The sequence below is a fragment of the Saimiri boliviensis genome, chromosome 8, assembly GCF_048565385.1.
Source record: "Saimiri boliviensis isolate mSaiBol1 chromosome 8, mSaiBol1.pri, whole genome shotgun sequence".
Taxonomy (NCBI): Eukaryota; Metazoa; Chordata; class Mammalia; order Primates; family Cebidae; genus Saimiri; species Saimiri boliviensis.
The window spans coordinates 116475855-116547943 of NC_133456.1; the positions used below are offsets into that span (position 1 = coordinate 116475855).

The 72089-nt window shown below is 42.4% G+C and overlaps 1 long non-coding RNA gene across 1 annotated transcript; it reads right to left on the reverse strand.

Moving 5' to 3' along the window:
- Nucleotides 1-26815: 26815 nt before the first annotated feature.
- On the reverse strand, nucleotides 26816-50762 carry LOC141585281 (uncharacterized). Its single transcript, XR_012518681.1, has 3 exons — nucleotides 50320-50762; nucleotides 44073-44245; nucleotides 26816-27029 (listed from the first exon to the last, which is right to left on the reverse strand). It is a non-coding gene; the product is annotated as an uncharacterized LOC141585281 (long non-coding RNA).
- Nucleotides 50763-72089: the final 21327 nt, after the last annotated feature.

The following is a 72089-nucleotide window of genomic DNA, read 5'->3' on the forward strand; positions in this document are numbered from 1 at the left end:
ATGGAAAATCCAATCAAACAATTTCCTCACTTAAAACATTTCAGTTGCTTCTGATTGCCCTGGGAATCAAGTTCAAATGCCTTCCTGTGCCTCCCAGCACCTGGCTCTCCGTGGCCTGGTTCTATCTACCTCTCTGTCTGTATCTTCATGCATTCCCTTCTGCACACTGAGCTCCGGGCTTCCTCGCCATCTGGGTTTCTGGAATATGCCTTGACTTGCCAGCTTCAGCACTGGGAACACCCATCCCTTCCCCACCTTCTCTGCACCTGAAACACCCTCTCCTTTCGCGGGCAGCTTAAACTTTTCTTATCTACCCATAGACTGGGCCAAGCATCTCTATAGGGAGCAATTACAGCCCTGAGTATCTAGGGATTGAAACCAGGCTCTACCCTACGCCCGTGCCTTATATCTCTAACCTGAAACAATCCCATGTGCACTGAGTGGCCATGAGGTTAGCAAACTGGGACCACCACTCACCGGAGCGAGCCCAGCAGTGAAGACAAACCACACGCAGAGGCAGCCCCCCCGAACCCCATGAATCTCAAGGATACTATTTTAAATAAAATGAGCCACACATAAAGGGCACATTGTATGATTCTGTTGACATGAAATCCACCTGCAGGCAGAGGCAGTGTTTGAGGGGCACATGAAGGAACTTTCTGAGAAAATGAAAAGATCCCTTATCTCATTCTGGGCTTTGGTAACCATCCAAAGTCATCTAATTGTCTACTTCAGAGAAAAACAATTTAACATGGACTTTTTACCGCACTGTCTATCCCTCCAGCCTGATGGGATATTTTCTCTCAGCAGAGGCCTATAGAAGTCATCAGTGCCTCCAGTTTTAGACGCAGCTTTTCTTGCGATGTGTTCTTCTGAGCTGCCCCTCTGGGTGTGACTTCTGGCAGCAGTTTTCGGACTGACACATTCATCCCGGCTTCCAAAGCTGGGCTGCAATGGCCTCAAGTGATGCCTCTGCTGCCTGCTGAGTAACCAGGCTTGTCCTCATTAGACCTTTGGAAAATACTGGCTCTCGGCTCCATTTATGGAAATTATTCTACTTCCTGTTACGTTGCATTTGGGAAATAATTTGGAGTGCCACCTCCCGTTGGTGTCGTTTACGTCTTCTGGCTAAGCCTCTCCCTGGGTTCTTGGTGAATGCTCAATCTCTGCAAGGGAGGAAGAAAGCTGATAGGTAGAAGAATGACAGAGGAAGCAGAAGCTTCCTCTGCACACATGGAAGCAGAAGCTCCAGTCCCTCTCAGTACAGCCTTCTCCCCATTCCTCAGCAAAGCACAATGATTCATAAGCATGAAAGGCCCCAGGAAGAACGTTTTTAATGTAGCATCGTGTCATGCATGGTATTACATGTTTTCCCAAAAGTCTACTAGAAAACTGTATTTAAAAACACTGACAAGAAACGGATGCCATACAGACAACACAGAACTCTCGCCTTTCTAGGTAACTCGATGGGTGGGTTTAAATGGACCTTTAAAAATCTTCGAAACACAGAGGTTTAAAGAAAGACTGTGCCCCTTCAGCTGTTCAGCCCACTGCATTCCATTAAGGAAGTGGATATGTTTCCTCCAGAGTCTTTCATGATCATATTTTAAAAAAAGAAAGATGGGCTGCAATAAACACTATACATTATTTACCAATAAAATACTCTGCTAAAGGTTGTTATAATGAATTTATATCCTTGCATAATTTTTCGTGTGACTGAGTCAGGGGTCCAATCCATTAGAATATTTAAGGGATTCAAAGAGAGGAAACGTCAGGTAAGGTAAGATATATAATCACACCTTTTTTTTTGGTTGTAAGTAATAGAAATCTAAAGCAAGCTTAGGTAAAAGCTTAAAGAAATAAAAGCTATGGCTCTAATAAAAGAGTTAAATCTGACTTTCAATAGGACAAAGGAATCTTTCTAACCTACATATTTTTATGTGGTCTTTGTGATGAGAACAAAGCAAGTCTGGGGAGCTACAAAGATACATAATTGTTACTTAATAGGTCATCTAGAAAGAGTTAGACGTAAAACAAAAAGGCTTTGGTAAAGCAAATGAAATGATCTGTCAGTGATGGGGCAGTCGGATGACAGGTCACCCACTGTCACCTGCTGGAGCAGGCCCAAGCTTCCAGGCTCCGTGTTGGAGAATATTTCAGCTCACGATGTGATCAGTGCAAGTCTAAGAGTCGGGGCCCCAGAGCATGCCTGGGGATTCAGAGAGAAGCCAAAAGTAGATCAAATTCACATCCCAGAAAGAGCATTCCTGTGACTGAGGAACGACTGCATTGTGAATTATTATCAGTGTTCTGCACGCTAAGAAGAAACTTTCTACAACTTTATTTTATTTCGACCCTATCTGTCATTGCCATGAACATCTGATGAATTATCGCCTTGCGCAGTTTTAAGTGGCACAGGGCAAATGGGCAAGACTGCCTTTCCATAATAGCTATAGATACGAGGATTTCATTTTGGTAATAGCTACAGATGTGGTTTCAGAAACAGTTAAGGAAGTCCCTAGGCATATTTAACGATTTCTAATTCCTCAGTTTTTCTAGAAAACATTCATATTACACAATAGCATAAACAGTGCAGGAATAGATTCGTAACATGCATATGTGTCTATACCTATACATACATCTGTACAAGCATATATGCATACATTTATGTACACACATGTGGACGTGTTTATGTATGCCTATGTGCAATGGATGTCATGGTGAAATATGGAGACACCTACTCTTCAGATCCCCGGTTTACCAAAGACTTGTTGGGGGACACTAATCAATGTTGTCCCTTTCTGCACATCACCCTCAAATAAAGAGATCCACCCTGCTCAAGGACAAGTCCCTATTTGGGGCAATTCTGTTCCTATGTAATAACTGATCTATGAGGGGTACAAAGGCCTTGAGTCAGCAGCTGGATAGGCTGTGCTAGCTTGAGTTCCCACGGAACCTGTGAGGTCTTGGCTGTGACCACATCCAGTCTGATTTCTCCCTCTGCCCAACTCTCATTTCCTTTCTGCTTCCTCACTTTCTTCAACTCCCACAGCTTTGAGCTTGAAGCCACCGTGGGGAAATGTTGAATGCAAACTTCTATCCCTCAAGGTCCGTTTCCTAGGGCACACTTATATATGGAAGGCCATATATAAATACATATTTATAATCTTACCACTGGTGGTGCCAGGGCGGAGGGAGGGAGGGAGGATTGGAAAATGTGCTTCCAACCGTGATGAGGAAATTAATGTACTTGCTAATCTCTTTCCAGCATGGATGCTTGGGCACCAGCCTGATCGTGGAGAGTAACAGAGCTCAAGATCTGAACGTGGGTGTGTCCCTGCCCTACAGCAAGGCACACAGAGTAAAGGATGCCTAGTGGAAACCTCAATCGCCTTTGCTAAAACTTGGAAAAGTAATGAACAAACTGTCACTTGAAAATTATAACAGTGTGTAGTAATAATTAACTTAAATTTTCTTTGAGTGAAAAACATTTTCTGCTAATATTTACATGATTTTATTTCTTAGTATAGCTTCACAGAGCCATGCTTTCTACTCATGTGCAGTTTTTTAGGCTGAAATTATGAAATCAAGAAGACAATTATTATTTTGTGATTTTTTTTTAAGCCAGAAGAACCCTCTAGGTTCTAGAATAGATATAAATGCCAGTGAGTGGATAGGAAGTCAGTTGGAAACAATGACAGCCACATGGGCTTATATGCCAGATGCCCATTTGAGTTCGGGAGAAAGGAAGGGAGGGAGAGAACATGAGACTTGAGTGGTTCTGATGATTCTTTTCTGGCGTGGAGAGGTGTGTGCACGGGGCATATGGTGTATGTCTCTGGCGTTAGCAGGCTGTACAGTTGGCTTTAGTATCTCCAATCATTTTTTTTAGTCAAACACATGTGTGATTTATTCTCGTTGTTTGTGGGGTAGGAGGCAGGGCTTGGACACCAAACCAAATAGAGAACATCTGAAACAGGTCCTGGCGGAAGCAGCTCCCTGTAGGACATACCCGCCAGCATTGCATGACAGCACCTGGAAGTCACCGCCCATTTCCACGGCAACGACGTGACAACCTGAAAGGTATCACCCTCATCCTAGAAATCCCTGCAGAAACTACCCCTTAATTTGCATATAATTAAAGGTGGGTATAAATATGAGTACAGCCCTGTCTCTGAGCTGCTGGTCTTGGACACTGCCTAAGGGGTAGCCCTGCCTGCAAGGATCATTCCACCTGCTGGGGCTGTGCACAGCTGCCCCAATAAAAGCTGCTGTGTAATGCCATTGGCTCACCTTTGAATTCTTTCCTGGGCTCAGCCCCAACTTAGTGGTTGGCCTGTCCGGCATCATTTGGATGCCTGTTTTTATTCCAAATATGCCTGATTTTAGGGGGCTGGATGATGGTGGTGGGTGGGATGATTGGGAAAGAAAAGAAACCCTTTATCGTTTTTTTGTTGTTGTTGTTATTTTTTAGTCTCACGCTGTTGCCCACGCTGGAGTGCAGTAGCATGATCTCAGCTCACAAGACTCTCCACCTTTTGGGTTCAAGAAATTCTCCTGCCTCAGCCTCCTGAGTAGCTGGAATTACAGGCATGTGCCACAACGCCCAGCTAATTTTTGTATTTTGGGCAGAGTTGGGGTTTCACCATGTTGGTTAGGCTTGTCTTGAACTCCTGACCTCAAGTGATCCGCCCACCTCAGCCTCCCAAAGTGCTAGGATTACAGGCATGAGTCACCATATCCAGCTGAAAACCCTTTCAAGAGTGATAAACAATTGAAAACTTTGGTAAAGTTTTAAAATATAAAATTAAAAATTAAAACTCCAAAAAAATGGTGTCTTTTTTTTTTTTTTTTGAGATGGAATCTTGCTCTATTGCCCAGGATGGAGTGCAGTGGCACAGTCTCGGTTCATTGCAATTGTGCCTGCTGGGTTCCAGCAATTCTCCTGCCTCAGCCTCCCAAGTAGCTGGGATTATAGGCATGCACCACTATGCCCAGCTAATTTTTGTATTTTTAGTAGAGATGGGGTTTCCCTATGTTGGCCAGGCTGGTCACAAATTCCTGACCTCAAGTGATCTGCCCACCTTGGCCTCCCAAAGTGCTGGGATTACAGGTCTGAGCCACTGTGCCTGTCTTTACAGTCAGCTTTCCACAAAAAGCTAGAAAATTGTATTGTCAAAATTTACATCTTATGAACAGACCCATACATTTTGTGACATGTTTCTTAGAAGACATGATAAAAGACAATACCTCAGCTTTTAGAAATTCAGACATGGTAATAATAAAACTTATGAATGGAAAGTGTTCCCATTTTGTTTTCTACTGTGGTTTGAAGAGCAGTGGAGCACATTGCAAATGTGAATGGCTGCCCATCATTCCCTGTAGGAGCTCTATCAGGTCAGGAAACACAGTAATTCAAAGAAGCTTAAAATTTCCCCACCATACATTCAAACACACGCACATGCATGCATGCGTGCGTGCACACACACACACACACACACACACACACACACACACAGAGCAAAACATGGAAGCAATCTCTACAGAAGAAAGAGCAGCTGCAGATTGTAAGGACAGCGGATGGGACCATGAAGAAATAATGCAGGTAAGCAGCCAGGTGGAAAAATTCGAATAGTCTGAAAACTGAGAAGGATTAGCCAAGGTGTGACGATAACCAGAAGATGGGTCCTCAGAAGGAAGAGCAGCACTGTGGAAGGGAAAGACAGCCGGCAGCATCACCTCATGCTGTGGCCCTGGGAAGGACAGCCCAAGACACTGCCTCAGGGCTGGCCATTGTAACGTGACTCACAATTTTTAAGAGAGCAGTTTTATTAGAGAAGGGAGCCAAATTGTAGTGGAATAAAGACTCTCTCTCTGGGAAGTCAGAGTCAGGACTTGACAGCTCAGTCTATTTCAAGAAATTTAATATCAAAGAGAAATGAAGATTAGGAAGTATCTTTGCAGTGATCTAAAAAATGCCATTACTTTGTATATCATAAGATGCATATATTTTCATATTTTAACGGCTTTGAAAGCAGAACGCATCTGACGATTGATGGCATTTTTCTAGAGTAATTGGCAGCATGTTTTCTTTCTCTGTGGTGCATAATGCCGTGGTGCATTTTATTACTGATATTGCTTTAGATTTCATAAAATATGGGCGTATCATGAGTGACTAAGCTAAGGAGAGGAAACCCTCTCAGTGGATGTGAAGGTGAATGAGAAAGAAGTGGAAACATTCCTTGGAAGAGCGTCATCATTCAGTAAACATCCGTTGAGCGAGAATATGGAAGGGCTAGTGGGAGTGGGTTTTTAAACAGAATCGTATCCAGAACTAGAAAGAGGGAAGCAAGACGAGAGGAGGCTGGTGGATGAGGAGGGGCTGGCCGAAAGACTGGCTGTGCAATGAAAAGGAGCAATGCACTCTCCCAGGATGAGGACGCAGGCAGGGAGAAGGGGTTCAGGCGTGTGCCCCAAGCCAGAGGAACTTCTGAGATAGAGTCAGGAGTTCCTGGTAAAGGGGAGGGCCAGGGTGCGTCCCTTGAGTGGTTTCTAGCAGTGAGACAAAGGTTGATGTTGTGGGTGTGGAGGAAATTCATAAATTTTGAAGGTGGGGTGCTGGGTGGGCCACGGACACGTACACAGGTGAGTCATGGCATGAAATACTGGAGGAGATCCAAGCGTCCCTAAGATCCTCGAGGCCCAGAGGAGAGTGACCCAAATGTATTAACAGTGAAAAGGGTACAAAGAAATGGTGACTTTTTAAAGTGGGCAAGAAAAAGAACTTATAGGAATAAATTACTAGGCAAGGCAAGGAAGAAACTCCTAGATAGCACCACCTGCTACGCCCTCGTTGGGCTCCCTCCGTCCTCGTGGAAACCCCGCCATCGCTTCACTGTCTGCAGCTCGTGGATGAGCAAACAGGAACTCAGAGAAACTCTGCAACTAGTGTCTTATTTGAGGAATCACGTAGCTTGGAGGCCTCTCCCCAGAAGCCTGTGTGCTCAGACGGGGCTTCCTGACTAAGTCAATTCTGCAACGTGATGGTATCAGACGAGTCAGCTACCAGCTGAGAAACGAAGTCGCTCTTGGGCTCAAAGGCAATTTCTCAAAGGGGTCTCATCTCCAGGGCCTGTGCTCAGCCTGCTGTCTGCCTGGGGCTGCTGCCGTAAACTCAGAGACTGCACAGGGCAGGATCAGATGGGACAGGACCCAGTCTTTGCTTTAAGTACTCTGAGTCTGGTTTCTGTGAGCTGCATGGAATGGCGCTAGAAGGGAATGGGGTGTCCCCTGTGCCATCCCACACTCTCCAGACACCTCCCTGCCAGATCCCGCTTAACTAGTTCATCAGATGCTGGGCAGACAGCTGCTGTGAGCATCTCTGAGAGCCCCAGGGCTGTGGGTGGGAGGCGGGGTGCTCTGGTGACAACTGCCCAGAAGCAGCGGGCTGACATTATGGCTGGGAACATGAATATCTAGCGCCTTTGGTCTACTAAAATGTTGTGTTGTGTTCATAGTGAACACCAGAAAATGCTAAAATTGTCCATGTAAGAATCCTTTGTTTTGCGGTAGCATTTGTCCCAATGATAAAAAGATGATGGAACCTACTGTTGGTGTGTCAGCCTCAAAGCGGTGTGCTCATGTTGCTCATGATCCTAAAACGTTCTGTTCTCTCTGGCAGTGAACGTTGGCCAACATGGTGTTGTGGTGTTTTCCTCATGACTCAGCATTCCCTGTTCCCTCCGTTATCTGAAACACAAACCACCAGTGAGGTGGGGAGGTGGGTCTTTTTTTAAGAGACAGGGTCTCACTATGTTGCCCTCAAATTCCTTTTTTTTCGGGGTTTCACCATGTTGACCAGGCTGAGCTCCTGACCTCAAGTGATCCACCCTCCTTGGCCTCCCAAAGTGCTGGGATTAGATTACAGGCATGAGCCACCACATCTGGCCAGCCCTCAAAGTTTTGTTCTCAAACTCCTGGCTTTGATCCTTCTGCCTTGAACTCTCAAAACACTGGGGTTACAGGTATGAACTGTCGGATCTGGTAAGTCTTATATTCAGAGGCCATTAAAGAAAAACGTTTACTAAAGTTCAGGTAGCTACTAAGTAGCAGAATTTGATCTTGATTCTAGGTCTTGGGCTGGAGCCTGGGTTTTTCTCAATCCCAAACTCCTGGATTATGATTGGACAATATCACCCCTCATTGGTTGTAGGCCACGATTCTTAGCCACACACCTTCACCCAGTCCAGCAACGTAAATATAGATGGTCTCATCACCAAAGAAATTAGGGGGAAAAAATAGTATTGCTCTATCGATGCTAATTAGAAGTATAGGGTGCAATCATCAGCACTTCCAAAGTTGAAACAAATGGGGTATTAAATAATACAATGTTGCACACTTAATAAAATGATCACCCTGTACCATTTTAATGAAAACTGTTATTATTATATAGTTCACTGGAACCAGCCTAACTCACACTCACATCTCATGTTTATCCATGAATCACATTCAGATGGGAAAGTTTGGGTTAAAGATCCATAAACACAGGCTCTACACTTAAGTTTTCCTGCTTATGACATTTTTTTTTTTAGTCTACCTTCTGTCAAATAACCTAACAGTTTTTTTACACAGAAGTAAAACTAAGACTCTGCTTGGCAACTCTGCCACAGGGCTCATGATAGCAGCTCGTGGGGCTGCTGCATTTGCTATGCAGGGCACGAATCCTAGGACCTCGGTGCTTCCTCGGAGCCAGTCCGTCACAGCTGCCACCTGCACCCTCACTTCTGACTTTGCCAGACTCTCCGAGGGGCTGGGCGTCATTCTTTCTCGCATCGGTTCTCCAGTCAGCAGAGGAGCTGGGGCCCACAGGAGATGGTCAGAGAAGGGGCAGGAACGAAGTTCTGATTCTGTCTCATCTTGAGAGGAAGTCCAAGGTCAAGCCGCCACGTCACTGCTGGAGCAGATGCTGATGACAGGAAAGGAAAAGAGGGCCTGCCGAGGGAACGCCGGCAGGGGACGGTTTTGTGGCAGTCTTAGTCCAGTCTGGCTGCTCTAACAAAAGACAACAGCCGTGTGGCTGATGAGCAACACATGTGTGTCCTCAGTGGATTCCTTGAGGCTGGAAGTCCAAGGTGAAGACGCTGGCAGATCTGATGTCTAGCGACAACCTATTTCCTGGTCCACAGATGGCACTTTCTCCCCACATGGAAGGAATGGAGCCTCACTCTGTGGTCTCTTTTATAGGAGCATGGATTCCGCTCACGGGGCCCCACCCTCATAATCTCATCACCTCCCAAAGGCCCCAGCTGCACTTTGGAATTAGGTTCTCACATACACATTTTGCAGAGACATAAACATTGAGTCGATTGCACTGAAGGTATCACCTATGTCTAGGTAGGACACACTTATCACCATTCTACTGATGACACAAGCAAGGAGTCACCTGAACCATGCCATGTTGATGCTGGGAGGAAAACCTGCAGTGTACATTCCCAGGCTTTTAGAACTGTGGGGCCAGAGCCTTCTCAAGTGAAAGAGCGATTTCCCAGGAGAAAATGGGCCGTTACTGAAGGGAGTGGCTCCTTGTATCCTTCACCTAAGGGCTTTTCCAAGATAGAAATTTCTAAAGACAAACAAATTCCCTTTTAAGTTTTTTTCTCTCTCTCTTTCTTTCTTTCTTTCTTTCTTTCTTTCTTTCTTTCTTTCTTTCTTTCTTTCTTTCTTTCTTTTTCTTTCTTCTTTCTCTCTCTCTCTCTTTCTCTCTCTCTCTCTATCTCTCTCTCTCTCTCTCTTTCTAAGTCTTGCTCTGTCACCAGGCTGGGGTGCAGTGGCACAATCTCTGCTCACTGGAATCTCCACCTCCCAGGCTCAAACAATTCTCCTGCCTCAGCCTCCCAAGTAGCTGGGATTGCAGGTACCCACCACCACGCCAGACTAATTTTTGTATTTTTAGTAGAGACAGGGTTTCACCATGTTGGCCAGGCTGGTTTCAAACTCCTGACCTCATGATCTGCCCACTTCAGCCTCCCAAAGTGCTGGGATTACAGGCATGAGCCACTGTGCCCAGCCCTTTTTAAGTTTCTTCTTATCAACTCAGAGAGCCACACTCAGTAGCCTTGAAGAAAGATCACAGAATGACAGCGCGTGACTGGAATTTATCTGGCCAGTGGAGACAGGCAGTGAATATCTAAGAAAACTTCCCTCCTTTTTATTACAACAGTCTTCCTGATAAAATGAAAACAAAATGGAATTTTAAAACTTCAAGGAAAAGAACATGCTATTTCTTAACCTAGAAGTAAAGATGGCTTAGGGAGTTGATAAAAGGATAAAAGAATTCTCGGACTGTGTCTGCCTTGCAGTTTCAGTCAAGTCTCTAGAGGACCAGGAGAACAGATAAAACCAGCTGAGGGCGTCGGGAGGCAGGAGACCCCCTGAGCCACAGATGTGCTCTGTCATGTGATATAGGCACTCACTTGCTCAGGGACAGAAGCAAACATTATTCCCAAGCGCTAAGCCACTGTTGTTCTATGATCAGATGAGAAGACTTTCAAGCAAAATGTTTTTTTTTTTTTTTTTAAAATGTCTTTACTGTTCATTAGGTTTTATTATTATTAAGTCAATTGTGCATACACACTTGCAATTTTATTAACAAAGATCAAAAGCCCATTTAAAACATTCAGTTTAAGACCAGACCAGGGTCAAGCACCCAGAGCCTCTAAAAGCTGTCACTACCTGGCCAGATGGAGTGGCCAGGTAATCCCAGCACTTTGGGAAGCCCAGGTGGGTATCACTTGAGATCAGGAGTTTGTGACTAGCCTAGCCAACAGAGTGAAACCCCATCTCTACTAAAAATACACAAAAAAATAGCCAGGTGTGGGGGTGCACGCTTATAATCCCAGCTACTCAGGAGGCTGAGGCAGGAGAATCACTTGAACCCTGGAAGCAGAGATTGCAGTGAGTCAAGATCATGCCACTGCACTCCAGCCTGGGTGACAGAGTGAAATGCTGTCTTAAAAAAAAAAAAAAAAAAAGAGCCCTCTTCTCCTCCATGTTCCAGGCAGGGGGAGCTGACAGAGAACAGACTCCAAAAAGCACAGAATGAAAACCCGGCCACGGAGAAGGAGAGACCCCTCTCGGAAACCCAAGGGCCTATGTGGGCTTCTCAGACGACAGAGAGGCCTGACTCAGAGCCTTGCTTTCTGGATCCATCCTATCCCGAGCTCCTAAATAACTTCCCAGTCTCTCCCTTTCCCTTCACAATCCCCGTGAAGATTTTATCCTCTTAGTTGTTTCCAGATTCTTCTCTCACACGCTGATGGGTAACACAGGCTCCCAGTGACAAGGTGGTTCCCCCCTGAGGATGTGGCAGGGACCCTGGCTCCCGCTCCCTACCACTCATGAGCTCAGGCTGCAAAGGGAGGGAGGGGGACCAGCAGGCCTGTGCTCCTTTGAGGGGGTGGCATCCAGCCCCATCCCAACCACGACTTCTTCTAGGAGGTTCTCTTGGTGTCCTGCTAGGTAGTCAAGAGAAGCGAAGATTTCTTGATATGCATTACACATGCGCAGGCCTATTGTGCACTTGAATCATCCTGACATCTTGTCCACATGGTTTCTGGTTTAGGTGCTGTGGCAGGGCCTAAGAGCCTGCATTTCTGACAATTCTGGAGTAATGCCAGTCCTGCTGGGCCATGGGCCATACAGGTGTGGGGCGTTCGCCTGTCAATATCTGTCCCATCCTTTCAGGCACATTCACTTGTTAACCAGAGACTGGGAGTTTTGTTGAATGCATTCAGAGGCCGATGACATTATTGCCAAGACCATTGCAGCCTGGGTTGCTTCTGTAGGAATCAGTTTCTCTCCTTAGAGTGAAGGTGATCTCCCCACCCAGCCCCTCGGACGAGCCCTATCAACTCTCAGAAGAAGAGCCTGTCAGCCAGCCAGCCATGAGTCACGGGGTTTAGCCTCTAGAACAGTTAAGTGACTCCACTCTGTGGGCAGATCAGAAGGAATTCTTAGCAATTGTGTCAGTTCTGATATCAATATGAGGAATCTAAGACCACCCTGGGATTGACACAGCAAAGTAGAAATTCCAGCATATTTAGAAATGATTCCAATAATCCCAGCCAGAAATAATCTAAGGTCAGTCATGGATAAGAATACAAAATGAGATTTAGGGCTAGATTCAGCAGAAAGGGCTTAAGGAAAGACAGGAAGGAGAGGGGGCAGGGAGGGGAGACACAGCTGATGGCTTCACTGCAGATTCAGGATGAGGATCCGTTCGAAGCATCTGAAGAAAGGTCAAAGCTGTTATAAAAACATTCATATGCCATCAATCAAAATAAAGCGACGTGGATGAAGCGACTCAGAGAGCACACAGTTGGGCTCAACCGTAAACCTCTTCAGTAACGTCTCGCCCCCCCTTCTCCTGGCCAAGAAACTACATTATTCATCTTCCAGTAGTAGATTATCACCTTGTTCCTGGAATGACAGGAGCGCCACATTGCAGGAAAACAGCACAGCTCAGAACACCTGGAAGAATATACATGTGACTTTCAACATACATTAGAAAAAAATTACGACGAAACACCTCAATGACTAAAGAGAGATGTTTCTTCCATTCACCATAAAAACCAGAAAGGCTATTTGCAGAAAAAGAGCCAACATATTTTCTTTAAGTCATTGGTAGGCTGTCTCTCCCTCAGGCAGAAATTCAAGTCACAATATAAACATTTGGTTCAAGTCTTGGCACTTTCTCCAGTAAGAACAATGCCCCTCCCTCTCCCTGGTGGTAACAGAACTGGGGGGCCCCTGGGCAGAGCCCACTCCCTCCCGCTCTGCCATACTGCCTGCTGGAAGGCTGGAGAGACGTCTAAACTTAGCACATCGTGGTGTAGGCAAGATTATGCAAGCACAAGGAGATAGTCCAAGCAAATGTTCTGAAATGGATTCACGTCTCCAGGATCAAAGTCTAGGCTGATTTGCCCAGGCATTCATCACTTCCCTACTCTTGTTTTTGAACGTTGTGGTCCTTGGCACTCAGTTAGTTTGTCCTATCTTCATAGACTCTGGGAAGGGGCCAGACACCAACGTGACTGTCTGTGCACACTGCGCGCTGGACTCTCCTGTGTGAGGGCGTGTGGTGGGTGTGCCTGCACATGCCCGCCTGTGTGAGTGCTCCTTCTCCTGAAGTATTTTTACCTCATTGCACATTCTCCTTCCTGCATAAAACGAACTGCTTCCATTTCTTAACCAAAATGATTCTTGCACATCGTTCAGGATTCAGTCTAAATGTCATTTTCTTTCTTTTTTTCTTTCTTTTCTTTTGAGATGGAGTCTCACTCTCTTGTCCAGGCTAGAGTGCAGTGGTGCTATTTTGGCTCACTACAACCTCCACCTCTTGGGCTCAAGTGATGCTCCTGCCTCAGCCTCCTGAGTAGCTGGGATTACAGGTGCCCCCCACCATGCCCAGCTAATTTATATATTTTCAGTAGAGACTGGGTTTCACCGTGTTGGCCAGGCTGGTCTCGAGCTCCCAACCTTATGATTCACCTGCCTCAGCCTCCCAAAGTGCTGGGATTACAGGCGTGAGCCACCACGCACTGGCCTAAATGCCATTTTCTTAAAGGTCTTAAAGGATAGCCTCAGATCACTGGAACCCAAGTAGGAACTTGGATAAATTATCTGATACCCCCTGTTCTTTTTCTTATCACATTTTTGCCGTAATATACACCTTTGAATTTTTAATTTAATGCCTATCTCTCACCAGTCTACTGACTCACTGAGGATGGAGATTATATCTGTTTCTTTGTTGTTGTATACCTAACACAACAAAGTGCTTCACACCTAGAAGCCAGGTAATTAATAAATAATTTGTCAGATAAATACATGAGCAAGTGAAGAGTAAAGATAATTCCCTACATATATATGGAAATACATATATTATATATATACTATAGTGATTATCATTTTTACTTTTGTGATTACGGTTCTAATTTAGGGTTCAGTTTTTATTAATCACAAAATTGATTAATTTTTAGATTTACCATAATATAAATTAATTATTACTCTCTAATACAAAATTACTGTTTACCAGTCAATTGTCACAAATAATTCATTATTATAGTAACAAGAAACTATTATAACCAAACTATTATAAATTATTATTATAGTCTACGAATGCAACAGGAAACAGCATCTCTTATTTTGAATCGGTGAGGTTTCTAAACTGGAGGGATCGGTTTACTCCTTCCATGACATTTTTCCGATAACAGGCAGGGACGCATTCAGAATCCACCAAGTTTTGGGTAAGAATATTTTCCATCGCTGGTCAGTTTGATGGGCCTCGCTGTGCTGGATGTTAGGAGCTGCGCTGAACATTAGCTGAGAGTCAACCCTGAAAACACATCAGCTTCCAACTCTGGGCCAGCCTGTGCTGCATGCTTGGCCCTGGGTAGGGTTAGCCTAAGTGACACCAGCCCAGCCCCTCCACAAGGTCCTTCCCCTCGTCCTAGCTCGCCTTCTTCCCTGCTGCCCCCCACAAGTCTGTCGCTCCTGCTGATGAGCCTAACGAAAGCTATATGCACGATGGCTGAGGCACGGACGAAGATACGCTGGACACACAAGATAAAACAAAAACCCAAGACCCAGGAGGCACCTCAAGCGAATTCGTTCAGAATCCTTTGGGCTTCTAGATGACTCCAATGTACCATGGCAGCTAAAACGCCTGGAAAGGGGATCACGTGGTGTTCGGGTGTTAAATCAGACCCAGAATGGAGGAAGCAATTGCTCTGCTTAAAAATAAGAGCCACCTCTAATGAACGCTATTTTTAGAGGTTTTATGTAAGCAAAATAAAGCATACATCCAGCGTCACTTCTTTTTTTTTTTCTTTTTTTTCTTTTTTCTTTTTCTTTTTCTTTTTTTTTTTTTGAGACGGAGCCTTGCTCTGACACCCAGGCTGGAGTACAGTGGCACGATCTTGACTCAGTGCAACCTCCACCTCCTGAGTTCAAGAAATTCACCTGCCTCAGCCTCCTGAGTAACTGGGATTACAGGCATAAGCCACAACACATGGCTAATTTTTGTATTTTTAGTGCAGACAGGGTTTTACAATGTTGCCCAGGCTGGTCTTGAACTCCTGACCTTAAGTAATCTGCCCACCTCAGCCTCCCAAAGTTCTGGGATTACAGGCGGAATACACTACACTCAGCCTCTTTTTCTCTTAAAATAAATTTTGCTTTGTTACAGTGCAAATAACATCAGCCGTGTTACTCTATACGAAAACGTTCTGTTTCCCTGCCTGGATTTACAGCTTCTCCATTCCTCCAGCTATAATTTTATATGATGCCTTGCTGGTATTCGCAGAGTGAAAATATTATATATTATATGTAGTTCCTCATGCCAAAAGGTATAGAAAGTTTTGTAAAACTATGAAAGAGGAAAGAGCAATAGGTTTATCTTAAGATCATAAAAATTTTATTTGTTTTTTTTCCCCCCTCTTTACACTGGTTGCTGTTACTTTAAAAGTCTTCTGGCATTTAACTGGCAATAAAAAGGGCAAAACAAACCGTTCTTTCCTGTAGATTGTGCAATTTTATTGCTCCATTTTGAAGAGACCAAATATGCCTTCAAAAAAAAAAAAAATGCATGTTTAACCACCTTCTTTGTGTGAAGCGGTAGGGCTGTTAGCTGACAAAGGCCAAGTGTAAGATAGTAGTTCTGTGTGTGCCTGATGTTTTTCAGGGATACTTGGAAACAATCTGAAGTGAAGTGGCATGGATGGTCCTGGCTCCTAAGCCAGACAATTGCATGCAACCAAATCAAAGATGACTGAGTTTTGTTTGAACCCACTCATGTCTATACTAAAAGTAAATTCAGAGACGCCTGGAAGGTCATAGTGATATACCATGGCTCTAACCAGAGGAGTCAGTGTAGAACTATATATTTACACTAAATTGGGAAGTCAGTGACCAGAATAAATGTTTCATACTTAATCGATGTACACATTTTTGATCACCTAGGCAATGCTATCCAATGTAAATGTTGCGTTCTATTTTGCCTTTGGTGATGTTGTGCTTCCTGTTTTCACAGCATTCTACAAATGTCCACATAGATCAAAAAAACTGCAGAGTAATGAGTCAATATCAGAATGGTGACTTGCATTCCAACCTATTACTCAGGCAGAAAATACAATGTGGATTTCATAGCAGTAAGTATATTTAAAAATAAAAGTTGGAGAATTTGGAGGATAAGAAGAATTTTTTTGAAAATATATTTTGCCTCCAAGGGGAATAGAACAATAACCTCCACTATTAGATAGCTTTTTATTTGTTTTTCATGTTTCTTCATTGCTCTATATTTTGTGGTCATAGTAGCAATCAGAAATGAAAAGATTATTATTTGCTATGGGTTGGTGGAAAAGTAATTCAAGTCTCTTTTCCCTAATGTTGCTTTATCTTGTTACCACTTTTATCAAAAATGTTATAATAATAACAGTATTTAATTTGAGAGAATATTTCTTGCACCCTAGATACTGTGCTGAGTACATTGTCCACACTGTCTTACTTAAGGCATTAGAAAGCGTTTATCTTATTGTACCATTCTGCCATTATGATTTATACTCAAGAAACAACCCAATGTTACACAGCTGTAGAGTAGAAACAAGCCCATTCTATTAAATATTCTCTAATAAAATGTTGAACTTCGTTTTTCCTTGTTTTGTTAATACTTGCTTTTGAAACTTTATTAATAAGTGTATGTAAGCTTAGTTATATTTTCCTTGAGAAAAACGGAAACATTGATGTCACATGATGACCCTCTCTCTTTATCTTTAGTAGTGGTTTCTGCCTTTAAGTCTCGTTTGCCTAATAATAAGAGGATTAAATCAGCTTTCTTTTGTTTGTGTATACACACGTGTGTGCATGTGTGTGTATTTACATAATGTTTATGTATAGGTGTATCAATTTTTAACAGTGATAGATATAATCAGTTTACCAGAAGAAAAATTCTTTTAACTGCCAAATTTTCTAAATTCTTATAATTTGGATGTGTCTCTCGTAAATAGCATTTTGCTAGATGTTTTTTAATCCAGTCTGAAAGTATTTGCTTTTCAACCAGAATGTTTGGTCTATTCCCACTCAGCGCTGCAGGGAAGCGCGTCAATTGCCCACAGTTTCTATTCTCCGTATCTCCCTTCTACTCACAGCACTTTCTCCCAGGCCCTTCCCCGAACTGAGTGTGTCCCAGGAGTGCTCCTAGCTACGTATGAGTGAGCTGGGCGAAATGGAACACAGCGAAGGCACACAGGCAGCTGGGTCTCGGTCTGAGAAAGGAGCTCCTGGGTGTCCCTCACCTTCACCCATTCCTGCTGACCGAGGAATGGCCACAGATGAGCAGGCACCTTAGAGCCAGTGAAGCAACCCAAAAGAAGAGTGTGCAGAGTCATCCCCCAGCCAGGTCCACTCACGGGGACTCTTCAGAGAGGGAGAAATACACTCCTCTTCTCTTCCTTATGGAAGCTCAGCCTGTTCTTCCATCAAAAACCTTTTGGATTGCTGACATCTCTGAATTTTACTTTACTATCTCATATTGTGCTTTCTATTCTCATTTTGTGCTATCATTCTTTCGGACTTTTCCTCCTTCTTGACATTTTTTGAATTTAAAGGCTTTTATCCTCTCCCTACAGTTAAAATTTTTCCACCAAATTGAATTTACAGTCCTTATTTTAGTGTTTAGTATTATTTAATAGTTCCATACAGAAGTCAAAATTTAATCTCCATCTCTTCCTTTCTCCATTACAATGCATGGGTCTAAGCATATTGAATGTTTATAACATTTGTGTTCTGTATCTTAATTATAACGTTTAAATTCCATAAACTGAAATTTTTCTTTATTTAGGTTCTGTTGGAAAATGCTCTCTGGTTTTACGTCTTAATTTTATACCCATTCTTGAAAAACAGTTTTAGTGAGCATTCAATCAGGTTGACTATTAATATGTTTCAACACAAATAGGAAGTAATTTTGACTCTTCCTGATTTCCCTTGTTATATCTGGGAATTAAAGTTAGCTCTTAATGACATTCCTTTGAAATTAATCTGTATTTTCTTACGAAGGGCTTTAAGTAACTGCTCCTTTTCTGAAATTGTATTTTGATTTTTTTTTCTTTTTACTGTATTCTACTTGATATTGGACTTCAGAACTGGTGTCTTACAACAAATCTGGAAACTCCTTACATGTTAACTACTCAAATTCTCTTCTGGAAATCTGAGTAGATGAATTTCAGAACTTCCTTTCTTCACCAGATCTCCTTAATTTTACTTGCTTTATCACTGCAATTTGTTTTACTATATCATATTTACTTTCCAATTCACTAATTGTTTCATCAACTGTGTAATTCATAAATAAAACTAAATTATTATTTTTTAACTTGAAACATTTGGTCATTTCTAAAAATTCTACTTGTTATTTTTCCCCTCAGATTTCTTGGCTGTTTTGTAGAGTCCACATTATTTGCTTACGCTTTTTAGTCAACTCCTATATTTAACTTTATTAAGCATGGATACAATATACACACATATATTACCTTTTATTATTTATAATATAATACATTATATATAATGACATAAACATCATTTATAACAGTAATATAATTTATAATGACAATCATTTATAAGAATATATAATTACATAGTATATAATTAGAACAATTTATAATGGTAATATATATTTATTTATACATATAAAATATTTATAAATGTTTAATATAATTAAATATATGGTATTTATGAATGATAGATTTATATTATATTTTATATAAGATTATATAATATACTATAGATGTATTAATCATACATGAGACATTCCAGTGTCTAAGACCGTGTACTGTTGGTTCCCTGGTCATTCGCGTCTGCTGTGTCTCACTCACTGTGCCTTCCTCCTTGGGGGTTGTATCTGGTAGCTGTGAGCTCATCGTCTTTGAAACCTGCCACTGGAGGAATTATCTGAGACTGGGTTCTAGGTGTATTTCTATTAAAAAAAATAGTATTTGCTTCTTGTAAGCATATTATTTTACACTTGATGATTGTCTTCAAGGTCCACTAGACCAAAAATTTTGCTGGATATTTATTCATACAACATACAAAGTGATGTGAGGGCCAGCGTCTGGTTATGACCAGGAGCGTTTAGTTGATTCCTTTCCCTGCATTCGGGGCCAGGATGACGGAATGCACCTCTTTACGGTGTTCCCTTCTGACAGGTGTTATTTCCAGTTCACTCTCATGTTGAAGGTGCAACCATTGAAGTCTCCTTCAGACCCTGTGTGGTGGGCCTGAGCCTTGGCCTCTCCTCCCACAGACCCTCCGCTGTCACCAGAGACGCCCTGGAGATGATCGCAGCTTTGCTGCTGAACCTATATCTGACTTTGACCTTTATTGCGTGGGTGACAGGGGTGGAACTGTGATCCTAAATTGCTTTTTGACAGTCCAGCAACAGTGTGTGTGCATGAGCATGCATGTGTGTGTGATGATATGAGCCTTAAGACCTCCTGGGGGGAATGATGAGATGGCATTTCATGTGTATTTGTGTGTGTTCTGTGTGTGTTATTTCCAGAATGGCAGAAAGCTCGTGATGGCAGAAAACATTCTTTTTTTCGTGCATCTGTCAGTGTTCTCTGTGCAGTTTGAAATGTAAATATCTGGTTCTTACACTAAGGTTTCTGCTGTAGATTCGCCCAATAGCTAATCAACATTGATACAGGTTGGCTCTGTGTTCCCACCCAAATCTTGTCTTGAATCATAATTCCCACGTGTGGAGGGGCGGAGGTGACTAAATCATGGAGTCAGTTTCCCCCATGCTGTTCTTGTGATAGGGGGTAAGCTCTCACTAGATTCCTGCTGGTTTTATAAGTGTTTGACAGTTCCTCCTTCACACACACACTCTCTTTTGCTGCCTTGTGAAGAAGGTGCCTACTTTCTCTTCCACCATGATAGTAAGTTTCCTGAGGCCTCCCAAGCCATGCAGAACTCTGAGTCAATCGAACCTCCTTTGTTCATAAATTAGCCAGTCTCAGGTAGTATGTATATAGCAATGTGAGAACAGACTCATACAGACACTCTCTACCTCTGCAATCTATGGAAACCACCAAGCATTCCCAGCAGCCAAGCCCCTCTGATCAAGCCCACCTGATCAGCTCTGTCATTCAGACTCCTGGGTATCCTGAATCATCAGGGGAGAAGATCTTCTTTTTAATATGCTCATGAGTAGATTTGGAAAGAACAGTTTCTGTAGGCATGTTTTTCACAAAGAAGAAAAACACAGAAATCAGCTGATTATCCCTCGTTACAAAAGAATGTTCAGCTTGTTGATATCTTTAATAACCAGAAAATTAGCTGTGAAATACTCTAGACTCTGGGTGGAAGGAGAAAACAAAAACCAACAAATAAAGCAACCTCTTATTTAAGTTTGCATTTGTTTGTTTTGAATATTTGATGAATAAAGAGGTTAAGTACGGTCCCATGTCAAGAAGATGAGAGAAATACTTTCTTTTCTTCTTTTTCAATAAGTATATTTTTATCATCTTTTTCTGCTTGTGAGAATAATTCATGGTTATACAAGATGGTCAGGGTTCAAATACCAGCTCCCCTGGTCACTAGTTTTATGAACTCATAAAATCGCTTCAATTCTGCATGCCTCATTTATAGAAGCACGGAATCACTGTGATTCTGACCTCAGGCAGTTTTGTGAGACGTTAGCTAAAAATGATTGTAAAACTTTCTAGAGCCTGGCACTTGGGAACCACAACCACACAAATGGTAATCAAAAATAATCTTAAAATATCTTGGTTAAATATGTGTATGTATATATATATGTACACACACACACACACACACACACACACATACATATACACATATATAATCAACATAGAAAAACAGATAAATGAAATTGCAAGGACAGCACACTGCGAATTAGTCACTGATGACATAGGCTGTGTTTCTCCTGAGCATGCCCCGGGAACTTCTCATCTTCCCTTCCCAGATTCCTTTCTTTGATGCTTGTGTTTGTGTGCAGCTTTTTTCTAATAAAAATGAGATACACTACCTCACGTTTATTACCTTTTTATCAAATAACAACATATTATGGTTATTATTACATGGCAATAAATATAGATCCATAATAGATGACCATTTTAACCGTTACTTAATAGCCCATTGCATAGCTATAACATGATTTATTTGACAAATCTCCTGTTGGTAGGTTTTAACGATTTTTATTTATCTTTCTTCTGTTTTTCTGTAATGACTATTGTCAGTTTTTGTGAACTTGATGACTATTTCCACAGGATGAATTCCAAGAAATGTGATTGTACAATCGAATGGCCCACCCTGCTGAAGTTTTTCAGCTGTACTTCCCAATTGCATTCCAAAAATTCTGTAATTGCTGGGCACAGTGGCTCACACTTATAATCCCAGTTACTTGGGAGGCTGAGGCAGGAGGATCACTTGAGCACAGGAGTTCCAGAACAGCCTGGGCAACATAGTGAGACCCTGTCTAATATATATAAAATATATATACAATATATACACATACATAATTTACACTCCCATAAATGATGCTTGAGTGTAGCCACTTGTTCACATTTTTTTTTTATTTTTGTAATTTTGGATCATTCCCTAGACAAAAATACTCTCTTTGTCGTGGTACTTGATGCATTTTTGATTGCCAGTATAAGTGGGTGCAAGCATGCAGCATTTGTAAAATTATGCTGGCAGCTTCTGCATGTGACGGGAGACAGCGTCATCACAGCAGATATTGAACGGGACTCCCTGTGCTGCGGCCAAGGCTTTCCCGCCCTGAAACACAGCGTGATGCTGAGTCCTACCGTTGGCTCAGGCTCACTTGCAAAAGGAATGCAACATTTTCTAAAAAAGACAAGTACCAAGAACCTATCCCTGGTCCAGAATTCAAAATAGAAAAGCCTATTCAAGGTAGAGCAGGGCATGGCAGGTGAAGGGATCATGACCAAGGTCTGACATCCACACAACCAAGAGAAACAGAGCACCTGAGCAGCTGGGAAAGAAGGCAGAGGCCAAACTCAACACATGAGCTGGGGACCAGTACGTGGGGAGAGCTGGTGTCATCTAGGCCCATGGTTGAAGCTGGAACATGCTTCAGAAGTCACTGCCACAGCCCAGTGTCCCACTTCAGGGAGCAGTGCCTGAGAACCCGGTTGTGAACTGGGAGGGTTATAACCCTGGAGCCAGAGGGGGGCCAGGACCCAGAACAAGATGGGGACTCCAACCTCAGTGGACACACCATTCAGCAGAGCACTACGGTGATGGCCACAAGGGTGGCAGCCAACTGCTCCATCCTAGCTGTCCTTCCTCTCTGCCTGATATTCAGACACAAACCCGCACCTACGAATCATTGAGAGGAAGTCTTCAGCAGGACCCGCTGGGCCATAGTTTCTGTTCACGAGGGCACACCGACATCTGAGCAATTTGCTGGAGAAAGAAAAAAAAAGCGAATGAAACATACCAGTCATATTAGCGCTGTTGATGTTGTGCCTGTTTGTTAACATTTCGAAATTCCTGTTTTGAGAATGTTCTATTTATATCCTGTATCCATTTTTCCTCCCAAGATCTTGCTCTTTTTCTCAGTGACATGGAAGAACTGTTTACATGCGAGTGACATCAACTGTTGTTGTGTGTTTTGGAAACATTAGTGAAGGAAAACAGAGAGAGAGAATGAAATGGGAAGTAAAACAACTTTTAGTTTTTAAGAGTTTCTTATTTACTTGCCATTCCTACTAATAAATTCTCAAGTCGATTAAGTAAAAACCTTGTAAAATTCTTCAGAAACCTTTCAGAACACTAGATCCTTAAAGAAGACTGGTAACTCCCAAGTTATTTAGGAGATAGACGCTCAAGCAGATGAGCTGGGAGCTGGGGAGGAGAACAGGAGTGGCAGTCAAGGGAGGGTCTGCACTGACAGTGTCGCATGTGATTTGGCAAAGGGAGTGTCAGAAACAAATTTCTATTTGCTTGTGAAAATGTGTGTGTGGTTAAGGTATTCTATCCAAAACCTGACCCATAACCACTGTTGGAATTGAGACAAGGAATACATTGTTCAGAAAACAAAGTGACCTATATTAGAAAAACATATAAACCCTGAAATCACATTTCAAAAGCACTAAGAGTCAAAAGGCTGATTTCAAGTTGTAGCATGTAGGAAACTGGCAGCAGGTTAATTATTCTTATACATTCGAGTGAGCACAGATTGAAACCAGCCTTTTGCCAGGACATTGTGTGAACACCAAAATTTTAAAATGTGAATGAAATAAGTAATCTCCTTCAAGTAGCTCAAATTCTGTAAAGGAAGGGCAGATGTATAAACAGACAAATTCAAGGAGTATTTGTTATAGAACCAACGTGACAAACACAGCAAGCAGAGTGGTTGAAAAGCTCTGAAGACAGAATGACTCTGCTCCAGTTACTAGCTATGTGAGCATGCGAAAGTTGCTTAGACTTTCTGTGCCTTAATTTCTCATCTACAAAATGGAAATAATAATAGAACCTACTACCTCATAGTTCGACCTTGGGATTGCATTCACTGGTCGATACCGATAAGTATTCTGAAGTATTCTGAATAATGCCTCCCCTGTTAGAAGCACTCAGTGAGTGTTAGTTGTTAGGACGCTCACAAAGAACTTCAAATCTCAGTCTCTTCATCTGTAAAATGGGAATAGCAGTCCCTGACTGCCCCGGTGATGACGATGATGCTTCAGTGAGAACATGAGAAATGCAAAGGCTTGGAGTGTGATTAACACTGTCTAAAGGAAAAATGTGATTTTAACACATGCAACTCCCTGCAAAGTATCCCCACCACATAAAAATGATGTGTGAGTTTCTGAATTACGTAACAAGTGCCAATTTTCCTTAATTCTCTGCAATGGTTCACCTTGTGCTTTTACAAACATTGACAGTAAGGAGGCTCATATTGCTGTTTGGCTCCATCGGCAGGTCATGGCTTCACATGTCACACATTTCATTAAACAGAAGCAAGTCAGGGGTAAACACCCGTGCGGCACAGGACTCTAGGCAAAGCCCCCTTAACTTCCAGGGATGTGGAACAGCCCACGAACATGCTCCAGGCAAGGCAGCCAGATGCACCACATGCGTCCAGGTGTGAGGATTCAGACCGTGGTAATGGATTTCCCTGCCACGGAAATAAGGGCAAACACCATGTCCTCCCAGCCCAGCCGAGAATTAGTATGAATGAAGTGGTGGGACTAGATCTGCTGATCCTCATAACTGGATTCGTCGTTTCCTCTACTCAGGATCAGCTCAGCCAGCTCAGCCAATTCTGTAGAGAAGTCTGATCTGGTGCCTAAAATCTGCCCCCATGAACAAATGCCCCCCTAATGACACTTGGTCACGGAAGACATCACCTGTTCTTCCTCATCCTCACACTTCCAGGCTCCCCATTCCATCATCTGCTCCAAATTACACAGGAGGACTCACTTCGTATGCACATATTGAAAGCTTTCAAGCTTAAGCGTGAAGGTGGTGGATTTCCAAAGCCACGTTCAAATTTTTCGGTGAAACTTTGCATAACAGCAGACAGTAGAGGAAGGCAGGATGAATAAGCAGGTCTTACCCAGCACCGAGAAAGATGTCCCGAGCAGGTGCAGCTCTTAGGCTGTGAGAATGCAATCATGGTTAATTTCACTCTGTTAATACCATGGGAAATGTCGCCAGTGATTAGCGAATAAAATAAGACTATCCAGGGATTTCTAGAGCGAAATGGCTAGTATTCTCATAATTAGATCCTGCCATGTAAAAATAAAAGAAGAAAGAACATTTCTCCTTCTTTGCAGTGAATGGCCACCAGCCGTGTGCTGGTCCTCGGATTCTAACAGCTCTTTGACAGATCATGGAGTGAGACAAAACATGTGCCCCGGTGTGCTGGTGCCTGATCTCTATCCCTGAAATCCATATCTTTATGTAATGTCACATTTCTATACCCACAAAAACCCTAAACAAGGCTGTAAAATCAATGCATTTGCTTTCAGGCTTTTTGGCTTCCCCATCGTTGAATGTAGACTGTTTTAGGTCACTGAGAATATTCGTTAAAGACTGGTTAAGTATATAATTTCTAAATATCAAACTAAGATTTTAAAAAGTATCTCTTTCGTCATAGTTTTTGTTTTGTTTTGTTACCATCTCGATCAGTGTTATTGAAGAGAGACAAAATACCGTGGTCTTAGCCTTCTAAGAGCTCACCATTTACATAGGTCCCAAGGCCCACATTTATGAAACAATTAGATGGTAAAGGTGAATCTAGGTTTTATGACCTCACACTTGAAGGATTAAGAACTCAGAGAGACATAGCAGTGACAGCTGGGGTGTCTGGATTCAGGAAGACCTTCTGGACTGAATTGCCTAAGCTGACCACATCGCCTTAGATGAAAAGATGAGATAGGACAGTGTTTTGCAGGTAGGGCCCTCTTGGGCCAAGGTCAGATGAGTCCAGGAATAAATCAGACTGGCCTGTGAGGCACTTGGATGGCGGGAGGAGTTTGTTCTCCAGAAAAGCAGAATCAAATCTTGGAGGCCACAGAGGCTGACGCAGTGCAGTGCACAGAGCTACTGGAAATACCTGAGCAAGGAGACAGATGAAGGTAATTTCTAAGGAAGATTAGCCTGGCTGTAGTGCATAGAGTGGAAAAGAATATGGAGAATCAGCATTAGGCCATTCATCTGGGAGAACACTGCAATGATCTAAGGGTGACAGTGGCACACGCCACCAAAAAGACACACTCAGAGTGTAATTTGAGGGAAAATAACAGAACTCAGTGGTCCACATAATGATAAAGATACTATTTTTTGCTTGGAATATGTGATTTGAATTCTTTCCACAGAACCAATAAATAACCCTATTTGGTCTGTTTCGTCTGCCAAACTTAAAGGAAGCAGAGGTTCTGGTCACCAACCATCAGCAGAATCCTAAAGGAATCTTTGGTTATTTTGAGAATTCTCCATTCCCTATATACCTACCATTTGAACTTTAAATAAAACATACTTCCATGTCATTGCGTGTGAGGTTAGTCTGCAAAACAACAAATATCTCATACAGAATTTCACATCTTCTCCAAATCCTTGCTCCAAAAGTTGCTGACAATCATAGAAAGACTACAGCTCAGAACTGTTCAGAGTAATAGTCTCTTGGGCCAAGCACGGTGGCTCACACCTATAATCTCAGCACTTTGGGAGGCTGAGGTCAGGAGTTTGAGACCAGCCTGGTGAACATGGTGAAACCTCATTTCCACTAAAAAGACAAAGAATAGCTGGGTATGGTGGCCAGTGCCTGTACTCCCAGCTACTAGGGAGGCTGAGGCAGAAGAACTGCTTGAACCCCAGGAGGCGGAGATTTCAGTGAGCTGAGATCATGTCACTGCATTCCAGTTTGGATTAAAGAGCAAGATTTTCTCCCCTCAAAAAAGAAGAAAAAAGAGTAACAGTCTCATTATTAGGACCCCATCAGCAACCTCCACCTAGCAGCTATCTATCAGGCGCTTACTCTGTGCTAGTTGGTATCTCAAAGGTTGGGTTCCAGCTGTCAACGAGACAAACCCTGCCTTTGTTCTAGGGGGCTCAGAGCCTAAAACATCCCTCTGCAGATAAGGTGTTTTAAAGATGTCCTTTGAAAATTATCTCCACAGACACTGAATGCAACTTGAAAGTAGGCAAGTCTTTCTTTCTCTACGTTTTATAGTGCAGAAGAGATAGTAAATACCTACCAGGGCTTTGCTCATTCATGTAACAAAAATAATTGTAACTCAGTTTATCTTTATGTTCTGAGGCCTTAAGGTTTGGCGCAGTTTGGGGCCTTACAATGTATTCTCCTGGCTGAGCCAATTTTCATGATCCAAGCTAATGACGGAGCTTCTGGAAAGTCTGGGCCAAGGCTTTCAACTTCCTGGGAAGGTGGAAGTTACTCTCACAAATCCAGTGCGGGGGTGTTGTCCGAAGGCCTTGTAGGGAATAAAAAGATAATTAATAGGGTACATGATACTGAATATAGATTATCCACAGCTGTGCTTCCCCTAATTAAACAGAAGAATGAAAACAAAGGGCAAGGACCAGTTTCGCTTGTAACTCTGGGTTTTCACATCTCGGTATTGGAGGCTGGCAGCTCTCTCTGTAAATTCTCTGCTTGGTGGGCTATTACATAAGTGTTTGTGAGAACAAGTCCAAATAGCTTAGTAAGACACTACACCCCAATTTGTTTCTTAAAGCACAAAAAGTGAAAAAATAGCCTCAAATGATGTAGTATACAGATCTGCAGAAAGGATGCTTAGATTTAAACTTTCATCTTATTTTGAACCAGTTATTTGGCTATTACAAAATCCCCCATTAAATAAAAAGATGCAGACATCCGTGATAGAAATTGTCTCCATCTGAATGGAAATATCTAACAATTATTTTGACAATCTATATTTTGAATCTGTCATCTGATCTCAGTTTTTCTTTTATTTATTTATCTTTAATGGAATACCACACTTTCCCCAGGCTGGAGTGCAGTGGCGCCATCTCGGCTTACTGCAACCTCTGTCCCCAGGTTCAAGGGATTCTCTTGCCTCAGCCTCCCAAGTAGCTGGAATTACAGGCGTGCACCACCACGCCCGTAGCAGAGATGGGTTTTTCCCATGTTGGCCAGGCTGGTCTCAAACTCCTGACCTCAGGTGGTCTACCCACCTTTGCCTCCCAAAGTGTTGGGATTACAGGAGTGAGCCACTGCACCCAGCTGTGAGTTCAGTTTTAAATGAACTGCTATTTTCTAAAAAGGCATGCTTTAAAAATCAAAAGATGGTTTGCTGCATGTAAAAAAATAATGTTATTAAAGATTTACTTGCCAACCAAAATGTTAAATACCCTAAAATATTCCAGGACTTTCCAGAGCCGATCACCTGTGGCTGCGGGATGCCTCTGCGCCCTGGGCCTGCTCCCTTCTCTCTGCCACGGAGCTTTATCAGAAGATACATACTGAGTGTATTTATTTCAATCTTACTAGTTAATGAACTGAGAGTAGGTACCTTTCTAAAATGTTTTCTATTTGTTAGACACCATCATTTTGCATTTCCTAAGATGGAAAGAAAGATAAACATATGATCAGGCCAAAGGGAGACTCGGCTATTTTATGTTACTTAGAACATGTGGTCTTAGAAAATCAGGTTCCCTAGCCTCAGTTTCCAAAAGCTCAGAGCCATTGTCATATGTAAAAGTCTCATCAGAGTCAGAATCTGCTCTGACTTAGATGCCCTGTACCCTGCCTGCTTCCCTCACCTGAATAATCTGTAAAGGTGGAAAGTGGATTAGAATATCTTCCATCCATGGGAGAAGGGTTTTTTAATGCAGAAAAATGCAATGTTAATGACAAGCCATTATTTTCCTTGATCTAAAAAGGAACTTTTGGGTCAGGCATGGGGCATGGTGGCTCACACCTGTATTCCTAGCATTTTGGGAGGCTGAGACAGGCAGATCACCTGAGATCAGAGTTTGAGACCAGCTTGGCCAATAGGGTGAAACGTGGTCTCTACTGTAAATACAAAAATTAGTGAGGTGTGGTGGCAGGCACCTGTAATCCAAACTACTTGGGAGGCTGAGGCATGAGGATCACTTGAACCCAGTAAGCAGAGGTTGCAGTGAGCCAAGATTGCTCCACTGGACTCTAGCCTGGGTGACAGAGCAAGACTCCACCTCCAAACAAAACAAAACAAAACACACAAACAAACAACAACAACAAAAAAAAAACAATGAAAAGAAAAGAAAGAAAGAACTTTTTAACTTCCCCCCCGCCCCCCGGCTAAACTAAGGACATTTAAAATTTTAGAACCTCTACAGCTGAAACAAAATGAAGGAAAAAAATAATTTTTCATGTCTCTCAAGGTGGAAAAAAATGAAAAATAAATGTTGCATGCAAAGGGACCTAGCTCCAGAGTGATGGATGGTTTCCCACAGCCTCTTCTGGCTGCTGCACTTCTTCATGAGTAAAGGATGCTGTTTACAGTGTGTCCGGACACCTCTGGTCCATGTTGGACACATGAGAACAGACTTACTAAAACTCCATACCTGGTTAGAGAGGTGGAAGACAAGAGATTGCCTTTCGCTTTTAAAACACTCTGATTTAGAAGGATTTTTGGTGTTATGGACTGAATTAACCACGTTCCCCCAAAGGTCCTAATCCTTCATACCTCAGAGTGTGGCTGTATCTGGGGATGGGCTATTTACAGGTAAATACGGTAAAATAAGGTAATTAGGATGGGCCCAAATCCAGTATTACTGGTGTCCTTGAAAGAAGAGCTTAAGACACAGACACGCATCGTGGAAGGATGGTGGGAAGAGGCATAGGAAGAGCTGTTCACAAACCAAGGAGAGAGACCTCAGGGAACTTGGGAACAGATTGGTTGATCAGAATTCTGACACCGAAAATAAATGACTTGAATTTGATCCATAGACTAGTAGAGAAACTTCTGTTTTTTTTTTTTAAAGGAGCCCCTTAGGGATTGATACGCTAGGTTTTTTTCCTCAGAAATGGAATTTGACTTGTCATATCCCAACACCAGGATTGGTTTCACTTCCCTCCTAATTAATGTTTCATAGTGACAATTAAAAGATAAAAATTTTAGTTTTTCTTCCTTTTCCCCCATGCATTGGAACAATTGGCTGATTTTTATTGTAATGTTGTCTGAACGTTCCAAATTTTCTAAATTTCCTTTCTCCTTAGAAAGTTCAACAAATGGGAAAGAAACATGACTTATCATTTCAGAAACTCCAGATACATCTGTACTCTCAAGCAGTGTATTTCCATTACTTATCTATTTTTCTTAAAAAGTACTCATTTGCCAGATAGCAGTGGATCAACATGACCTCAACAACAGGACAATTTGTTATTGATGTTCAGAAAACGCTGACAAGATGCTGCTGCTTTTCATATTTCTTACTGATGAATGAAGGGGACAGAAATAGAATTTCTTGGCAATTGGCAAAGGGTCTCAACACGTGCAGTCACTTCCGCCTATTGCAGAGAAGGAAGTGTCTGGATGAGTTGCTCCAGAAAGATAAGGTGCGCAGAGGGCTTCGCACCGGGAGGAGGTGGGAAACCTGGAGCTGGAAGAACCACAGATAGAGTCCAGGAGAACGGCAGGACCGGAGGGACAATGTCGAAAGTGTGCTGCCTCATAGCGATCCACAGGCTGAGAGTCGCCAGCAATCAACAACTTACCTGTACCAGAGACACTGCTTCCGTGTTCATTCAATGGTTATTACCCTATGGTTGCCCTTTCCTTCACTGAATATTTCACCACCTCTTTACTCTTCTGTGTCAGGCCTTGTTCTTGGCTCTGCTGCTGCACGGTAGGCAAAACAGACAAAAATCTTCATCCTTACGATCAAGTACTAGCACATGGAGAGAGAGCAGCCTATGAATAGGATGTTGGAGTCAGGTTGCAGCATTTTTACATTACAGATTAAGATGAGATTTGTTTTCGCCCTGTAAGACCCCCCAAAGATGACATTAAACAGTTCGTCTATTTGTTACTACAGGTATGGTATATGTTCCCTGACCTGAAATAACTAGGCATCATTCTGTCTCCTCCATAACTTCTATTTCTCTAGTCTCATGAGGACTTCTAGTAGAAGAATTCTTTCTCTTCTCCTGGATAGCATGAGATGCATGTGCAATTCTTGGGAATTTTGCAGCCATTTCATCATCATGTGGGAAAGATCATGAGGATGAAGATGTTCCATGGTGTTTGGCAAATCCACAAGAATTACAGAGTGCTGGGGGCAGGCACCTGCTCAAATCAGTTGTGAATTTCACCCTCCCTATAAACTTGCCAGTTTCACCAATTGTGTGGCTACTGTGTGGTGGTTTGAAAATACACATACAAATGCTTTGCTGCTTTTCCTTTCCAAGTTGAAGCTTAATTTTCCTTTCATCTGAAAGTAGACCAGACTGAGTGAGCTGCTTCCTGTGTGTAGAGTCTGGCAGAGGTGACAGTGGCTTCTGAAGCAAGGCCAATTCCATGTTACTGTCTCTTGGATGACATGGTCTGGAAAGACCATGGCCAAGCCATAAGGACACTTCAGTGTGGGAAGAAACTGGGCCTCTTGCCAACAGCCACCACACATTGGCCATCACGGGAGGAGCTTGCCCTGGAGGCTAGTCCTCCACCCCGACTAAGTTCTTGAGGTCCTGAAGCCCCGGTGGCCTCTTGAACTGCAATGTCTTGAGAGACTACAACTATCCTTGGTCTTAAACTCCTGACTCTTAGAAACTGGGAAGATAATAATTGTGTATTAAAACTTTAAACCTCTCAATTTTGAAGCAATTTTTTATGCAGCAAGAGATAATTCTTGCAGATTTTGGTGTCAAAAGTGGATGCACAGTCAGTGAAGAGTTGGAAAAATATTGAAGAAGGTGTAAGTGACACCCAGGGGAGCCTTGAAAACACTGAAAATAAATATCTGTTGGTTGCTGTGAAAGGCTACAGGGAAAGGCTTAATGTACAGTGAAGGAAATGGTGTTGAAAATGGAAGAAAACTAAATCCTTGTTATGTAGTGGTGAAAGTTTACTAATATTGGCACATGACATAATATGAAAAATAAAAAATGCACCTAATAAACCTGGTGATTGGCTAAAATTTCCAGACACAGTTTTCAAAATGCTATTGGGCTGCTTCTTGGGAGAAGACAGAAATCAACTAAGAAATATCAGATACTGAAAAAAGAAACAAGGACTCCCCAATTTTGAAAGTTATCAGCCTCCCCTGATGATAAATAATGCTAAAATTAAGAAATAACCCCCAGGCAAAGAGAAAACCCAGGGTACTATCAGAAACAGATGGCAAAAAAGTTGAAGCCAGGTGTGATTTTCAAATACTTTCCAAAGCCTCTGAAAGATCGAAGTTGAAGTCTCAGAAAAACACTCATTCAAACAATAAAGCTTTTAAGAAGCCTAATACTACGTTTTCTCAGTGGTCTCAACAGGATCCCAAGGTCAAAATGAGTATCTTAAAGATATTTCTAGGGATGGCTTTGGTTAGATGGAATACACTCCAATAAGATTCATGGGAGATCCACACAGTTTTTCAAGACAACTGTAGCTGCAGGTGAAACACTAGCTTAGACTGAAAAGGAAAGAGTCAGTTTAAAAAGAAATGGCTTCTTAAGACCTCTAAATTTCAATAAGTAAGTAGCAGCCAAGGAAACTACTCAGCGTGGAGCATTGGCCACATTTCATGGGGAGTAAAAAAGTTGACTCAGGAAAATTAAGATCCAAGAAGGCAGAGACAGAAGGCATGTGGAATTACACAGCTTGAGACCTGCTTAAAAAAGCACCAGTATGTGTCCCGGGGAGTTGCAGAATTGCTATGGAGCAGTGCTGCTATATGCCTGTGTAGTAAATGGAAATGTGCATGGTGGTTACTTTGTTCCCCTCGCATCATTATACATTAGTATTGTGTTGTTCTTTTAGCTCACAGGCCTTCAGATCAAGAGAGGCTGAACCTAAGCTGCTGAACTGCAGTAACAGCACCAAAGAAACTTGGAAAGAGAGTGAGTTGAGCGTATTTTGCATGTAAGAGGGTACATTATTTTTTTTTCTAACCAAGGTAAGAATTCTGTTTATTATCATTATCATTATTATTATTATTGAGACAGGGTTTTGTTCTATTGCCCAGGCTAGAATACAGTGGCAGGATTACAGCTCACTGTAGTCTCAAACTCTTGGACTCATGTGATCTTCCCAAGTATCTAGAACTATGTGTGTGCCACCATATCCAGCTAATTTAATTAAAAAAAAAAAAAAAACTTTCTGTAGAGACAGGATCCTGCTATGTGGCCCACGTTGGCCTCAAACTCCTTGGCTCCAGTAATTCTTCCACCTTACCCTTGCACAACACTGAGATTACAGCCATGAGCCACTGTGCCCAGCCAAGGAAACAAATTTGAATCAAACTTTTATTAATTGGAATATCTCTAATTTGGCTTTTAGAGTGTTCTATTACAGCCATTTATGATATCCATGGGGCTATGGATTAACCAGCATTCCCTGCCCCCACAAAAATTCATATGTCAAAGCAGTAATCCCCTACGTAACAACTTAGAATAAGAAAGTAACTAAGGTTAAATTAAGACATAATGTGGAGCTTCGATGCAGCAGAATTAGTGGCTCTATGAGACCTCAGGGAGCTCACTCTCTCTTTCTCCACCACATGAGAACACAGTTAGAAAGCCGCTATTTCCAAGCCAGGAAGAGAGGCCCTCCCCAGGACCCAGATTCAGGCACCTTGACCTTGGATTTCCCAGCCTCTAGAACTGTAAGAAAATAAATTTATGTTGTTTAAATCCTCCCACCAGTCTGGTGTTTTGTTCTGGCAGCCTGAGTAGTTTAAGAATGTGGGGTCATTAATCTGAAACCCTAAGATCCTTGAGAATAAATGAAGTGATGATTTGGGCCTCATCACAGCTTATTTATGAGTTTTGAGGCCTTAGTTCCTAAACTATATGACTTTGTCCAGGTTTTAACTGGGGATAAGATGCAACAAATGCACTTTTACTGTGAAGCCATAAAGTTTAAGTCATTTTTGAATCCAGCTCAAGGAAGAATGTGTTAGAGGTACTTTGAGTTTGAGTTTTACTAAGATGTAACTGCATGGCATGGCTCTTTGTCAAAGCTAATAAGTGATCGCTTACCCAAGCAATAACAGGGGAATGTCTTGAGAGTGTACCCCTGCCACACTCATGTCAAATAACCTGACTTCAGGACACCAGGTATGGCAGGCTATGGTATGCCTGGCTTAGCTTCTCAGTCTTGTTTAGAAAGTAACTCCTTTAATAGCATCTGAAGTCGTCAAACTCTTCAGTATTTTGCAAGATTTTTCATTTAAGGGTTGTCTCCTAGATTTAAACACATGTGAACAGTTGGATTTTTTCTTTTAAACTAAATACCACAAAATGGCCTGTGGACTACAGTATTCAAGCCTTAGTAACTGGGTTTTGCAGTGTTTTAAGTACTCCCAGATATATGATATATATTTGAAGACTTAAAGAAAAGAACAAACACAAATAAGATGGAATAAGTTTATCCGAAAGATATATAAAACCAGAATGAACCATTATAATCTGATTTGAAGGATGTTTTGGAAAGTTTCAATGAAATTGGAAATTATGAGTTCCTTATTTATGCACATAGGATGGACATGTTTCAATCATTTTAAGTGTATTTATTTAATAGAACATGAAAGAAATACAGACAAAACAATAATGGAATATAAAACAAAACAAAAAGATATGTGTTGAGAATAAAATACCTTGTCTGACAATGAGACTAAAATGTAAAAGCCCATTTTTTTTTCAGATTAAACAAAAAGCAGTAATTCATTGTAGCTGAGAAACAAATTTCCAGTGGAAGCCATGACAAAAACTGTAGAATTATTTGACAATAATAAGAAGGAAGAGGAGTGTATAACAGAAACACATTGTGAAAAGATTCAAAATCTTTCTGAATTTATGTAAAATACTGGCACTAAGTTAAAATGAAACATATTAGGCCACCAGAAATAAGATGTTTTTGGTAAATGGGTTAATGAGTCTCATCAATCAATCTAATTAATCATAAGTAAATGAAAACCTTTTATAAAATCTTGAAAGTCCTTGCAATCTTGTAAGTTATGTATTTTTATAACAGGTAGCTGTTATTTTTTCTTACAGTATATGTTTTTTGATAGAAGGTTTCAGAAATTGAACAACACCTTTAACTTTACATGCCGTTACCAATAATAAGTTGTAAAATTAAAAGACCTTTTTTAAAATGATAAACTTTATTCTATCATTCTTCAGAAAAATTAAATTTTCCTATTCATTTTATTTAAAAAAAGATACAATAAACTTTTATGCCTGAGAAGCTGCTCAATTAGAATTCCTACAATTTTTAAAGTATTTCAGTTAGGTAAGACAGCTAATTTTTTTTAAAATTACGTTAATTTTCTGAATATTATAATATTGCCATATTTGTATACTTTTATAAAGATTGCAATATGTTTGATTTAATTTTCTTTCTAAATAAAATTTCACTTTCTAACTTATTTTATACTTTTTTATCACCAATATCAAATTTTATTAAGTATTAAAAAGTACCTCATTTTTAGTATTATTTAACTTTTGAAACTAATTATTTATGATTCTTACTTTGTAAGTCACAAAGGCACATTTAAAATTCTTTTTTTTTCTTTTTTTATTATTATTATTTATTATTTTTTTATTGCATTTTAGGTTCTGGGGTACATGTGAAGAACATGCAAGATTGTTGCATAGGTACACACATGGCAGTGTGGTTTTCTGCCTTCCATCCCCTTGCCTGTATCTGTCATTTCTCCCCATACTATCTCTTCCCACCTCCCCACCCCCGTCCCTCCCCCATTTCCCCACAACAGACCCCAGTGTGTAGTGCTCCCCTCCCTGTGTCCATGTGTTCTCAATGTTTAACACCCACCTATGAGTGAGAATATGCACTGTTTGATTTTCTGCTCTTGTGTCAGTTTGCTGAGAATGATGGTTTCCAGGTTCATCCATGTCCCTACAAAGGACGTGAACTCATCGTTTTTGATGGCTGCGTAATATTCCATATTCCATGGTGTATATGTACCACATTTTCCCTATCCAGTCTATCATCGTTGGGCATTTGGGTTGGTTCCAGGTCTTTGCTATTGTAAACAGTGCTGCTATGAACATTTGTGTGCATGTGTCCTTATAGTAGAATGATTTATAATCCTTTGGATATATACCCAGTAATGGGATTGCTGGGTCAAATGGGATTTCTATTTTTAGGTCCTTGAGGAATCGCCACACTGTCTTCCACAATGGTTGAATTAATTTACATTCCCACCAACAGTGTAAAAGTGTTCCTATTTCTCCACATCCTCTAGGCAAAACCATTCAGGACATAGGCATAGGCAAGGACTTCATGACCAAAATGCCAAAAGCAATGGCAACAAAAGCCAAAATAGACAAATGGGACCTAATCAAACTCCACAGCTTCTGCACGGCAAAAGAAACAGTCAGTAGAGTGAATCGGCAACCAACAGAATGGGAAAAAAATTTTGCAGTCTACCCATCTGACAAAGGGCTGATATCCAGAATCTACAAAGAACTAAAACAGATCTACAAGAAAAAAACAAAGAAGCCCATTCAAAAATGGGCGAAGGATATGAACAGATACTTTACAAAAGAAGACATACAGGAGGCCAACAAACATATGAAAAAATCCTCATCATCACTGGTCATTAGAGAAATGCAAATCAAAACCACACTGAGATACCATCTCACACCAGTTAGAATGGCGATCATTAAAAAATCTGGAAACAACAGATGCTGGAGAGGATGTGGAGAAATATACTTTTTTTTTTTTTTTTTTTTGAGACGAAGTCTTGCTTTGTAGCCCAGGTTGGAGTACAGTAGCATGATCTCGGCTCACTGCAACCTCTGCCTCCCAGGTTCAAATGATTCTCCTGCCTCAGCCCCTCAAGTAGCTTGGACTACAAGCATGCATCACCATGCCTGGCTAATTTTTTACATTTGTAGTAGAGGCCAGGTTTCACCATGTTGGCCAGGCTGGTCTCGTAATCCTGACCTCAGGTGATCCGCCTGCCTTGGGCTCCCAAAGTGCTGGGGTCACAGTCATTAGCCACGTGCCTGGCCTATGCTTTTGCTCTTTTGTCATTTTAAAGGGGGTCCTCAAAATTGTGTGTTTCTGGTTCTACAAAACAAGATTCATCCATAGTGCAAAGTAACATCTGTGACGAATACTGCTTCATTTTCAAAAACTATATGGAGAAAATGGAGTTACTTCACTCTCTCTTTTTACTTTACTGCTTTACGGCTCCTTAAATATGCAATTGCAGTTCCCACAAATAGATTATACCGTGTCAAACCCTCTTTATTTTTTTGAAAATGTAAAGACATAATTATTAAAGTACAGATCTCTTTAAATAAGAAAAGCAACAAAAATGAGGACACAACACTTATTTATTTCAGTTAATATGGAATTCATAAATAAAGATCTGCAAAAATAAGAGAAAAAATTAATTCCCAAAGTTATTGTGGTTGGAGGGATATGGATGGTAGCAGACTCAATGGAAAAAACAAAAGGAGAGATGAGAGCCGTTTTCAGTCCCCTCGGAGCCAAACTGGACCTTTCAGATCATCCTCGCCTTGGGCGGATGGGCTTGCTGTCCCTGGGCAGACGCACCGACGTGCAGACGTGGGAACACAGCACAGTACTAGCATGAGGCATTTGGAGACTAGTGGGGTCACTTTCCTGTGAAGTCAGATTGAAGTTTCTCGTTGATATAAAAGTTATATCTAGATAGAATGGCTTTTGTGGATCATGCCATGGAATTCAGCTAGATGGCTGCTTCCCATGGTGGAGCTTTTAACAGTAGTTAAAAGAGTTCTGTGCTGTGACTATAACAGGAACTCCTGCTTTGGTCCAAGCCAACAAATGGATTTTCACATTAAATAATAAACTGAATATAATATTTTAAAAGTGAATGTGATATATTGTAGCATCACTCCTGGTACTTACCAAGAACACTAATGCATGTTTTTCTATAAAGATTTTTTTTTCAAGTGTAATTCTCTTTAATGAGCTACTTAACCTACCATATGATTGAGATACTCAACACTTTATTAAATGCTCAACAGCAAAAGCACCTTAGAAAAATATTAAGTGGAGCTAAAACGTAAGAAGAAAAAGAAGGGGGTGACGAGAAGAAAGACGGAGGATGGAAAAAGAAGAACGATGTGGCCATCTCTGCAAGCTCTATAATATCACAGAGGAAATAGAGATAAAGCTCCGTGAAGTCAAATCAGCAAACCATACACGATTAACCCATAATACAGACATTCTAGAGGCATTGAAAAGTGGATAACACAGCCTCTCTATCATTCTGATTATCTGGTTTCAAAGAGAACCTAATCAATTTGTCAGCTAGTAGACCACGTTTTTTAAAATAACAGATCATTGACATAGTTACATCAGTCAAAAAAGTTTCCATTACGTCAGTGAAATTCTATAACACTTCAAACCTTCTCAAAGCCTACATTTTTAAAAATTACCAATAGTAGGTTTGATAATACACTTACTGCATCCTGTTAATTATGTAATAATTATATAAGCTAATAAAAAATTATCTAACCTATTAGGATAGGAATTTTAAATTAAACTGTAAATCTTTATTTGCAAAATATAAAATTGTATATGTTTGTTATTGGGATCAGCCTTCACAAATATTAATTATAGTAATAATTCAATATAGAAAAATGTAACACTTAGAACTGCATGGACAAAATTAAAATATTTTATTTTCAATGTATGTATTTCCTTCACAGAAGAAATTACAAAACAATCAATAAGAATGTTTTGAGGAAAGGTCACATTAAGATAAAACTTATGGAGGAATAAAATTGGAATACAAGTTAAAAGAGGAAAAGGAGTTATGTCCAATTTCCTGCAATTGAAGAGCTTATTTGTGTATGTCTTTTAATAGGCAATGGTCAGTATCAAATCACTTCACTATTAGCATTCTACTGACTACCTTTCTTAGAACAAGTTCATAGTTTCATTTTCATCCGTCCATAGTATCCTGAAATTTGCATCATTTGCAGCCATTTCAGCATAGGAAGGAAATGTTGTATGTCCGTTAAAAACAACTGAGAGTTTGCATTTTGCAAAACACCAGGATAGAACAGTGGTAAACACTTGGGGATCGATGTTCTAAAGCATCCTGAAACATCCTCTCTCCAGCAAAACTGCCTGAAAATTCAGGTACTTTTTATTCATTTGAACGGCTTTTTCACTTTTCCCAAAACAGTAATCAATGAGAAAAATAGCTTTATTATATGTTTCTATGATGGACTACATAATATTTTGTTGAATTAAGTAACGATTCATCACTATTTTAAATGATTTCCTTTCTTGAAGCTATTATTTCTGATGAAGTTCACTTTGTTTAGATTTAGAAGACTCACTCGGAGTGAAGGATTAACCTTTTATTTAATGATATGCTTTATACACATGTTTTAACAGTAATTTTTTAGCATTTAAAAATCTTTTATTGATGGATGGATTGATTGATTTTAGAGACAGTGTCTCTATCCTCCAGGCTGGAGTACAGTGGCACTATCTCGGCTCACTACAACTTCCTCCTCTTAGAGTCAAGCAATTCTCCTGCCTCGGCCTCCTGAGTAGCTGGGATGACAGGCATGCACCATCACACCCCGCTAATTTTTTTATTTTTAGTAGAGATGGGGTGTCACCATGTTGCTCGGGCTGGTCTTGAACTCCTGACCTCAAGTGATCCGCTTACCTGGACCTCCTAAACTGCTGGGATTACAGGAGTGAGCCACCGCATCTGGCCTGAAAATACCATTCTTAGCATCCAGCAATCTTAGAACATTTTAACAGACACACGCACACGGGCACACACACACTTAAGGAGCTTTAACTTTACCACATTAGAAATATATTAGGAGTTATCATTTTGAATATTAGTTTCATTAGACATCCGAAAGAAAATAAATTAAATTACAATAGCTAATTGAAACTTGTAGTACGTAGTGCATAGATGTAACCATCTGGACTCAAACCAGGAGGAGGAAAATGTAATCTTAACTGATATGCTCTGGTCTTAACAGATGTTTCCAACCCCACATGGAGGATACAAATCACTCAAAATAGCTTAACATGTCCATTAGAATTATCAGCAACACATTGCTGTTCACTAACCCTATTGAAAGTGTAAATACACACAATGTCAGATGTGCCTTCAGAATGGGAGAGGATTGCAATTTACTCTTCAGTATATTTTGCTATATGTGGTAGGTGCCTGGTAAATATGTGTAAATGCAGCTGTACCCACAAGTTATGTGAAGAAGAAATTTCCATATCCTGAAAGTAAGGCAGAAGGTCACGTGTGCATTCACATGTGTGCTAGCCATTCTAAATCAAAGGCATGTCACCCCTGCTAAAGTGCCCCCCCACCCCCAATCAGGAGCTCTCAGCATTCCTTCTCTAGTGGAAATCCAGAATAACGTTTCTCTCTTCAAAAACATTCCATTCTTTCTTGCCCATGCATAGCTAAGTGGTCTTCAGATAGGACCCTGCATCCAGGTCCTTTGCCTGCATGTCACTTTTTCTTACTTCAGGTGTGATGAATAACCCAGCAGTCCTCCTTGCCTTTAATTATCACCCAGAGTATTTAAAAGGGAAAATTGAAAGCCATCAATAAAACAGGGGGAATGAAAGACGGGACGAAAGCAATCACGAATAAACACTGACGTTGCTGTGCGTGAAACAAAGTCTGTTTACACTGGGCTTTGTTGGGTGCCTGTTCTCTACAGCAGGGATGAAGCAAAAAGTGAAAACATGATTCCTCCCCAGAGTGACAGCGTCCTGGCCTGGGGAGCTGAAGTGTGGCACATGAAGCAGTCTCTGTTTCAGGCTAACAGGACTGGAGAAGCAGACATCACCTGGAGATCGGGTGTGGAAAGCAAATCCCAGGCTCAGTGTGTTGGAGAGTGCAAGGATCTGGGATGGAAAGTTAGAATCCCTGCTTTTTTTTTTTTTTTTTTTTTTGAGACACATCTTTGCTGGAGTGCAGTGGTGCGATCTGGGCTGTAACCTTTATCTCCCGGGTTTGAGCGATTCTCCTGCCTCAACCTTCCGAGTAGCTGGGATTACAGGCACCTGTCACCATGCCCAGCTAATTTTTGTATTTTTAGTAGAGGCGGGGTTTCACCATGTGGCCAGACTGGTCTTGAACTCCTGAGCTCAAGTGATCCACCCGCCTTGGCCTCCCCAAATGTTGAGATTACGGGCATGAGCCACCACACCCAGCCTTAGAATGCCTGTTCTTAAAAAACCACGGACATCTAAGGAAAATAAAATGCAGTCTCTAAGTTTTTTAATTAAAGGTGTTTTAGAGCCTGCTAAGTTGACTGACTTGATTCATCCAGAGGTCAGGTTACGTTAATGGTGTGTCTACAGCGGAGATGCCAGGGTCTGTAATGGGGAACCCACTTCTCCTGATCTTTCTAACTTCCCCATGGAACAAGGTGGGGAGTGAGGAGTTCAGGTTGGGAGGCTCCGATAAAACTCTGCACTCTAAAAGAAGATGCATTCGAGAATACGGGCCAAGTGGTTCCAAATGCATTGCTGTCTCAAAACAGTGATCATTTATTGCAGAAATAGGCTGAGTAAAATAAGGGTTCAAACAGAAAACCAGAGAGCCATTAGGAGAACGCCGAGGCCCACACCAGAATGGGCTTTGTTTTGTCTTGTTCTGCAATGAGCCAAGTGCTCAGAAAAGGGCCTCAGCCTTGAAGCAGGGGGAGAAAGGGCCCCGGGGAGGGTCGGAGGGTAGAGGGATGAGAACGAGATGGAGGTGGCAAGGACAGGGTGCGAGGGTCTTAAGAGAATCAAGAGAATCCTTAGCACAGAGAGCGAGCATAGGGCCTGTAAACTGCTTTCCAGGGGACACTCCCAGCGTGCAGCCAGGCGGGTCTCGGTGCGAAGGAGAAAAGGGGCTGGGTTCCAGGAGCAAGTCTGTGGAGGAGAAAGTCCAGCGATCTTTGGGCAGTGAGAGCGGAGCCCTTGTGCAAGGAGAGATGGGCTTGGGCTGCTCCTGAGATCTGGGGACAGCCCTGGGGTCAATTGTCTTTCCAGGAAGGGTCCATTTGTCTATGCTGGATCCTTAGAGCAATACTTCTCTCTCAGAACCTCTTCTCAATCTATCCGGGGTCCATCTCTGAATCTGGCAGGTGGCCCTCAGCACACATCTCCCCCCTGCCGGCCAGACCCACCCAGCTGTGGGAATTATTCTATGCTGTGTTCCAACAGAGCCCAGGACTTCATCCTAGTGCTGAGGTCCTGGCGCAGGAGCGCTCTTCTGGCTCCATCAGAAGCCATCTGTGTGTGTGGAGGGGGAGTTACTCAGTTTTCCCAGCAGCAGTTACCTCCTGCGTAAAGTCAGGGCGAATTTCTAGGCCCTTCACTAGCTTTAAGTTTTGATGCTATGACTAAGAGGATTTTTGTTTTGTTTGATTTGGTTTTTCAAAATGAGTTGTGTGTGAATTTTTTACTATGTCGGAGTCCAGCAGAAAAGAAACCAACAGAAGGAGGATCTTCTGTGACGGTTTCTAGTTAGCATTTAATGCAAGAGGAGACCCAGGGCTTTCCTTCCCAGAGACCCAGGACCAGGGCTGGCCCAGCCACGGTGCATAGTGATGCTGAAGAGAAGGAGGCGGGCTCTGAGCCCCTCCCACAAAGTTTCAGGCCTGTCTCCAAAATGTGCAACGTTGGAGCTTTGGGAAAACCACTCGTATTTTGCACCTCAATATTTTTGTCTATAAAATGTAAATAAACTCTGCACCTACCCAGAAGGAACATTGTAAAACCAGAGCAAGGTATTGCATAGAAGTGGGTAGAAAAGGGTCTGGCTCATGGTGGGTTCTCCACGCCTCTGATAATTGCATGGCAAACACCTGGAAGATGGGAGTTCACGCCGTGCACTGAGCACATTGAGGCCAGAGAGCACACAAGCAAGGCCAGGAGCAAGAAACAGCATGGTGAATCATGGGTAAGGCTGGTGGGAGATGAGTGACATTCGGATGTCCAGGGGACATTCCTAGTGTGCAACCAGACAGGACCCAAGGTGAAGGAGAGAAATGGAGAGAGTGGCTTTGCTTCTCACAAGGGTGTCCTGGCACTCCAGACTGGACTAGTCAACCCTCCACGTCACCCTCTGCCTTCCCCGCGCCTGGCTATAGTAATTGGAGGAAAGGTAAGCACATTACACAACCGCGAGGTAACTGTCCAGTGAAGGGCCACAGTGCCATGTCCTGATAAGAAGCTGCCCTGTGGTTTTCTGAAATTTCCAAGTTGAAACTCAGAAGTCCTGGCCAGGTGCAGTGGCTCATGCCTGTAATCCCAGCACTTTGGGAGGCCAAGGCCAGAGGATCACTTGAGGTCAGGAGTTCCAGACCAGCATATCCAACATGGTAAAATCCCATCTCTACTGAAAAAGAAAAAGAAAAAGAACTAAAAAAATTAGCCCTAGGTGTTGTGGCACATGCTGGTAGTCCCAGCTACTCAGGCGGCTGAGGCAAGAGAATTGTTTAAACCCAGGATGTGGAGGCTGCAGTGAGAAGACATCCAGACTGGTTGACACAGAAAGACTCCATCTCAAAAAACAGAAAAAAAAGAAGCCCTTTCAGGAGGCCAAAGATGTTGGCAGGTACAAATCAATGCAGTTTTACAGAAAATCCAATCCAGAAACCAAAATCTGAGTAATCCATCAGCGTATCATTCCTGTTGGCACCCAACTGTCCCTAACGTCAGCGCCTCTCCCGGGCCACTCTTTCCTAACCCTTACATGATCCGGTTTGAGTTCTATGCAGCAGAGAGGCTTGACCAGCATACCTACTCCTGCAGGCCCACTCTTGGCCAAACACCACCACTACTGAAACTCAGAACGCTCTGTTTCAACACAGAAATAGAAATACTTACAAAAACATGTTGCTTTGACTCCCTCCATCTCTACGCACTGGGTAGCACAATGTGGAACTCTATATGATGAAGTATATACGATGTCCATGCCACACTTATTCCAACACATTGGTCTTGATTTCGAGAGCTCAATGCCAGCTATGATGCCAGCTTTGACCCCTGGGTTACTCCTCAGCACTGCCTCTTCTCACTGTTCTGATTTTAATACTTAGCTGATGTGAAACCCTTTTAAATAACAGATAAATAAGATTCTCCAAACATGGTTAACTCAGCTTCCTAAAAGTATAGAAATATGATTTTCTAATACTGGGCATCAGATTCAAAACATCAACCAGTAAGAATAGAATCTCCCTGTGGATTCCTGTTTAGTTAAATCTACCGGTTTCCTAGTAGGAAAAATCTTATGCAGCACAATTTTAGCAATTTACCTGAAATTTAGCAATTTACCTGAAGTAACCAGATGGGGGGAAAAGTGGCAATGCTCTGACTGAAAACAGTTAGCAATCTCCCAAAACACTAATAATCCCTCCAATTTGATTTTCCGGCCTCCTGAAAGTCCTCTCAGATACACTGCACAGCCCTCCGGATGAAGAAGGAATTCAACTTGTCAACATATAAATCTTTGTGTACAAAGATGATCGGAACAAAATAATTATTTTACCCTGAACATATAAAGATATTATAAAAAGCAGATATTTTTCTTTATGTAGTGGATAGAGGAAGTGAAAAAAAAAAGCATTCAATATTCTGTCTGACATATTAAAATGTGGATGCTTAAATTAATGTGGGGTCAAAAATAAAAGACACACACACACACACACACACACACACACACACACACACATTTTTTGAGATGGAGTTTTGCTTTTGCTGCCCAGGCTGGAGTGCCATGGTACTGTCTCAGCTCACTGCAACCTCTGCCTCCTAGATTCAAGTGATTCTCCTGCCTCAGACTCCCGAGTAGCTGGGATTACAGGCACACACCACCATGCCTGGCTAATTTTTATCTTTTTAGTAGAGACAGGGTTTCACCCTGTTGGCCAGGCTGGTCTCGAACTCCTGACCTCAGGTCATCTGCCTGCCTCTGCCTCCCAAAGTGCCAAGATTACAGTTGTGAACCACCTCACCTGGCCAGAAGACAAAAATATTAAGGAAATAATTCACCCTTGAAACTATATACTGAAATCATTTTTTTTCTACATTTTTCTGAAGAGATCAACAATGACACAGGAAATTGCTTTGACATGATCACCAAACTAGAAATTGATGTCAGTGGTATCCTTTTTAAAATGACTGAGACTAACTGAATTACAATGATTTTAAAATTCTTATTTCTTCTGTATTTATCATAGATTATTATTCCTAGTGCCTGCCTAGTCCCTACTATTAGAATTTAATCAGCAAGCTTTCCTCCAAATTAGGCAGTATATCCCATTCATTTCCAATAGATACATACAATCAAAATGGGTCACATGGTGCAGCTCATTGCTTAGCTCATAATAAATATTTCTATCTGTAGGCAGCAATTATGATTTAGAAACAGAGGCACAGAGTACATAACGGCAAATAACTGAAATTAATTAAATAACCCTTCAGCTTATTTCTTGGAATAAAAGTTTAACATGAACTCTCTTTGTGGGTAATATCAGTTGCTTGAAAATGAAGAAAAGAATGTTTTTATAAAGAATAACTTACAGCATTAAATAAGGTATTGTTTCCATTAAAGTGGACTTAAAGTAATATAAATTAATTCAAAGACTTTTTTCCTTTTAAGAAGGAATCTTCCTGTTGCATCACTATATTAACAGATGGAAGGACTAAACGAAAATAAATATGGATTCCACAGTGTTTAGCTACAACTTAAACATGGCATATCATTGCCTGGTCAAATATTTGTAGTGCCGATCAGAGTACTGACTTAAGGATACGCCTTTAAATAAACAACCTCTTATCTAAATCTCGAAGGCCTACAAAATTAAGTTTGGGATTTCCCAGCAGCAGGGATCAGGCTTCCTACAAGCGTCTGGACTTGGATCTGTGCTTGGGGCCAGGAATCTCTCGAGCCTGGCCTGCTGGACGCAGATGTCACCAATGCCATTCTTTCTTCCTCAGCGACATCAGAGGCTGCCGAGAAGCGGTGCTCTGCTTTGGGCCGTCAGAGATCAGCAAATCAGGTTTATTGTGCAGGACAGAAGCTTGAACTGATGTGTGTCAGTCGCATTAAGCCGTGTGAGATGCTCTCAGTTCCTACCGCTCCTTCTGCTGTAATTACTGATGTGCAATTTCTAAAGTTCATCTTTAGAGTACATGGCATGGAGTCCGAGCTCCTTTGGATGACTTCTCCCCCTCACACTCCTCACACCACCGTTTCCAGCAGGCAGTCAACATCTAGGCTCTGAGGTAGACGTGTAAAGCCTCAATGTCCCTGGTTTCCTGGGACAGTCTTCTCTTTTGATGTCCAAATCATGACACGAACAAGCCTTGGAGGGCCAATGCTTAGGGCAGAGCTCTGGCAGGTCATCCAAGCACCTCTGTTAAGACTTGCTGAGCAAATGCGTAATCTATCAATTCATTAGGTTCCATGTGGCTGCATCAGCAAAGGTGTGGGGCTGACATGCCATTTTAATATGCTTTCATTGCATTGGGTGCTGACTAAAATATTCATTTTTAAATGAAAATACATAAATGTTCTGACTTTTCACAATTTGCTTCTGTAAGGCAATACAGTGGAATACTATTACTTAGATTTTTATATAAAATATTAAAAAGGAAGAAAAAACAAAAAGAAAACCATAGTTCTCTAAAAACAAAATGATTCTATTCGGTCACCACCCCTGCTTTCATAAGGAGCCATATATGTACGTCTAGTCCCCAAGGCTGACATTATTAAAGGTTTTCCGGCCGGGCGTGGTGGCTCACACCTGTAATCCAAGCACTTTGGAGGCCAAGATGGGCAGATCACCTGAGATCGGGAGTTCAAGACCAGCCTGACCAACATGGGGAAACCCCGTCCTTAAAAATAAATAAATAAATAAATAAATAAATAAAATAAAATAAATAAAAATAAAGGTTTTCCATTGTAATTTTCTACTTTGATGAACAGAAATATTGTGCAATATTTCTTATTCAATACAGCCAATGCTCAAGTGTCCAGCTCAATAGCCCTCTAGCGCCCTGCATAGTGGGCCCCGTAGCACGTCATGTTGGAAAACTAATACCCGTTATATCCCTCCGTCACCATCAGAACCTTGGGAGGCCCAAAGAAGACTGTGCCTCAGGGCACCTCGCAAACTGCAAAGCACTTGAATAAAATTATTTCCCTTGGAGCCACCACCGTGGCACCTATGTCACGTGATAAGCCTATCAGAGAGATTTGTGTCTCATTAGGAGTCAAGGATAAAATTGGTAATGGACTGAGAGATGTTTGGGTGCAGTGTGCAGTAATAATTAGGAGTGAAGTAGTTAACATTTTGTCACTTGGATGATCAACGATTAGCTGCCAGATGCTTTTGAAACAACCGTTTATTTGTACGTCATGTATCTTGGTGATAACAATCTCACTGATATGATCAGTGAGCAGATCTTTAGAAAATGCAATGGGAATCCCATCAGTGAGTTGCACACACTCCCTTTTTAGCACAGAAGGGAGGCATAAACGTGATGTTTTGCAGTGAGGATACTTGTGATGGTGCCAGGAGTTCAGAGCTGTAACTCATTGCCGTAAAACCCCACGTTTTTCTTGCAAATAGACGGGCCAAAGCAGCATGTTCGTTGTTTGCTGAATACTTGCAATTGTTTACACAATATTTGTAATTCCTTCCAGTGATGAAGGATGATGTGCCCCAGGAGAGAGGGGAAGGAGAGGTCGAACCAAGCGGCTGTGAGGGGTCTCAGACGATCGTGCTGCAAACATGGTACCCAAGGGCTCTCACACAAGGGCACCTGCTCAATCCTGTCCCAGGGGCAGGTTCTGGGCACTGAGACAAGAAGCGTATGGGACTGGAAGCTCCAAGTGTTCCCTCTCTGTTCCCTCCCAACTCCAGCTCTAACCACACACCCATGCCCTGTATAGACACGGAGATGATGTCACCACAGTGGGTGATTGAACACTGGATCCAGGAGTGGGGACCACCATCTTTGCCTTGGGCACCTTCCTCATTGAAGTCCCTGTGATGAGATGAAGAAAAGCTTCAAGGGCATGAAGATGCTGGGCTCACCCACTAACCCGTCTCCCTGACCCCCAGAGTCAGATGCCAGTTCCTCAGCTGCCTGCACCAGGGGCACGGGGCTGCCACCACCCACAGGCTCATCAGCCTCGGAGAACCATCCAGATCTGAGAGACTCAAAGTGCAATTCCAGCAGGGAAACCTCTAGACCCAGCCATGATTTCAAACTAAAAAAAGCAAACAAATCCCTCGGGAATGCAGGCTGTTGCCTCATCTTCATTTTGGACCTGTCTCCTTGCAAGTTCCTTCTAAGAAGAGAAGACTTCCCACTCCAGCTGTCTCTGCGTTGCCGAGGTTACTCGGTCATTGGTGTCTCATGCACTTCAACATGGAATTAGCAGCAGTGTCTCCTCCAACGTGTACTTGCAGAGAACAGCAAATGCTTTATGTGAGTACGAGAAGAAAACGCTTGTGTACTTACAGCACCTAGCATCTGCCCCTGGCGAGTGCAAATTAAGTGGTACAGTTCCCCCAATTTCGAGAATTTATTACATCTTTGCTATAAAATGAGTAAAGGGGAAAGCCAGTCATTATCCATTTTCAGAGGTGAATAGGGACTACAGGCAGAGCCGTGGGTTGCACAAAACAAAAATGATTGGGGTTGGAGCCTTCAGTGTTCTCAGATGTTTCACCTGAAAGTGCTCTTCAGTGCCCACGAGCCCCTGGCAGCAGCGTGAGCCAAGGCACGCATGGCCGCCCTCCTAGGAACCTGATACTTTAAAATCACCAAGGATTTTAATAAAAAGGAAATTACGTGTACAAAAGTAAAATACATATTCCCTTTTTATTCTCTCCTCAGAACTGTCTTGTGAAACAGCTGTGTTCACTTCTCTGGTGGTATCTTTAAGACACGTATCACAGGCATCACAGGTGCAGCAGGGAGCCTTCCTTGTGTGGTGCCGCTGGTCTGCAATGCTCACCTGTCGTGAGTGAGTCTGTCTTTCCCGGTGAAGGTGTGGGGGCTCCTCCTGTGTTTGCACCCAGGCACTGTGGCTGGAAACGCACTGCCATAGCCATTCCCGCCTATCCTGCTTGGTGTTTCCATATCTGATTTTATTCTTGCAGCCCTCCCAAGGTTCTTGGTGTGTCTCAGAGTGAGTTAACTTGTTGAAAGTCTGTATGCATCTGTTGAAGGTAGCTGACCTCTTTTCTGTAACTATCCCAAAGTGTCCCCATCTCCTACCTCAGGACACACATGCATCCTGTGGCCAGTCCATCCAGAAAGCCCATGGAGGTGGCTGCCAGCTTAATGAATTGAATCCTCGTAACAAGGGAAAGCTCAACGTTTGAAAAATGAATACATTTTCCATCATCAAGGTCTACACTGTACCAAATTGTGTTTGCCCAGTGGCTAGGATTGATATTAATGTTTGAGTAAAGCTAATTAAATATGAAAGAGAAAGTTGAAAATGATCAGCATGAAAACTGACTCACTGGACAGATCTCACGTCAAACGCATCCTGAGAAGATGTTTCTGCACTGACCATTTCTAACTATCTAGCATGGACTGAAGTGTCAAGGTAGCAAGGCTGAAACTATTTTTTTCAGATTAAAAAAAGAAATCCATGATAATATTGCCCACCCCCACCCTAAATATTTTGCTACTGAAAAAAAGATTTTACCTATAATTAAACATTCAGGCTGGGCACAGTGGCTTATGCCTGTAATCCCAGTACTTTGGGAAGCCGAGGCAGTCAGATCACGAGGTCAGGAGATCAAGACCATACTGGCTAACATGGTGCAACCCTCTCTACTAAAAATACAAAAACTTAGCCAGGCTTGGTGGTGTATGCCTATAGTCACAGCTACTTGGGAGACTGAGGCAGGAGAATCGCTTGAACTTAGGAGGCGGAGGTTGCAGTGAGCTGAGACTGCACCACTGCACTCCCTCTGGGCAACAGAGAGAGACTCCATCTCAAAAAAAGAAAAGATATTCAGGTGAACATTTTTATGCAAAAGGAACAGAGAATCTTAACCTAAAACATCTAAGTGTAATTTAAATTTCTTATTCTTTTTGTAGATGAGTCAAAAAATGTATCCTTGATTCTGAACTTATTAGAGCCATATGGCCAATCATAAAAACAATAGGCTTCTCTCAACATTTTTACCAAAAAGGAGCAGGTTGAGGAGAGTGGACCCAGGCTAGCCCTCCTGGGCAAGCCGGGTAGATTCTGTTCAGGAGACATCTCTTTAAAAATAGCAACAAGAGTTTCCCTTTTCATTTAGACATTGCTTTATCTACCCTCCGCTAACAGCCTGTTAAAATACCAAGTGACTGACATATTTGCAAAAATCATTATAGTTCTCAGCCTCGTGGGAGGTCCCAACTGAGAAAACAGTATGTGGCTGTCTTTAAGACAAAGCCTTAACTAAAGTCTCAGATCCAACGCTGGAAGATGCCATGCACCCCGGGAAATAGGGGGTGGCCCTGCCAGGAAGTGCCATTTCCTGCCTGTATTCTCTCTCACCTGAAAGAGACAGAACAGCCCAGGGGGCAGGGGTCCTTGGCCCTGCAGGGAGTGTCCTCCGTCATGACCTCATTACGTGCCTGTCCCGGAAGCTGAGTCACTTTGCTCCTGATTCCCAGATTCTGGCTTGTGTTCTCTTCATTAGGTTTATCTTGATGCCTATCATGTGGTATTCCTTGAAAGTCAGCATCCCTAAAATTCCTGTCATTCCTGTTCTGTTCCCAGGGGAAATGGACTGTGTTTCAACAACCTGAGGCACCTTTTATTACGTGGAAGGAAGGAGAAAGCCTGGCTTGTTGACACACTGCTGTGTCCTATTTTTGTCTGGATTGTGTGACCTTTAATGGAGTTGTGGACCTGGGCCATGTGGGAGAGGCCACCACAGCTGCCCAATGGGAGTGACGCAATTCCCTGGGATGTCGGAGCCAGGCTGCCCCAGAGTGGACTCGGACCCAGAGCTGAAGTCACAACCACAGGGTTCACTATTCGTTGGGTGCAGAATTCTTAAGTTTCCATCAGGATTGAGGCACTGCACAGAGACTCTGAGAAAAAAAACATGCACTGAAGCTCGGCTGTTCAATGAACCTACCCTGCGATGGAGGTGGACAGGATTAAAATAGAAATAGTGCATAAATAGCAATTTGAGGAACCAGACAGTGCATGACAGGAGAATGCCAGAAAAAAAAAAAAAAGAAAAAGAAAAAAACAAAAAACAAAAAACCAGAAAATCGCTGGTGTTCGTTCTGCACAAGCCAATACATAGGTGCATGTGGATATTCTACAGTCACAATATTGGTTCCCAATTAAGTACGCTCATTATTTAGTGATCTAATTAATTTAAATAGTATTGATAAGTATCTGTGCAATCTTAACTTGGACAGGTCACTTACACTCCCTGGTCTCTCTTACGTTCTCTGAATAAGGGTGTTAAAATTGATGAGAATGAAATTTCCTTCTAACATTATGATTCTAAGACTCAGCAATAATAATAGAAATCAAGGTAATTATCCCTGATCTAATTATGGTGTAATTAGGCGGCAGATGAGGTGCCCGGTGATAATGGCAGCTGATGGTTTCTCTGCCTGCCGAGTCTCACGCCCGTACAACTTGCTCTCCGAAATGGATTTTGAGTTTGGGGTGGCGTGCTGATTGCAAGATATTGTTATTCTGAGCCCCAGTGTCTGCTAAGTGGCATCCAATTAGTCACATGAAACGCTGACTCATCCGTTGCCCAAGTCTTAATTCAGAAGAGGAATGTCCATTCAAGTCAGATTCAGCGAAATTCGTAATAAAAGCAGTTGTCCAGGGCTTTCTGTTCAGAACAGAACATGCAGGAAACTAAGAGCATGCTTTGCTTATTTCAGTCCTTTAAGACTTTTATTTGGTTCGTTGGAGATTGTATATATACACGTTCACTTAGCACCTATATATTTATAGATTTTGATTTCATCATGATAATTTTGGAAAATCAAGGGATAACAGGTTTCTATTTTAAAAAAGAAATGTAACTGTGGGGGAAAAAAGAGATATATCTCATCTCTGAAAATGAATTTTACTTGAGGTTTTAGAGAATATATAAATTTTTAATTATTAGAAGTTACATTATAAATTAGAATGCCAGTTTGGCAGAAACATCAGGATAAAGCTGAAGACTCTGGAGACAATTCTTGTGGCTGACTGCATCGGAGCCCCTCCCCCTCCCCCGTAGGCGTCCATCCAGTTTTGTCAGGAGAGCCACCCATTTGCTCGTGAGAAGGTGCAGCCTGGCCTGTGGTCCTGATAGCTCTGCAGCTGAGACCACAGCCCTCTCCTGCGGGCAGGCGGTGAGTATGCGTCCTAGCCTTGGTGGCTCCTGAGAGGAGACACAGAGCCTTATCCCCACTGTGCAGCTGTGCCATTCACCAGCTGTGTGCTGGCTTCAATATTTCCAGCTGTGGATTTGGAGCCATTTATGACAAGGCCACATTGTCATATAGAGGACATTTTTTTTTTCCTGGATCTCTCCAATAAAACCCTCTGAGCAAAAGTCTTCTCTATCTACCAACGAAGGACCCTCCAAACTGCAGGTCATTCACTGTCTGATAACAGAGAAAAACAATTTCAATGAATAAAAACCACTTTGCGATCTATCTTGTCCAGTAAAGACTTTCCGTTATAGAAGGAGCTTTGATGCTGTGTAATCATGACCTGAAACTTTAGCTTACTTTTATCTGCCAGAAGAAGTGCTCTTATTTTAATTTGTTCCAAGCCTATAGAAATTAGTCCATTTTCCACTATGTCCTCTAATATTAAAGTTATCTTGGGGTATGATTTCCATCCTTTCTTTTTTTCTTTTTTCTTTTTTTTTTTTTTTTTTTTTTTTGAGATGGAGTCTTGCTTTGTCACCAAAGCTGGAGTACAGTGGCGAGATATTGACTCACTGCAAACTTCGCCTCCTGGGTTCAAATGATTCTCCTGCTCAGCCTCCCGAGTTGCTGAGATTACAGGTGTGTGCCACCATACCTGGCTAATTTTTGTATTTTTAATAGAGATGGAGTTTCATCACGTTGGTCAGGCTGGTCTCGAACTCCTGGCCTCAAGGAATCTGCTCATCTCGGCTGGGATTATAGGCATGAACCATCTCGCCTTGCCCAGGACATGCTTTTCTAGGGTTTATATGACAAGTGATAGAGAAGTAATGACCTCTCACCCTACTAAAATACAGCACAGTTTAGAACACAATTAACTTTTCTATTCCTGAGCTTTAAGCAAAGGTAATCTAGTTAGATAAGAAATGTCCAGAGCCACCTTGTAAATGTCTAAATTAATCTTTTTTTTTTTTTTTAACCACCATTTGGGTACTGAAAAACTTACACAAGCGACAGACTCTGTGTGACTTGATCCCTTAAAATGCAGTCTTTTGATCCGTAAACCAGCAAGTCCTCTGCTGTTAATACGGTGTTATGTCTCACTGTGCGACACTTAGGATGCACATTTTGTTACGTGTGCCATTTCAAATCTTTGAATCATGGTATAGAAGAGACTATCTTCAGTACCAGTTAAAATCATGGTCTAGAGTAGTATATTTATCTAAATTATGGTTATTTTATTTCACTGAGGTATATAGTAGAGAGACAGCCACAGATCACATTTAAGAGAAAGCAGAAAATTGAATGGTTGTTCCTGACATTCATGGAAAATGGTCTTAATAGACCAACCAACTTTCTGGTCCAAAGCAGGAAGAAAATTCAGTTTCTCAGCCACTTAGCTATTGATGCCAATTTAAGAAACTCTCGGTGTTTTTGAGCTGTGGTAAAATTGCCCATTTGTATGGAATTTTCAAAATGACCCCTTTCAAAATTATGGAATTTTGAAATGGCTTCTACAATCAGAAGGAAACATTCTGATTATAGATATTATTTATCTAGGCCTAGATGGAATAATAACATCACAAGTTAGAAGTAAAGATTTTCTTGTATTTAGTTCCTTTCTGATTGATCATCAGAAACCATTACGAGTTATTTCAAGTAAACCTCTAAAGACACAGCAAAAATGTAAATGGTCAACCTGTTCTTGTTTGTGACTGTGTCCTTGTTTCTAAGTAGAAACAAGTTTCTAAGTAGAAACACTTGTTAGAAAAATCATCTTCCCATTGCTTCCTCTGCCCTTTGGGTGTTCGCCGGTAGGTCACTGGAGAATAAGCATTAGACCAAGTCAGTGCCCAGGCACCTTGTTTCCTTTAGGAATCTGGCCTTATATGGCAAGGACCCACAGGTCCACAACTGAAACCTCCAGAGCTCAGACTTGGCCTCAGCTGTCCTGCCTTCAGTGACACCCAGTTCAAATCCTCTCTCACTGCTGAGGGCCACCTGAGCCACTACACCTTCAACATGGGCTCCCTTTTCTTCTCACCTTTAATCAGTTCCTTCTGAGTTTGGTTTCAGGGTTATTGATGTCTTCTCCTTCTTTCCCATTTAGTAGTTCTGTGGACAACCTTCTGGATTCTAATCCATGCCTTACCTGGCTTTTGAAACTTCCCTTCTATAAAAGTCGACTCAGGATGGATTAAAGACTTAAATGTAACACCCGAAGCTATGAAAACACTAGAAGAAAAGCAAGAGAAAACTCTCTTGGACATTGGTCTAGGGAAAAAATTTATGAGTCAGACCTCAAAAGCACAGGCGACAAAACCAAAAATAGACAAAAAGCTTCTGTGCAGCAAAATAAATAATCAGCAGAGTAAACAGGCAACCTACAGAATGGGAGATAATATTTGCACACTATGCATCTAATAGGGAACTAATATCCAGGATTTACGAAGAACTCAAATAACTCAACAACAACAAAGTAATTTCCTTGAAAAGGGGGCAAAGGAGGCGGACAGACATTTTTCAAAAGAAGATACACCAATGACCAAAAAGCATATGAAAAAATGCTCGATATCACCAATCATCAGATAAATGCAAACTCAAACCACAATAAGATGCTGTATGACAGCAGTTCGAATGGCTGTTATAAGAAAAAAAAAAAAAGAAGAAGAAGAAGAAGAAAACAGGTTCTGGTGAGGACATGGAGAAGAGGGGAACTTGAATACTGGCAATGTGAGTTTCTTCCCTGAAAGCTGCATCTCAGAGCGCGGCTCTGGTGTGGTCATATGTGCAGAGCACCATGCTATGCGCAGACCCTGCCTACAGCCACAGTGGGAAACCCAGTGACTGTGCTAGCGAGGACGCACGGATTGTGTTAGAATGCCATTTCCAATTTTATGTTTCAATGACTGTGGGCATTTGTGTTCGTAACTGTTGATAATACCTTTTCTCCTGAGATGGAAGGAGGGAAACGGGCACATTAATTTACTGTTGTCAAGTTTCCTTACTTTTCAATCACAAACCCGCTTTGTTTTGTTTTGTTTCATTGTTTTGTTTTCTTTTGAGACAGAGCTTTGCTGTTGTTGACCAGGCTGGAGTGCAGTGGCGCCATCTCGGCTCATTGCAACTTCTGCCTCCCAGGTTCAAGAGATTCTCCTGTCTCAGCCTCCTGAGTAGCTGAGATTACAGGCACCTGCCACCACACCCAGCTAATTTTGTGTTTTTAATAGAGATGGGGTTTTACCATGTTGGCCAGGCTGGTCTCAAACTCCTGACCTCAGGTGATCCACCCACCTTGACCTCCCAAAGTGCTGGGATTACAGGTGTGAGCCATGGTGTCAGACCCATAAAAACCCATTTTGAAATCACCCCTACTTTTTTTTTTTTTTTTTTTTTTTTTTGAGACAGAGTTTCACTCTTGTTACGCAGGCTGGAGTGCAATGGCGCGATCTCGGCTCACCGCAACCTCCGCCTCCTGGGTTCAGGCAATTCTCCTGTCTCGGCCTCCTGAGTAGCTGGAATTACAGGCACGTGCCACCATGCCCAGCTAATTTTTTGTATTTCTAGTAGAGACGGGGTTTCACCATGTTGACCAGGATGGTCTCGATCTCCTGACCTCGTGATCCGCCCGCCTCGGCCTCCCAAAGTGCTGGGATTACGGGCTTGAGCCACCGCGCCCGGCCACCCCTACTTGTTTTTAAACATCTGTCCAAAGATGGGGAGCACCACTGCAGGTTCCAGCAGAAGGCAGCTCCAGGTAGGTAAAGGGTCCTTCCAAAATTAAAGGAACCAGAAATCAAACACAATAATAAAGGCATAATTTTTAAATATTATTCCTAGAAATAAATTTTCTTTTTTGAAACTGTTGCTGAAAAATTAAAAGGGAGCTCGAGAGTCTTTCAGCAACAACCGTAGAAGAAAAAGCATCAGGCCAGGCTCGGCGGCCCACACCTGCAATCCTAGCATTTTGGGAAGCTGAGGCAGGAGAATCGTTTGAGCCCGGGAATTCAAGACAAGCCACCTCTAAAAATCAAAAAATAATAATAAAAATTTAGCCAGACATGGAAGCACACACTTGTAGTTCCAGCTTCTCAGGAGGCTGAGATGGAAAGATCGCTTGAGCCCAATCGGTTGAGGCTGTGGTAAGCCCTAATCACATCTCTGTACTCCAGCCTGGGGGAGAGTGAGCCATGTCTCAAAAAATAAATGACTACGTGAATAAATAGGAAAAAAATCCCAAATTGTTTTACTACTCGGTGAAATTATTAGTCTTTGGATTCCCCAGAAAGCCCTTTTCCTTGAACTTCCGTCACTCCCTGATTATTGGAATATTCTGTTTCTAAAGCACTCTTGGGTTTAGAAAGTGACTGCCCACATTTTTTTGTTTGTTTGTTTTGATGCTCACTACTTGCCTCATTTTAAAAGGGAAGCATCCCAGGCTCAGAAAGTGAGAGTTCCCCGGAGGGGAAGGGAAAAGCCGCTGGGGAGGGTTTTGAGATTCTGATTGCAAACCCTTGCCTCGTACTTTTAAAAGTTTTCTTGTTTGGGTTTTTGTTGAATTAATTTTAAAAATTGGAGAACATGTTGCATTTTTTCCATTCTTAATTCCCACTATGTTGGAACTTCAGGATATTTTGGTTATGCAGGAAATTAAATTCAGCACTCACTTGTAGACCCATAGACAATTAAAGAATGGGGCTTCTAATCTCTCCCCCCTTCCAATTATACATTTGTACTTATATACACTAGTTATATATGTATACTGTATACATAGATATGCATGTGTGTGCATACGTGCAGTATTGTATACACATGATTTCATGTATATGCTATAGGTATATATTAGTTATAGATGCATAGTGCACATACGTATATACACATACATGTAATACACACACACTCACACGCACGTCGGGGTCTTTTAATCCCAGCATTCCCGGCATCATTTGCAACAAGGCGATTTCTCTTGTTGGGGGTGGTGTCTCTACACATGGTTGGATGTTCAATCCCTGGCCTCCACTTGTGTGATGTCAGAACCATTCCCTTCCCAGTTCGGACACCAAAAATGTCACTGAACATTTCCAAATGACTCCTGGGGGAGCAAAATTTCCCCCACTGATGAAAAGCCACTGATATAGAAGCAAATTTTTTTCAAAGAAATACATAAAATGTGAAAATTTCCCACATATCTAAAAATAAATGAAATATAATTGAGTTCTATCACCAAATTGTCTATTGGGGAATAAAAAAGAAACAGCAGATTTAAAAAATCATTTCTGTTCTCTCATTACCTGCAGCCCACAGTTTCCATCGTCCAACCGCCTGGCATTTTTACCAGATGGTCACAATTCTGAAATCACTGTTTGATCTGTATTTCAATAACATGAACAGTGTCAAATGCAAAAAGGGAATATTGTTCTGCATTTTATCTTCAGATTTCCTTCCAACTATCTTTGGACGTTCATGAAGTAAATGTGACTGTCTTGTGACTCTATTTATTAATGTACCACTTCATGTGTGTCTTGAGATTTTAATAGAAAACATTACTTACATCAAGAGACTTGTGACTGATTTTTAAAATCCCAAAGCTCTCGTGATTCACAAGCCATGCAGTTAGCAGACCTGAGGGTGTTCAGTGTTGAGTAAGCGCCAGTATGGTGGATACTGTCAGATGTGACCAAAAAACAGGCAGTCCATTCACCAGGGACGAGACCAGCCCCTACAGACTTTCACCCACCTCTGTGTGTGCTCTCGGGATGTCAAGCCTCCCTCCCCCACCATTTCTTAGCCTCCACCACTCAGTTGCTTCCTGAGAAGATCCTCCCTACGAGGTTGGGGTCATTCAGTCAAATAATCCTACTGAATAATTCTATCCCCCTTTCATCTATTTGGTGGCAGCAAAAGCATCAAATTCCAGGCCCTGACACGAAGAACCTCACAGTCTAGTGGGCTTTTGATGTCTATCCCATCAAATTGCCAGAGAGCCAAAGTTTCATTCTAACCTTATAAATAACTCCTCTTCAAGGAGCTGTGGTTTTCAAGGCTGCTGAACAAGACTGCTATTCTCGAGTTTTAAAAAATGATCACAAAACAATGAAACAAAACATCCTGGATTGTTTACTAAGAACGTCTTTGAGTAGAAATGCTCTGAACAGTAACATTTCCTGAGAGTGAAGTGGAAATAAAATTACCCCGAGTTCATCCTGAAAACAGGCAGGGTTTGAATAACAAAACAAGGTTCACGTAGATGGACTGGTCTGTTATCAGACGTGAGGGGGAAGGTTACTGTTCCTGCCAGATAGGATTATTGGCACTCACGTCGCAGGAGAAGACCCTGAAGGTGGAACCCCTTCGAAGGGCCTGAGGACCACAAGGCAACCTGTGTGCTTAGAGCAAAGTGAGCCCAAGCGTTACGGCTGGGGGCGAGGAGAGCTCTTGGAGCCCTGCAATGGATGTGGCTCTTTCCTTTGGAGACCCTGGGACTTACCCATCAACGCAGATCCCTTGAGCAGGTATCTGAGTTTTCCTGCAAGTGAGTTCAGGATAAAGCAAATGTCCCTCTGAATCTGTATTGCATTTTACCAGGTTGGATAAACATACATTCCGAAAAAATATTTTTATAATCACAAAATGAATCCTGCTTCATGATGATCAGCGGTAACTCTCCTGGAGTATGAATGTCGAATGCCAGTCATGGGTCCTGGTGACACTGGCCCTTCCCAGCTCCAGCTTGGTGGCCGTGGAAGAAGAAGGATCAGTGTCCAGAAAATTAAATTTGTAAACAGAAGCTCAAGTTGGGACTTTTCAACACTTAACTATTGATTAAAAATTCTCTACAACGAAACCGCCCCTGTACCTGAGCCGCCTCACAGTGAAATGATATGAGGCTCTGGGCGGCTCATTCTCAGGTGACCAATGTGAGGCCAAGGCTCGCAGAAACTTCTGGGGTCCCCAGTCCTGACTAGAGGCTGCAGACAGAGGCCAGCCCTGCGACCAAGTGCCCAGAGCAGGATGCCCCACTGTGACCCAGAGTGTGAAGTGAGATTCATCCAGTAATTCCTTCTCACTAATTGCCCTCCACTGAGGAGCCTCTCCTTCCATTTGCTGTGGTCTTAGTCCCTTTGGGCTGCTGTAACAAAATTCATGTCTGGAGGCTTATCGACAGCAGACGCTGCGTCTCCTGGTTCTGGAGGCCAGACGTCCACCGTCATGGCACTATCAGACCTGCGTCTGGGGAGGCCTGGCTTCCTGGCTCATAGACGCTGCCTTCTCTCTGTGACCTCACTCGGTAGAAGGGGCAAAGGGTTTTTCTTTGGGGCGGTTTTATGAGGGCACTAATCCCATTCATGAAGGGTTCACACTCATGACCAAATCACCTCTCAGAGGCCCCCACCTAGCACTCTCACACCGGAGCTTCAGCTTCAACCTGTGAATTTGAAAGACACACAAACATTCAGACCATAGCGGACTGAAAGCCCTAGGTATGTTCCATGACTTTTTTCCAAGCACAATTGAAATCTGCTTCTCCAGGAGGCCTATCCTGACTACCTTCACTTACTTTTAGTTTTATAAAACATATGTCGTAGAGATCCAACTGTCATGTTTGTCTCTATGTCATTTCAGCTCTCTCGTTGTTACTTTTTCATTTGAGACAGAGTCTCACTCTGTCACCAGGCTGGACTGCAGTGGCACGATCTTGGCCCATTGCAACCTCCCTCTCCCAGGTTCAAGTGATTCTCAAACCTCAGCCTCCTGAGTAGCTGGGATTACAGGCACTCACCACCACGGTTGGCTGATTTTTGTATTTTTAGTAGAGATGGGGTTTCGCTATGTAGGCCAGGCTGGTCTCGAACTTCTGACCTCAGGTGATCCGTCTGCCTGGGCCTCCCAAAATGCTGGAATTAAAGGAATGAGCCACCGCACCCGACCACAGCTCTCTAGCTTTATACACACACAACCCATGTTTCCTCACTGCAGACAACATTCTACTTAATTGGAAAGAAGGCCTGAGTGTGTGTGTGTGTGTGTGTGTGTGTGTGTGTGTGTGTGCGTCTGTGTGTGTGTGTGTGTGCACATGCGTGCAGTATTTCTGATGCCCATGTGACAGCTCAGAGTACACAGATCCACACAGCAGCCCTGAGCAATGCCATCAGGGCCAGAGAAACACAGGCACAATGCGTAAGGACATCAAGCCCCATTGAAATAGCCAAGCACATGTTCTTTTTAGAAAATAAAAATACTGTGAAAGTATAATATGCCAGGAGAACATAAATTGTACTCTACTATGATACTGAGGGGAAATGCATGACTTTCTTCCATCTAGGACCAAAATGTGTGAAGCTAAAACAAGTTGTTCTTCACGCCATGAGCTAATGAAATTAAACGCAGCGATCAGCCCGTACAGATAACAACCGCAGCTTTCCTGCTCACATTCTAGTGATTGCTAGACCTATGCATGACAGATGCGTTTCACACATTTTAGAAAATACGATATTAGCTCGTGTCCTAAAACTGGTCATCGTAATTCAGTTGAGGCCATCCGGTAACGCTAAAGTTGGAAGTGTGATTTTTAAAGATGAGGATTTGGAGCAGGGAAAATGATTCTGTGCTTCTTCAGGCGGGACGTCTGAGCATTTGAGTCTTTAGAATGTGGGACGTGTTGCAGTCTCCTCTTAGACAAAGTACAGTGTGGAAGGAATGGGCTCTGACCTTTGTGTCTGAGTTGTCAAGTTTCCCAGGAGCAGACACAGCCGCGCTGAGGGCGCATTCGCACCGGGACCGCCCCCCCATCTGCCATCAGTGAGGGATGCACCTTTGGGAAATCCCCGAATCTGTTTGCGTCCTGCTGGTGAACGGGGCGCGTCATGTCCGTCACGAGCATCTCACATAAGGTAAGAAGACCATGTCAGCGGCATCAGGCCTGGAGAACAAATCCGTCTTGATTAAATCCCATTTTGGTTTCATACACTCTGAGGTATTAAAACGTAAGAAACAATATTTTTATAAACCAAAAGACAAAGTTATAAAGGAAGAAGGATATGCCTATAAAGGCCAATGTAACGACAATTTGTTTGGTAATAATAATTATGATAAGTTCAAACCTTTATCATTCAACAAATATAAGTATGTTCACTTTGGGCGAGACACAACACAAAACCACAAGATATATATTTATACAAAAAAAGATGGACAGATGTACTAACTGAAGTATAGTAATTAGTGGACTATTAGCGTACACCATGTGTCACCACAGTAAATAAGTAAGTCATTGGCTTTCGAATGACATGTTACTTTGAATGCTGCATAGGTCGGTGTAGTCAATATGGACCCACCTTTCCCAGCCTTTCTGAAGAAACGTAGTGAAGTGTTTCTAAATAGCAGAAATCCTGTTGCAGTAACTGCAGCTGCAGTTCTATTATCAGGAGTGACGGAAAATAAAGTCACCGAAACCAGTGATGTGCCATGCGACGGTCTCTCCCCCACCTCCAATCCTGAGGCTCACTCAGAAACGGTTCTAATTCTGGTCCTGAACCCGACTTATTCATTATTAAACTGTTTTTCCTATTAGCTCTCTATTTCACTCCTACCCCTACAAGAACGTTTCTGTCAAATGTTCAATGTCTTCTAACTCCAGGCACTGTCAGGTCGTTGGTTCTGGCAGCCGACACCATGGGACGAGGCTGAGGGAGGGAGGAAGGAAAGCCTCGGGTTTAGAGACGGGAGTCCCTGGGTGAGGCTCCACCTGACATGACCAGTGGTAGGGCAGCCACTTCAGAGAGTCACATCCACGGTAAAAGGTAAGCTTTGCCAAGTCACTTCTGAGTGCTGTGCTGGAGACGGAACCGTCTAAGCTGCTGGGGACGTGGAGAGAATGTCCTGCCTGCACCTGCCTGTGGTCGGCCTCTCCCACGTCCACGTCAGGTAGCCAGCAAGTCCTCGGCGAGCACAGCAGTGCTAACAACCGTGATGTGAGATGCAGCAAAGCGCGAGACCCAAAACCATTCTTGTTGGTGAAGCTGCCTCTGGAAACCACTTTTCAAATTTGTCTCCTGAAAGCGAAAATAAATGATCCCCTGCGGTCAACGTTTTTAAACAATGGCCACAGGTATATTTCCATATCCCAAACATGGCCCAGGGAAGCAGGAAGGGAGGGAGGGAGAGGAGGTGTAAGGGAGAGAAGGAGAAAGTGGGGAGGGGAAGGAAGGAAGAGCCGGGAGAAGGTATAAAAGGAAATGAAAGAAAGAGGAAGACGGAGGAGAGTGAAGGGAAGGGGAGGGGAGGGGAGGGGAGGGAAGGGGAGGGGAGGGGAGGGCAGGGGAGGGGAGGGGAGGGAAGGGAGGGCAGGGGAGGAAGGATGAGGAAAGGGTAGGGGGAGGGAAGGGAGAAGGGGAGGAGGGAGAGAGAAAGTGGGGAGAGGAGGAGGGGAGGTAAAGGGAGAGGAGAAAGAGAGAAAACAAGGAGAGAGAGAAAGAAGAAAGAGGGAGGAAGGAAGGGAGGAGAAAGAGAAAGAATGAAAAAAGAGAAGGAGGAAAAGAAGGAAGATGGGAAGGATAGAAAAGGAGGGAAGGACCAGGAATTCTGTGATATGAGCAGAAAGTAGAAAAATGACAATTTTCGGGTGAAGAATTACCCGCAGTGCAGCATGCCTTCCATTATTGAATTCTAACACAGAGAAATAAGATTTCTTCATGTCTACACCCACATCGTTTGGGTATCTCAAATGTAACTCAAGCTAGCTCTGCAAATGGTTTTCTATTTCCTGCCAATCTCCCTAAACGTCATCCATGACAATATCATGTCTTTGTTTTGGTTCTAGAGCCTGAGCACCAGGACTGGCAGAAATAGGGAAGAAACGCTTGAAGACCATGTGGATCTCAGCTCTGCGCCACCACAGAACAGCCGTCCTGTGAGGCAGGTGCTTTCTGGAGCATTTGTACATCATAGGTTGATGATACAAATTAATTATGACATTTGTGTTTTAAATTAAAAATAAATATAGTAGAATTAGTCTGTATCGATGCTGTCTGATATAGTAGCCACTAGCTCCCTGTGTCTACTATTTACATTTAAAAATTTTTAATTAAATATGATTTGAAATCCAGCCCCCTGCTGTCACACTGGCCATGCTCCTAATGCTCAAGGGTAAGCTGCTTCGGCTGCCACGTGGGACAGCACAGGGGTGTCTGTCATTGTGCAGGGTCTGTTGGGCAGTCCGGGGCCAGGTCCTGCCCCTCCAGGACCCCTATGGCCCACAGGTCATCACAGCTGTCTTCAGATTTGTACTCCCTATCTGGTTTCAGGTATTCTTATTTTTTATAATTCATCTCTCTGCTGTTTTAGGGTAAGAAACAAATGCACCCCTGGGAGCCATCGAGGTCCAGCTGGAGGTTTCCTCCCCCTCTGAATAGAGAACTTCTGGGTTGGCTGCAATTCCACCAGGTCCAGAATTTCCCCACCACCACCCCTCGCCAGGCTTTTTATCCATAATTGGTTTATTGACTGGTGTGTTTTGCATTCTAGTGCTCTCTGAAAGCCCAAAGCTATATTCCAGATCTGGATTCCAGACATAGATATTAGATCTAGATTCAATCTGGGATCACAGATTCTAGAATGCATGAAATTGAGTTGACTCAGTTGTGACTTCTTTCTTTCATTATGATTTAAATAATTTACTGAGATAAGTATGTGTGCTGCTCAGGATTTTCGCTGCGTTTTACAGGAGGGACACTCTTGTGCAGTAAGAGATTCCTTCCTCCCTATCAGGCCACCAGGCAGAGAATGCATGTTAAGCACCTCCTTCTAGGGCCTGGATAACACTCCTTTTTGACTTTCGCAGTAGAGTCACTTACATTATTCAAAGCCTCTCCTTGAAGATCTAGGGCAGCCTCTTTGTTCGGGTTATTGCCTTTTCCAGGTACATACTGCCGAGCCCTGAGTTCATCTCTCTTCCTGTTGGTGAGTATTTTCCTCTATTACTTTCATTCACTGAGGCAGTGGGAGGAATTTGTATCACAAAGAGTGACTTGTGTGGCAAATGCCATGGAGAGGAGGAATTGGCGCTGATCATTAACATAGACAACCTTGTTTTATTTTTCTATGGGTCCATTTATATCTCATCTAGAGGTGCTGGGTTTAGAGATTTTTCTTTCCAATTTTCTTAAGGAATAGTTGCGGGTATGGGTGCGTGTGTGTGTGTGAGTGCGTACTCCAGCTTTCATTCATAATTTTGTCTGTAGGATAAAATGGCCTTAGCTGGTTTCTAGGGCTTCCTCTATTTTCTCATCTACTTAAAAAAAAAAATGATAATTGGCTGGGTGCAGTGGCTCACGTCTGTAATCCCAGCACTTTGGGAGCTCGAGGTGGGGGATCACTCAAGGTTCAGCAGTTCGAGATCAGCCTGGCTAACATGGTGAAATCCCATCTCTACCAAAAATACAAAAATTAGCTGGGGATAGTGACACACAACTGTAATCCCAGCTACTCGAGAGGCTGAGGCAGGAGAATCACTTGAACCTGGGAGGCCCAGGCTGCAGTGAGCTGAGATCATGCCACTGCACTCCAGCCTGGGTGACAGAGGGAGAATCCATCTCAAAAATAAATAAAAATAAAACAGAGATTGACTGGGCACGGTAGCTCACACCTGTAATCCCAGCACTTTGGGAGAGGGTGGTGGGAGGATCTCTTGAACCCAGGAGTTTGAAACCAGCCTGGACAACATAGCAAGACCCCATTTCTATTTTTAAATAAAACGTTTTTATAAAAAACATGATTAAATAGTACACATCTATTTGCTTTCACCCTAAAATAATATCTATTATGTTATTAAGACAGCAACACATGAATGAGGACGTCTCATGGCATGGGCGTATTAACTGGTGCAGGTGGCTGCAGTTGGGACATCCTGTCCTCAAACGACTGTATCATCTTTATGTGTTAAAACATGTGCTTCAGTGACCTGTGAGAGCCATGTGGACAAGGGACATTTAGCTTAAGTTCCCCACCTTCTTAGCACATAGCCTAAGGCTCTCACAGCAATAATGATAGATTTCATTTAGAAACATCCAAAGCATTTCCACTTCAGTTAGGACTTTGGTTCCTATTCCTATCAAGATGGTAGGTGTGGAGCAGACTCTGGTAATTCCTTTTCTAGGGATTTTCGTAAATTTAGTTTGGGAGTGCATGGCTTCCAATGGGAGTCCCTTGGTCGAGGTTCTAAGCAGGTGGCAGGAGCCGCTAGTTACTGTGCATGGACTAGGGGGAAGCCGCAGGGTAAAGTGAGCGGCGGACGTGCTGGTGAAGATGAGGGTGAATCCAAAACGAGAGGATAAGGTACCGAAAGGAAGAGCTGGGGAATAAAGACCACTTTCCTCCCCAGGCGCTGAGCTCAATGGCTTTCAGGACATACTGAGCAGGTTTCCAGGAGAACGTGGGTGAAGATCAGCAAGCAGGCCTACTGCAGTGGGGTCTGCACTGGCCCCCAGCAGCCCTCTTCACCACACGGACCATTTAAGGAAAATCAGAGACATGCTCAGATGTCTGGCTCTGCCGCACGTGCGTCTCATCCCAAGCGGGGAGAGGAAGCTCAGCTTATTAGTCAGCAATGATTAATGACATGAACAAATACTTCCGTGATGAGGTAAAGCAAGCTGTTTACCAACTCAGAATGTTTTAGACAAATTTTTATGATGTTGATGCTAATGACAAGAGTCTCATCATCGGTGTATTACACACCATGACAGGTCACAGTTGCATCGGTTTGCCTAACAAGCACCTGATTTCGCATATTTGCGTTAAGTGTGTTTTATAAAGTAATACACTGATAAGGTTGCATCCAGGGGTGGTGCTTTAAGATTCACTTTTGAGATTTTTCTTTTATGGCCAAATGACCATTTGCGTTGTGGTGCTGATGATACCAGGAACCAGATGAGCATTTTTCTTCAGCAGTGGGGTCCTTGTCAACATGAATAAGTAGCTTTTCACACACATGCCTTTAAAAAAAAATCAGCTTGAAGTTTGCCTCAAGAGCAAACCAAACTTACTGCAGAAGGTCTGGTTCCAAAACGTACACGTACCCTCATTTACTATAAACAGTAAAAGATTGCTGCACAGTGCTGGCCCCACGGAAGAGGAAGGAAACCACTCTCAGAACGAACAGTAGTAAGCAGCTTAAAATAAGCCTGTGAGTGAGCTCTTCCCTACAGATTGCTGGGAAGTAAAATAAACATTTGCAATAGAGGAGAAAAAGCAGAAGTCTTCGTGAAAACTAAAACTCTATAGAATAGAGAATAGGCCCAGATGAGGCTCATGACTTTGGACTCAAGAAAGCAATAAATGTCATCTGGAGGTGATCAAACGTCATCGTGATGCTGAGACACTTGAAAATGGCAGGAGACGTTTATTGTAAATATATTACTGCAAAGCCACAAATGCTATTCCTGCTACATGACAAGATAAAAAGCAGATATAACAAACCAAACTAAAGGAAAAGCTATACTGTTTCTCTGTGGATGAGGCGTTGAAAGCTGATGTTATTGGTGGGGGGAGGGGTGTGAATTAATGTACAGTTATCTGGCTATCAGTACGTGTCTTCTCTCTTCTTCATTTCACCAATTTGGACCAGGCCAGGTGCCCCAATTTACTGTAGGCTCCAGCCTGGGCCGTTCTCGGAGCATTTTCATTTTCTGCCAAGAACCTGAGGATCTTTCCATACGCTCTCACTTTTTATTATTGCAATGCATAGGGGTCACCATGTGGTGGGCATAACCAGCCATGTCTCAAACACCAGCCCCCAAGACATTCACAGGCTTGAATTTTACCTCCTCTACCTCCTGTATTGGCAAGTTCTTGATTCTGCCTAAAACCAAACCTGACTTTTGGAAGATGTGGTGGTGCTAGCATCACGATGTCTTTGCCGAGGTGAGCGGGACTGCGTGTGAGTCCTGCGCCCCCTCAGTGGCCAGCTGCACAGTGGGCTGCCGGGATCATTAAGAATCGGCCTCCCCATACCCCGACAAGAAGAGGCAGCTCACTCCTCCATCAGTCAGGAACTCACCCGATATCGAATATCTAAAGCTTTAAAGATTCAAAAATGGGCCCCTTCTTTGAGGGTTTCACTTTTCAGAAGAAAAGTTAAACATTCCACAGAAGAGTTGAAATAGCCAAAGCCGTCCACAGTCGCAGATACGAAATGTGAGCGCAGGCCGGGCTGTCCTCAAAGCCTGTGCCCTTGCTCCCGACGCTGCTGTGTGTGAGGACATGGGACCAGGGCCCAGACTCACGACATCACATCTGGTGACTCGATGACCTCCAAAGAGCTTAAGTCAGGACCCGGGAGTTTGAATTCAGCTTCAGGAGGGGCATCACGGTCCGTTTCTTCTTTAGCAGCCTCCAAAGTAGGCATCTCATCGAGTTCTATTTCCCACAACCACAAGGGTTCTGATGCAAAATCATAGTGAATCTCCAGTAGATTAACCACTAGAAATCTTAGAAAATCTCTAGTGACTCTAAGGAAAGTAAAGTCAGAAACCCCACCTAATTTATCTTTATCTCCCCAGTGACGGCATACTGTCTGTGTACAATATTTTTGAAGACAAAGAAGATCCAACTGAGACAATCTGGTGGTAAATATGTGCTGTGCGTAAGAACTGTTTGTTGAATTTTGAGTCACATAGACATATACGTGGTTGTTTCTTCCGACTGAGCTGTCGTTGGTTGTGGCTTCATTCAATTGTTGTTCCTCATTCTAAAAATAAACCCATCCTTCAGTGACTGAGACTTTATTGAGATACCGTGGTAACCCCCACGCGATTCCTCGGACATAAACCAGGAGTGGCAACCCTTGATGCCTGTGGGAGCATGCAGACCATGGGTTTAGGTGGACGGTGTGTGCGGTGTTGAGGGGGAGCTTGTTCTCAGCTCGGTGATGAGGACTGCTGTGAGTGACAGCCCAGTGAGAAGCGGTTAAACCCGCTCCACTTGCAGCCACCCAGTAAGTTTGTATGCCGGATACACAACTTTCTCAAAAGAAGCCAGAAATCCATAGTTTTATCTGAAATTTTATGATTTTTTTAAATGTTGGTATCCAGCTTACGTTTAAAGTTTTGCCTGGGAATTTTTAGCACTGTTTGTTCATGTCATAAAACCAAGAAATTAAATGTTTTTTGTTTTTTTTGTTTTTTTTTTTTTTGAGAAGGAGTTTCGCTCTCGTTACCCAGGCTGGAGTGCAATGGTGCGATCTCGGCTCACCGCAACCTCCGCCTCCTGGGTTCAGGCAATTCTCCTGCCTCAGCCTCCTGAGTAGCTGGGATTACAGGCACGCGCCACCATGCCCAGCTAATTTTTTTGTATTTTTAGTAGAGACGGGGTTTCACCATGTTGACCAGGACAGTCTCGATCTCTTGACCTCATGATCCACCTGCCTCGGCCTCCCAAAGTGCTGGGATTACAGGCTTGAGCCACTGCACCCGGCTGAAATTAAATTGTTTTATGCTCAGAGTTCTGTATATTTATATAAATAACAATCATAGTGATATGACTTTACCTACTAGACACAAGGGAATATATTATACCTATACCCTCTCCTTTTTAAAAATGTTACCAGGACACAGAGATGACATCCCTGTACAGACCCACCAGTAGCAGTGTACCCTTGGGTGAGATAACTTCTACGCGTGGGACAGGAAAATCGGAAGAAAGGAAGTACCTCTCATGAAAGCCATGTAAATTTACCTCTACACAAAAGCCCCAGGCTTTTCCAATAGGCCAATCCAATAATGATTATAGGCAAATCCAATAATGATTCTTCACAAGGACTTGGCTCCAAGTGTGCTTTTCACATCATTGTCCCAAGCAAAATTAAAAAAAAAAAAAAAAAAAAAAAAAAAAAAAAAAAGCCCACATCTGGGCCTGGCTTGAGAGCTACCGTTTTGGGACTCGGATGTGGGACCCATGGAGGGCCTCCTCACAGGTAGCCCATTTCTATAAAACTTGGTTCCCAAGGACCCTCTCTCAGCTGTGGACTTGCACCCCAGAAGCCAGCGTTGGCCGTCTGTGCTTGTGAGTAGCTTTTCTTGGCTGTTGAACAAGACTGCATGGCCGGGTCTGAGTTGATGCCCCCGCTAGAGACACTTCCTCAGGCTGTCCAGGCAGAGCCGGGACCCTCTTCACTATGCCTTCCAGAATGTTTGGACACGGCACCAGGCCATCACCAGATTTTTATAAATCTCATTGCTTTATCCAACAACAACTCAGAGCAAACATTTTAATGGCATCATTTTTAAAACACATTGCTTTCAAATGTTTTTTGATTGACACATAATCATTATACACATTATTGGGGTCCACAGTGCTGTTTTGATGCATATCATATGTAGTGACCAAATCAGGGCAATTAGCTTATCTATTATTCCCAACACAAAGCAACAGGAAGTAACACTGTTCAGACCTGTTACTTCAGCACTGAGAACAAGCATGAAAATGCTCAGCCCCCAAAGGTATCTATGTCAAAAGTCCCAGGAGACTAAAACAGGAAACGCTGAGTAAAAATTCCTTTTCGAACAGAGCAACACTGTAATACCCACCTGATTAAGTCCTTAACACATAGCTTAGGCTTTAATAATAGTGGGGCTGTTTCTTTTTACTTTACTTTTTAAATTTTTGTCTTATAGTTCAAACTACCAAACACAGTGGCAAGTTGCCCCCTTTCGTTAATTTCCTAATTGATTGCAAGACATTCTGCTTCCTTAATTAAGACTTCAGAGAGAATAAAAATATAAAAGTTGATAAAATGCAGAATGTTGCTGATTTCTTTTAATATGAGATTCCAGTTATAAAAGGATATGATTAAGAAAAGGAAATCACAAGCAGTTTAATTCCATTTAATTTAGCAAATATTTTTTGAGTACCTGCCATATGCTTTCAGTAATGAACACTGAAATTATGAAAAAGGATTAAGAATCTGTGCATATTTTAGAGTAGTTTGTAATGTAACAATGGAGGTCTCTATTTCAAAACCACTGAAAAAGTCATATGGAATGGAGTACTAGTATTGTGACGTTTTAAAGATCAGAGACAAACTACGTTCGGTTTGAAGGCTGCAGGGATATTAGAGGTTTGAAATATCCAAGGCAGGAAGTCACCGGGAAGAACAAATTCAAAGGTGAATAAAATGTCTTAAGCCTGTGTTCCAGGGAATGGAGGGACCATTAGTAGGAGCAAGAATACTAGGGGTGGGAGGATAAGGAGGAGGTCCTGAAGGAAAAATGTGGCCGTGGCTGTGATGAGTCTTAGGGTGCAAACAATCGTCACACTGTGTGGACCTCAAAAAGACAACAAAAAGCACGCCTTGTGGTCCAGGAGCCCAGAGCTGGGAACGCGTGTAAAAAATTACCTACAGAGTGAGGATGAATACAGTCTTCTGCCTGAAAGACATCCCGACGTCAAAGAAGAAGACTGAGACAAAGAGCAGGTGAAAGCCAGAATTTTGCAAAAACCTCCATTAAGAATATAGAAAAAGAAAGCCATAGGAAGCAATAATAGTGAAGTATAGCCATAAAAATATATTTTGATAAAAACCTTAAAGAGGAAATGTATCCAGAAGAATGTTGGAATCAAAGTATATCTAGTCGTGTCAAATTTACGGAAGTTCAAAGGCAATAAGACAGGCTTGCTTTGGGAAAGAGACAGACCAATTTGATAAGTGATTTTAGTAGAATTACAGGAGAAAAAATTAGTTATCAAGAGACAAATTATGAACCAGAGAAGTGGCTGCAGTGAAAAAATAATAGCCAAACATTTTTTGGAGCTCGATGTGGAAGAAGATTTGTTACGCTGAACAATATAAAAAATAAAGTCGGGAAAAGGGTTCTTGTTTTTTAAAGGGGAGAAATAATATAACAGGGAAAAAAGAAAAAACAAAAGAGAATAATTGGTGGATAAAGATTCTGAGGATGAAGTAAAGTTCTTAAAGGATATATAGGTGGAAAAAGAGAAGGATTATTTCCTCTAAGACGAGAGAGAAGAAAGTGAGCAGTAAGAAAATTGAAGATACAGAAGAAAAAAAAAAAAAGAATTCTGAAATGGAGATGAGAAAAGCCAGCAACATGCAAGAAACACTTGATGAAGAAATTGAGTTAAAAAAATGCCCAACGATGATAGACTGGATAGGGAAAATGTGGTACATATACACCATGGAATATTATGCAGCCATCAAAAACGATGAGTTCACGTCCTTTATAGGGACATGGATGAACCTGGAAACCATCATTCTCAGCAAACTGACACAAGAGCAGAAAATCAAACACCGTATATTCTCGCTCATAGGCGGGTGTTGAACAATGAGAACACATGGACACAGGGAGGGGAGCACTACACACTGGGGTCTGTTGGGGGGAAATGGGGGAGGGGCGGGGGGTGGGGAGGTGGGAAGAGATAGCATGGGGAGAAATGACAGATACAGGTGAGGGGACGGAAGGCAGCAAAGCACACTGCCATGTGTGTACCTATGCAACAATCTTGCATGTTCATCACATGTACCCCAAAACCTAAAATGCAATAAAAAAAAAAAGGAAAAAAAAAAAAAAATCTTAGAAGTATTGAGGTGATGAGACTCATGGATTACAGGGCAGAAGGAGCAGGCAGCTTGAGCAAAGCAAAGAGTTTTTGATTGCTGCTGTCAGAGTACAAGGGGGTTTTAGCAAAGAGTATCATGATGGGGGTGGGCAGGGAGAATACATCACTGTATGTGTTATATTCTCTATTATATTTATTTTTTGCCAAAGTGTAAATGGTTTAAGAATAAGCATAAAATGTATATTACCCAGAACACTTAGCACAGTTGAATGCTTACAATAAATCTTTTTTTTTTTTTTTTTTTTTTTTTGAGACAGAGTCTCACTCCTTCACCAGGCGCCAGGCTGAAGTGCA